Here is a 52723-nt window from a genome sequence, read left to right as displayed (position 1 = left end):
CCACACCTGAACACCTTATTCAACCCCTACCCCACACTGTCAGTAGTCTTCTTTTAAAAACGTTTCTTAGTAGTCCCAAATTCTTAACGAACAAAGGCCCCTCTGCTCAAGGGACGGGAGGTAAATAATGAAGTGGGAGGGTTAAGAAAAACCTTGTACTCTAGATTTCGTACTCGAACGACAGGGTTGCTGCGACCAACAAACCGTTTCCCTTTGTGTAAAAGGAAAAAAAAAATGAGATTGGAGTAAAACGATCCCTTCAAATTCTAATAGTCTCCGATCATCTAGGCCGGCCGTTCCAGGAAGCCGTGTTAAAGCGGTAGAAGCGAAAGGAAGGATAGCACGTTTACAGGTTTGGGTGTATTTGAGGACCAGGGAAAAGACAAACCTTAGTTTAGTTTAGGTTCCTAGCTGATTGCCTTCGGAATAAATTTTGTTAGGCGGCGACGCGGACACCTTTGCTCCGTGGTGATTGGCTCGCGGCTGGGGCCTCGCGCTTGTCCAATATGGCGGCGCCCAGTGGCGGTGTGAACTGTGAGGAGTTCGCCGAGTTCCAGGTGATGGGGTTTTCCTCATGTGGCAGGAGTGTCCCTCCTTTTGTCCCCGTACCGTGTTCCCTGCTGTGGCCTGGGAGGGAGTGCGGACCAGTTGTGGAAGAAGCGGGCAGTTCAAGGCTCCTTTTTCCAGCCATTGGAGGTCATGGGGGCGCGGGCTTGGCCGTAGAGAGCGAGGCAGCTCCGTGGGGATCATGGTTTTCTCTGCGGTGCCCAGACCTTGAGTAACCGCCCGGGGAAACTCCGGGTGGTTCCGAGGTGGTAAAACCGAGCTTGGGCCGGATGGTAGGGATTGTAACAACCTTTTAAGCCACCCCCTGAACGCAATTCTTAGCTTCTGCGGTCCCCCTCCTGCTTTAAGTTGAGCATTCGTAGGAGAGAGGAAAGTGAAGGAGAACTTATTTGCTTGATAAAACAAAACAATACAAAACTTAGTAAAAGTTTTACTATTTTGGTGGGGCAGAACGTTTGGAGCCTTGGAGGGGCGATTGATTTTAGTACCTGCTGTGGTGCTTCTGCCTATCTAACGATTAGAGGAAATGCAACATTTAAGAAAAAGGCCGTATCTTTTATATATTCAAATTCTAGAGGTCTAGGGCTAATACCAAGCTATAAATTAGAGAACAGGGGTCTGGATTCTAACTAAGTTGCTATGAGAGTTATCTGTTCCAATGTAGGCATAAACGTGCTGTCTAAAGACTTGAATTTAAAAAAAATCATGACCTTATAAATGTATGTTTAATCAAAGATAATGAAAAATAATTTCAAGTATCACTGACCTATCTGTAGGAAGTTTTGTGCTATGAGCCATTTTGTAGGGAGTGGTATTCTTGAAGATAACCTCAACAGACTGAATTATTTGACAAATATTTGGCCAGAGAAATTTATGTGGGGTCTTTCCACCATTACTTGTACCCTCTTCACCCTTCAGCTGCTCCTCAGATTAGATCAGCACAACAGCAGCCGACTTCAAATGTGATCAAAGTGCCTGACAAATACAGATACTTGTAGAAGTCTTAAATAAGATGGAAAAAGACCATTAGAAAATAAAGTATGCGGAATATTTAAGGTTAACAGGCCCGTTTGTGGCCTTGGTCTTTCACATTAGTACTATGACTTGAGTTAATGAGCTCAGATAACTGAGCAATGATAGCTTTAAGGTTTATTAGAATGAGCCCTGGTTAGGGAGTTAGATGATCTGGGTTCTAATACTGCTTCTGCCTTTAACAGCTTTGGAAACTTGAGCTAATTGCTTAACACTTAGGAATAAACTTTTGAATCTGTAAAATAAGATTATGTTAGGTAACATTTAAGACTGCTTCCATCTCTATAATTATTTGAATCTCTAAAACTGAATTTAAGATTTTATTTATTTATTTGAGAGAGAGAGAGATTGTGCACAAGTCGGGGGAGAAGCGGAGGGAGAGGGACAAACAGACTATGCACTGAGCACGAGCTTTGGCCAATGGGGGAGCTTGATCCCACTACCCTGAGATCATGATCTGAGCCAAAATCAAGAGTCAGACACTTAACCAACTGAGCCATCCAGGTGCCCCTCTAAAACTAAATTTCAAAGGATCTCTGTTAAAATACCCAACAGTGCTTAAAAAACACTTGTATTTTTCTTTTGGAAGTCACATAAGATGTAAGGGGGGCAAAAGCTAAACTCTCTTTGCAGAATCATTCCATTCACAGAAAAATGTAAATAAAAAGATCATAAAATGAGTTTCATTAGTGAAATGGGGCAAGTTTTTAGATAGTTTTCCTAGGGCTTTTCCAAGTGTGTGGTTTATAATGGAGAATACCTTGGGTTAAAAGTCAGATTTGGTTTTCCACAGCTGCCTTGGCATATCATTTAACCCCATTCTAAATTATAAGAACATTTGCCCCAACTATGTCAGTCACACATGAACATAAGTGAAGAAGGAGCTGTAAAACGTAAAAATTTAGTATAACATTTAGGTTTAGATGAATTGGGTAAAATTATAAGCTGTGGTTAACTGGCATAGTCAAAGATTATCAATTAAAGTTAATATTTTTTAAAGCTATGAAACCATTACGTTTTGTATGTAAGTACCCTAAATGTGAAAAGCAGTGCACTGAATACTGTGGAAGAGAAACAGGAAATCATGTACTTTTATTATAAAGATTTAGGTACTTTAGAATTTTATTATGAAAATGTTCAAACACTATAGAAAAGTTGAAAGAATCTTACAATGAACACTTACATATATCTAGATTCTGTAATCAGTGATTTGCTGTATTTACTGTATCACATATCCATCTCAATATAGTCATCAATTCACCTTTTTTTTTTTTTTTTAAGATTTTATTTATTTATTTGAAAGAGAGAGAACCCCACGAGCAGGGGGTAGGAGAAGAGGGAAAAGCAGACTCCCCGCTGAGCAGGGAGCCCGATGGGGGGACTTAGTCCCAGGCCCCTGGGATCATGACCTGAGCCATAGGCAGAGGCTTAGCTGACTGAGCCACTGAGGTGCCCCTGCCTTTTTATCTTATTTATTTTATTTTATTATTATTATTTTTAAAGATTTTATTCATGAGAGACAGAGGTAAAGGCAGAGGGAGAAGCAGGCTCCCCATGGAGCAGGGTGCCTGATGTGGGACTAGATCCTAGGACCCTAGGATCACAACCCAAGCCCAAGGCAGACACTTAACCAACTGAGCCACCATGGGCCGCCCCCCTTTTTATTTTTTTGATGCATTTCAAAATAGGTTGCAAACATCCATATTCACTCCTGAACATGTCACTATTCATATCATTAACTATAATTGAATATTTGTTCACTTTCATTTTGTAAAATTTGTATGCGGTGAAATGCACTAATCTTAAGCATACCATTCTTTTGACATTTACCTATACCTGCAGTACAAACCTCTACCAACATAGAGAATAATACTGTCACCTCCAAAAGTTTCTCATGCCCCTTCCCAGTCAATGCCTGCCCATATATCCTTCCTCCTCCCCTCTTACAACTACTGTCCTGATTTTTTTCCAAGTAGGTGCATGTTTTAAAGCTTAAGAGTTTTGAAAGTATTTTAAGTTTTTGCAATTCTTATTTTTCCATTGTAAAAGTTGGACTTAACACTCCTGGAAAATATACTGTTTCTAAAATGAAATAAAATCCAGAAAAGAATGTTTAAAATAGAGTGTCTAGGATTCCATTTGAACAACTCATTTAGCAAGAATTTATTGGATATTGTATTAGTCTGCTAGGGCTGCCATAACAAATTCCACAGAGTGGGTGGTTTAAACAACAAATTCATTTTTTCACAGTTCCAGAGGCTCAAAGTGCAAGAGCAAAGTCCTGTCAGAGTTGGTTTCTGGTTCACCATCTCTTTCTGGCTTGCATATTGCAGCCTCATTGCTGTGTTCTCATATGGCTTCTTTGTGCCCAGAGTGTGGGAGAGAGATGTCTGGTGTCTCTTCCTTTTATAAGGACACCAGTTCTGTAGGATTAGGGCTCCAACCTTATGACCTCATTTAACCTTAATTACCTCCCTATAGGCTCTATCTCCAAATACAGTCATGTTGGGGGTTAGGGCTTCAATATATGAATTTGGTGTCGGGGGGACACAGCTCAGTTCATAACAGATACTTGTTAGGTACCAGGCACTTGGGGAGACTTAGTGGACAGAATATAAAATAAGGAACGTAATGCAAGCAAGGATACAAAACATGTAGAAGATATTGAGAATATGAATAAAATGCTATAACAGGTGAGAGAGAAATAAATCAAGAGGTGGTAATTAAGTTGGGCTTTAGGTGGGCAGGACCAGGGGAATTCTAGGTAGAAGGAACAGTATGTAGGCAGAACATTTTATGTATTTGGGGGAAAGAGCCAATCAGTATTGCTGGGATTCGAGATTTGCACAGGGACAAATTGGGATTACACAAAAGATTGGAACCAGATTATGAAAGACCTTGAATGCCAAGTGAGATTAGGGAGTCATTTCTGTCAGTTAGGAACATTCATCAGTACTGCCACAGTCTTTGTTCATCCCCTATGAACGTGTTTGCAATTAGCTTTACAATATCCCTCCTTATCTTCAGTCACTGCTTCCTCCAATATATCCCCCTTCAATCTAATCTCTATAATACTATGGCTTCATATTGTTATCTTCTGAATTTTAGAATCTGAATCATGCATCTAATTTGAGGCTTCTATGACTAGGTCTAAACTACTTAACATGTCATACAAGACCTTTTAAAACCCAGTTCCAAAGTCTTCTCCTTAGTTATATCTCTTACTCTCCCTTACTCATGTTTCGCTCTCCTCAACCACTGCCACCTCCCAACACGCATTTGAACTCTTCTGTCCAGCCACGTAGGCTTACTTTTCCCTGAACACATCAAGCTCTTTATCATTTCTGTGTTGTGGTTTTTTTCCCACTGTTGCCACCCTGAATTCCCTTCTTCCTGACCCTATCTCCGACCCATTTCATATATCACTTGAACAAAATCAACTAAGTGTTCTTTCCCAGAAAGTGTAAGTCTTGGTATTTCTGTTGGGAATATTTATTTGTTTATACACAACTGATTATGGTAATTAGGTACAGATGAAATAGACTGTTTTCTAGCATCAGTCATGGTTCCTTTTGCAACATGTCCAGCTGCTATCTGAGCCTGAGGGTGCTAGGTGTCAGAAGACTCTGGCAATTGCAGGCAAGTCTCTATTTCTGGTGTGGAGGGAGCACAGTGTGAACATTGCTATAAAAATTCGGTTTGAGGAACAAGGTCTGTTTGAAAAGAGCACCATGTGAATGGAATCTACTTCTGGGTACCTTTAGGCAAAGGATGAGGAGGGAAAAGTTTAATAAATTCCAGATCATTCTTTGGAGTACATTTTTATTTTACTGTTATGTGATAGACCTTTTACCGCTCCCTGTGTACCCTAGAAGCTGCCCAAAATAGTAAAAGGAATTTACCTGAGGATTAACCTTAGGGGTAGAGTGTAGTTATAGGGGCAATAGAAAGTTTTCTCTACCCCTCCCTACTAAATATGGGCACTCCTTCAATACCAAAATTGGCTTCTGAGAGGATGAGATTTTCACTCCACTATTACAGATAAGACATAAAATGCAATTCCAAGATAAGTGTCTGAATAATTTTAAAGGGCCAGCCTAAAATTAGAGATTCATGATATATCAGAATCTGGTTTATTGTGTATGATGTCTGCTCAGGGGTGTCTTCTGTATATTTTCTTAGTGAATTTGAGAGAGAAAGGGAGGGAGGATGCCATTGGAGCCAGGCATCAGATAGGTAGTCAGTAATTCCTTATGAATAATAGCACATGATTTAATGGCAGCGCTCTGGTGTCTATGTTAACCTTCATTTGCTCTCAGTCTGTGAGGGCCATTCAGACTTTTCTCTAGACCCTTTTGGAGTTGCCTTAAGAGCTCTGGCACTTTTTACACTGTGAAGAAATGTGTACCTAGTGAGGTGGTTTATAGTTCTTTTCCTTCTCCCTTAGTGGTTTTGCAAGAAATTCCTTTCTGAATCTTACCCCTCCTTTCCCCCTTTATCTTTCTTTTTTTTTAGTATCTTTTCTGTGATATTTAAGAATAGCTTATAGTTCTCAGCAATCCCTAACAAGTGCATTATCAGTTTAGAAATTGTCATTATATTTTCTTAAATTCAGCATGGTCCGGTAGAACTGTGATGGTGGGAATTTGTGCCATCCACCAGCAACAAATCTTGAGCACTTGAAATGTGGCTAGTGCAACTGAGGAACTAAATTTTAATTTATTTATTTTTAATTAAAATAACCTCATATAGCTAGCGTCTGCCATATTAAAAGTCAAGCTCTAGATCATATATTGATGATTTTCTAGTGCACTGAGAATTGATATATTTGAAAATCCACAGTTGTAGTTTCCATTGGTAAGACTGTGAAATTACCTAGTTAGTGCAGATAAATTCCCATTGCCATATAAGGAACTTAACAGTTATGTCCACATTGTTTTAATGGAGAGGAATTTGTCTATATAGCTAGTGATCAAACTCAAAACTAGTTAAAGTTCAGAGTAAACAAAAAATTCCATGGAATGTCAAGCTTTGCAATCTTTTACCTGGATTGCTGGTTCATCTCCTAACTGATCCTTTTGCATTTACTCTTGTTCCTATCTAATTCATTTTCCATATTTTAATACTTTAACCTAAGCTATCAATTCAGAGTACAAATTTGATCATGTAACCCCACCATACTTTAACTTCTTTGGTTCTCCACTCTCTGAGGAAAAAGATTAAAATCAACAATGTGATCTATAATGGTGGGCTTCATTTTATACTGTTTTCTCTTACTCTCTGTACATAAGCCACATTAACTTTCAGTCCGTTAAACATTCTATTCAAATGACTCTTACTAAGATCACCCAGGATTTCCGTCCTGCTAAATCTGAAAGTTAATTTCTGTTCACATCTTTCTTTGACTTCCTAGTAACACTCAACACAGGTGACCATTCCCTCCTTGCAACCTTTCTTCTGATTTGTGCAATATTAGTTTTTCTCCTGTACTTTAATTGCTTGAATTCTTTCTTAACCCCCCCACCACCCCATTCCCTACAGTCTCCCTCAGTGATCTCTTATCATCTCATGGCTTTTAATAATATCAGTGTGTTAATATAACTCTATCCTGGTTCAGTGTCAGACTGGTGTTTTCAACTTTCTATTCAACTTGTCTATTCAGATATTTAATAAGCATCTCAAACTTAACACGTCCAGAACAGAACCTTTTTTAAAAAAAGAGACAAAAACTTTTTTGTGTGCAAAATTTCAGTCCTATCCAAAAGGAGAGTTGCTACCATGAATCACTATGTACCCAACCCTTAGCTTCAACAATCAATTCATGGCCACTCTTGTTTCATTTATATTCTACCACTTACCCCATTCTATCCAGATTATTTTGCAGCACACCCCAGAAACCTTATTTTTTTTCTATAAATATTTCAGTCTGTATCTCTAAAAGATGGTAATTTTAAACACAATACCAGTATCACATACAATTAACAATAATCCTAAATATCATCAAATATCCTGTATGTCATAACAGAACCTTGATCTTCTCATTCTTTCCAAATCTTTTCCTCCCCAGTCTCTCCCCAACATCAGTTAATGGCACTACCATCCATTCAGTTGCTCAGGCCTCAAAGCTAACAGTCAATCTTGTTTTCTTTTCTCATTACCCACCACCAGTTCGTCAGCAAGTCCTATCCACTCTATTTTCAAAATATATCCAGAATCCAGCTTCTTCTCCCTAACTCTACTGCTACCTCTCAATCAAACTATCTTTATCTCTTGCCTAGACCACCGCAGCGGTCTGCTGTATGGTCACCCTGTTTCCATTCTCCTTTCTATAATCCATTCTCCACATAGAGGCGAAATTTTCTTCTTCTTCTTCTTCTTTTTTTTTTTTTTGACACAGAGCACAAGCGGGTAGAGTAGCAGGTAGAGGGAGAGGGAGAAGCAGGCCCCCAGCTGAGCAAGGAGCCAGATGTGGGGCTCCATCCCAGGACCCTGGGAACATGACCCGAGCTGAAGGCAGTCGCTTAACCAACTGAGCCACCCAGGCGCCCCAGGCGAAGTTATCTTTTAAAAAAATTAATCAAGTTATAGCATTCCCTTGCCTAAAACCCTGTTTCCTTTAGAACAGAATCCTTCATTGTTTCCCTGGTCTCTGTTGTCCCTCATTTTCTACTTTCTCTGACCTCACCTAACACCACTTTCTCCTATATTCACTCCCAGCCCACTTGCTTGTTTTAGTTCTTCATATACCCCAAAGTTTGTTCTTGCCTCATTTTTGACTGACTTCCCCAGGTGTTCTTTTAGTTGGCTCATTCGTATCATTTAGTTCTCAGCTCAAATGCTGCATCCTCAGAGAGGCCGTTCTTGATCTCCTCATCTAAAGTGCTAGCCTCTTAGCCCTACTGTCATTCTTTATCCCATTACCTGTTTGTTTTCTTTTTCATAGTATTCAGTACGAAAATTATCTTGTTTATTGAGGTACTTGCTTATTGTCTGTCTCCCCCTATGAGAATTTTGCTCCCAGAGAGCAAGGACCTTTTCTGTTTTATTCACCACTGTAGCCCTGGTGTTTAGAATGGTGCCTGACACATACTAGACATTACCAAATGTTTATTGAATGAAGAGTGAGTTAGTAAATGAATTGTGCTATGTTCTAAGTGCTGCATATGTTGAAAGAAGAAAGATTGCCGAGGACTCTCAGCCAGGGAAAGCTTTATCTAAAAGGTGTAACTTAAACCTCAGTCTCAGAAGATCATTTCAATTTAGTTAGGGGAAAAGAGATTTTTAAAGGAGGCTGCTGCTGCTTCTTCATCTTCTTCTTTTTGAATAGTCAAGTTGCAGGTGCTAAAGTTGGCAAGGAAGGTCCTTGTCTGCTACTACTTCTTACTTACCTGGTTTTTGATACTAAATGGTGCTGCCACCATTTGTTTGGAATTTGCCACTCATATATACACATATATCTTCCATTGTACAAAAAACATTTAAAGCGGTGGTTGCTTAGTGAATATGTTGAGATTATTCGTTAAGAATTCCAGTTTATAGAGCATAATACTATTAACAAAAATAGAGAGATACAGAAAGAGGGGGTAAGATAGTGAAGTTGGTTTTAGACCTGACATTTGCCTGTGTTTTATTAGTCTAAATTATGAGCCTTCTATAAGCTGTTTAACTTCTTCATTGAGATCTAAAAAAGGCCACTAAATTACTAATTAAAACTTAATAGACTGATAGGAACAGAATCCAAACTGCAGGTTTAGACCAGATGGCTTAAATGGTTTTTGTAATTGGAAACACCTAAATATTCATTATTGGGGAAGTGGTCTTACAGGTTGTGATACCTCCACAGGATTCTGCCAACTATTAAAAATGTCTTCAAGGCACTTTTAGTAACAAGGGCAAAATGCTCGTGGTATAATGCCATAAAGCAGGACTTTAGAGTGTTACAAAGGACCTCAGGTTTATAAAAATATTCATAGATATGTACAGAAAAAACTAAAGGTACATCTTATAATATTAATAATGGTTAACTGTGGATGATTTTTATTTGTAAGTTTTACTAATTTTCCTAAAATGACTATGTAATACTTTAATCATAATAAAAGTTTTTATTTTAACAAATGGATGAAGAAACAAATGAAGACGTTAGTTTCACTCATGGATTTCAGTCTGGCAAAGGAAAGAAATGGGTTGGTATGTTGAAGGAGGCGAGGCAGAGGATCAAGCAAAATTGCTTTTAACACACTTTAATATTGACTGTTAACTTGTTGGGGGTTTTTAATATGTATATTTCTAGCATTATATACTTCAGTTTTCCTGATGATTTTTCAGTCATTATGTTTTGCTGGGCTGGGGTGCAGAAAGGAGAATTTAAGAAACAAAAAGAAAAGAAAAGGGTATATTCCTAGAAACTGGTTCTAGAGTTTGTGTTTTCTGGAGACGGAGTGTAACTGTTGCCCAGCCTTTCTCTAGTGACAAGTGAAAAGAAGTACCCTAATCAAAATGTAGAGAGAAGGGACTATCCTGGGTAGGTATACTTACCAGAGTCTTTCTAAATCCTCTGCCCTTTTGGTATTATTTTTCTTTTGGTTGGTTTTTTGAGAGTTGGAGCCTTTTCAGGAGGAAGAGATCCTTGGGAAATGTGCGTAGGGTCACTAAGAAAAGGTAAAACTAATTTGTTTGTTCTAAGAACAAGAAAGCCATGAAGAGATTTGATTCCTTCTCAAGCAGCATGCTTTGTTTTACTTTTTTTTTGTTACAGAAATAATATACAATCATAGTAAAAAGCTAAAAAAACAAAAAGACTAAAAGATTATAGGTTAATTTCTTACAAGTGAACTACTACTGAGTTTTCTTGTATATCTTTACAGAATTTTTCTGTCTAGCACCACATTTTAGAATGACAGGCAAAGAGGGAATAGAGCAAGCAGTTATGCTGGATTGTTTGGGACAATTTGAGTAATCGAGTTCAGTAGAACCCTTTATTGGCTGTATGCTGGGGATGGAATGAGCACACACACAGTTTGCTAAGCACTGTGTCAGCAGGTGGGGTTTAAAAGTGAATAAAACAATCTTGACCCTTGAGATGGTCACATTTGAGCCAAGAAACAGAGTTGGTGCCCATTCTTAGAATTACTATTACATAACCTACCTATTCTTGTAATAAAGATTTTCCTGTGGTTGCACTAAATTTAGCATGGTTTCTCTACTTCTAACTTACAAAGTTGTAAATATCCAAGAGCTTTATGGGTTTTTTTTGTTTGTTTAAATGTTTCTTTTTTATCACTTAACTTTCCATTCAGGTTATTATTCTTTTATTTTAAACATATATAGGAATTACTCAAGGTGATGAGGACGATTGATGACAGAATAGTACATGAATTAAACACTACGGTTCCAACAGCTTCCTTTGCAGGGAAAATTGATGCAAGCCAAACCTGTAAACAACTTTATGAGTCTGTAAGTGTAATCTTTTGAGTCTTTTGTGCTTCCTTTATGCCTTTCTTTGCAGGCAAAATAAAAAACCAATTGACATAATTAAACTGGATAAAAGTATGACATCTTCATGTTTTCTTGCCTACATCTGAGGGTGTGTACAAGTTTTGATCTGGTTGCTACAAACTAAAGAAAATGTGTGATCTTATGCACAAGTCTATGAAGAGATCATTCTAAGGAATGAGAGCAGTTTTTTAGCCCCTTCATGGGTAGCCTTTAACTTAAGGAAACCTTATGCACCAGTGAATGAAGGGGAGAGTGAAACAGTCGAGTCAAACAGTGAAAGAAGAGCAAGGGCTTTGAATGAATCAATCCTAGGAAGCCAGACACCTGATACAATGAAGAATTAAAACCGTTCACGCTTTCTATATCTTTTTTCTTTCCTCAGTCATCAGGAAGGGGAATAGACTTGGCAGTTGGGCGAGAAGCCACAGATAAATGGTCCTTTCCTGAGGCTTTGGTTTCTCAAGTACATATTTTTTCATTGCCTCTTAAAGATTCCCTTTATTGTCTCTATAAATTCCAAAAGCAAAAGGAAATAATAATAATGTAGCTAAGTATTTTTTTCATAATTTACTTACATCTTTTCATTAACTTGGAATCTAATGTTCAAATGGCATTTGCTTCTTTAGCACAATACTTAAAACCTAAATTTTATTTCTCAGTTATGAAAAAAAAGTCAGTTTTAGATAGCTTATTCATATCAATTAAATTCAAAGCATTAATAATTGCTGATAATTTTTATTCTGCTTGTATATGAAAGTATGTAATTTCATTGAGTGGTCAGGTAATTCTTGTGGCTTGAAAATTCCAAGGTTGTGGGCTTTAATGAGTAGAATCCAGTATTGGAAGTAGGGAGCCAGAGTCCCAAGCCCTAATTTATTTTGAGGTTGTTTGACAGTTCACTTAATTTCTTTGGGTAGCTCTGTCTGAAGAACTAGAAATTTATGATCTCACTACCCATATAATCTCTATAATCTATTCAGTTGTTTCCTTTTACAATCTTTTTATTAACTTGAAGATTTATAGTGTAGGGATTAACAACATGGATTCCATATGTAGATTAAATCCTACCTCTGCTACTTCCTAGCTGATAACCTTGAACATGTTACATAACTTTTTGCCTCAGCTTTCTTATTTGTAAAATAATATCATAATAGTACCTAGTTCATAAGGTTGTTAGAGGCCTCACTGAGGTAATATGAGGTGCTTACTGTACTAAATGTCTTACATGTAAATGTTTGCTGCTTCTATTACTGTTGTTGTTATTATTTCTTATCCCTTTGTTGAACCAGAATAATCTTGCGTACTAGAACCTTTTGTTTTGGATATTTAGGATCTTTCTGTTTTGGATATTCTTATGTATGTGTTTGGGTTTTTCTCTGTCTGTACCCTAAAGGGCTCCAGCGACATGACCATCAGAGAAAGGATGGTTTATCTAGCAGTTTTTTTTGCCAGTGATCGAGCCTGCAGCAGAATGCCCATGCTAAGAAGTCCCACTGAGTTCCCTTAAATATTGTCTCAGTTAAGAGTGGAACTCTGTGAAACATCCAGGTTGCTTAAGGTTACCTTGACTTCCTTTAGCCCCAGCCCTTCCTTCTATAGCTGAGGAAGGAATGTTTGTACTCTCTAATGATAATACTTCTTCATAGCAGATGATTAGCAAAGTTATTATGAAGCACTAATTATAGAAATTCCACATCTTAAAAGTATACTCTTAATAAAAATAATTTCAGTGAGATACTCTTATTAGAGCGTATTCCCTTGAATCTGTGAAGTTTTTCTAACTGTACATTGTTTATTGTTTATTCTCAAGATAAACATGAAGATCAATGCTGAACCTTAAAAAGTCTATGAACTTGGAATAGTGCTTTACAAATGCAAAACTATTACTGGTGTCACAGTGATTGATATAGGGTAATTCTTAAAGGTATCTCTTTAATATAATGAATTTTTGGAATATATGTTTAAATGATATGTTTCCGCTTGCCTCCTTTTGTCAGAAGTTCTAGGGGAAGATTTAAAACAAAGTGCCATGACAAAAACTTAGTAATTTTTATTTTGTTTTTAATGATAGTTAAACCAAGGGTCATTGTCAGGGTTCTGAAGCAAATGATGTTTGGGAAATGAGAATTTAGTATAGAGTTAATTTAGAATCAACCTTTGTTCTGTAAAGAAAAACACCAAAAAGCTATAATAATCAGGAAAACTGTTGGCATTGTTTCCCTTAAAGGCAAAAAGCATTGTTTTAAAATAATGGTTAAAAGATATAGTAGGTGAAAATTTGACTAAAAGAAGTTCTTAGAGTTTTGGTAAAGTAAAATAAAACTGGGAAGTCCTAGGTAGACCCCTGTTAGACTAGTTTTGAATCATTTTCCTGCCCCATCCCAAATGCCTTCATTTCAGAATTGCTTACCCCAAATCAAGGGAAGTATGGTTATGATAATGGTTATCGTTCAGGAATTTTCTCCTCTAACCAAAGGCCTTGCCTTTTACCTTGCCAAGTTTCTTGATGAATTTTATCTTCATTCCTTTGACAAGCACTTTGTATATAGAAACAATTCTCATGTGACCCAACTTCTGAAACATCTGAATTACTAATGAGCTAATAAGTCTGGTTTCATGCTATATTTTTCTCTGGTAGGCTTATGTCACACAGTCTTAGTAGAGTTCTCAAGCGTCCTCATTTCTTTGACGTACGTGCACAGAAGTCCATGTATATTCCTCTTGCCGATGGCTCTTAATTCTGAATTTTGTTGAAGGATGGTCATGAAAGCTAGACTAAAATAATTGATAATACAGAGTAAAGGATGATTTGCTCAGTAATTTCTGTCCACAGGGGAGTGGGTTCACAGTGGGGCTAATCTGAAGGAAGAGTAAGCAGGTGAGAGTAGGAGGGTGGTCTTCAGCTAGAAGTGTATCCACAGGAAAGGGGCCAACTTAAAGAGGGGAACAGTGGATGAAATCCCCCAACCAAGGGAGGAAACTCTGTGGTGAGAGAGACTGAATGGAAAATATTGAACATTTTAATGAAATGTACACAATTTGAATTTGATTTTAAAATGCAGATAGAAAAATGAAAATACTGTGACAGACTCCTAGTTGGTGCTAATGCGATTTCACCAATTATTGGGGGTTTAGACAAAATATCAAAGTGATTAAGTAGCATCTGACATCTGAGCAGTGTATTGAGTCGAGTTACCCTTAAATTTTAGAGGTAGACAGGATGTTAGTGATGATTTACTCATAATCCATAATTTTGCAAAAGAGGAAACTGAAGCCTGGAAATACTAATTATTTAGCCAGTCTCACAACAGGGAGAGCTTCTTAACTCTAATGATGGTTCTTCTTACTCTATTTTGGGAAGTTTCCTACCCTCAATGGCTCCTTTCATTTTCTGGAATTATACCTGAAGGAGGAACCAAGTAACAGAAGCAGCATATTAGCCAATAAAATATAGGCCTTGGGCTGTCCTTGTGAATCCTAACTATTACAGTGAAAAAAATTAGCATGTTAGAGAAATTTACAATAGGTGGGGCTAATGTCTATTTTAATTTCCTTTTCTTCACATAGGTATGATTTATAACCAGTGCACTTTTAGTATTACTGTACTCTAGAAATGCAAAAGTTTATTTTTTTCCTGGTGCATATTAGACCAGTAATTCTTAACTTCAGGGTCCTGAGATGATCATTTAAGAGATGTGTTTCAGGTAACTTATGAAGAATGCTTATAGAATGGTTTAGTCCTAAATGTTATATAAATATATGTATAATGGTTAGGTTATCCCTAGTATAACTGTCACTAGCGTAGCATTAAGATATTCTCTCTTCAGAGGGAAGAAGGAATGATAGAACTTGATTACTTGGAGCAAGTTAACACCTAAATTTTAGTTGGAGGTGAGTCACCTTTTTTAATTCTCCATTAATTATAATGACAATTACATATTATTTTAGTACTTTGTTTTTCCTCTCCCCCAGATTATTGGAGTGTCATCAGAATTTGGTTATGATCATGGGAGTCATGACCATCATACTTTGTGAATCAAGGAAGAAAATAGATGCAAATTGTTTTATTGGATTTGTTACATAAAGATGAAAGTTTAGTAAAGAATTGCCCTGCCAGATGTCCTTTCAGTCAGTTCACACAGTTGGTGGAACCAGTAGTCTGTACCTTATACATAATTTTTCTGTATTAATACTTGAACTTTAAAATCTTGGAAAGGACTCTGTCTTGCATAGGTAAATATAGCATTCTTTGTTTTTTATTGTAACGAATTGCTTCTCTACATCACTTAATTTGCAATTTCTTGCACCTAGTGACAACACGGGTCTGGAGAAAACCATGAAAGGACAAAAAAAGAGAGGAAGAATAGCAGTAGTAGCCCTGGAGGTGTGGGGGGGGTGGGTGGAGGGTAGAAGAACACAACACAGGGGAAAACTGGGGAGAGAAATGTAGGGAGAAGGGACTGAAATGAAAAGCTGCTTGTGGGAAATGCAGGGAGAGGTGTGGGAAGTCCCAGAAGCATATTGAGGAAGAAGGCAACCCGACCACGTACTTTCCACCAGGAGAAGTGCTTCCTTTGATCTGTTTTTAGGTGATTTAGCTGGTTCAGCAAAATCTTCGCTTCCAAAGATTGTTTTTAAAAATAGTTTAGAAAGTATTACCTTTCTATAACCTAAAAATAGGATTTTTAAAAAAGACTAAAATGTAAAAAATTGGTGTGATTTTTCTCTTTTGTGCCTTTGTTCTTTTAGTTGAAGGAGGCTCATGCCAGCAGGGACAGAGTCATAAAAAATTGTATAGCTCAGACCTCATCAGTAGTAAAACACCTCCGAGAAGAGAGAGAAAAGAATTTGGATGATTTAACGTTATTAAAGCAACTTAGGAAAGAACAGACAAAGGTAAGTTGAACAAGATTTACATTTCTGAGCCAAAGATTTCCAAATTTAATAAAGGCAGGATTTGTTTGTTTTTTTTTAAGATTTATGAAGGCAGTTTTTAATATGAAAATTTTAGAGTAAGAAATGGTCATTACTTTAAAAAAAAAAATGACCAGGAGAGTAATACTTCATTTTTAGTGGGCTTTATTTTATTACATTTAGATATTAGTTGGTAAGTTAATGTGCATTTCATGCATATATGCAGTGTAGCAGCTTTAACTTAAGCATGTAGTCATATTTTCTTTCCATTTATTTATATGTTAAAGATAAAAGGATTAGTATAGACCTAACACCACCACATCAGAAAATCTAGGGAGATCATATTCGTATCAGTGTTTAAAGGCTTGACTTGAGAATAAACTTTTTCAAATACATTTACATTTTGAGAATAGTTACCTCTGGTTTCATCTGTACAAATTTGCTGAAATGCAGTACAGATATTTCAGAATGGTACCCTCTTCAGCCATAAAAATATAGTACTATTTGAATATAACCCCATACACTAGAACCTCATTATAATTTATTTCCCTACTGCAGAGAAGTTGCTATGGGTCTTTGGCTGTTCTTGGACACTTTTTTGTTTCCATTTCATCTTCCATCCCTGCAGTTTTTGCTTTTAAGAAAGAAAACAGTAAATGTCCACTGAGTGCTAGGTCGGAGGAAGGCTTATTTTCCCAAAGTCAGCTAATGTAGATAGGGTGTGGACCTCAGAGTATAATAAATGGAACAGAACAGTTTCTTTATAGCCCTTAATGGTGACATGTCAAGAAAATAGTTGAAATGTGTATGGTATTTTATTATGTGGAACGCATTGCTGTCTTCCCTTTGGGAGTGGTGCTTAAAGAGTAACTTTTTATTTTGGTATAATTTCAAACTTACAGAGAAGTTGCAAGAATAGTACAGGGAACTCATGTGTACCCTTTACCTATGTACCCTTTACCTATACTCACCCATCATTTACATTTTGCCCCACCTGCTTTGCAATACATTCTCTCCACTCCTTCTCCCTCCTCCTTCCCACCTTTCCCTGTTTTCCTCCCCTTCCTACCACATGTAGGCATTTTTTTTTTCCTGAACCATTTGGCAAGAATGGTGGGTACATGGTTCCTTTGCCCCTTACATATGTTGGTCGTTACCTAAGAAGAGGGGCTTTTTCCTACATGACCACTGAGCAATTATCAAAATCATGTCTGTGTTTTAAGATGGCACCGTAGGTGACTTACTGATCCTTGCATGTCAGGTCACTGAAAATCCAGTATGGGATGGAATTGTGTTTTTCATTACTCAACAGTCATAAAGTCTGCCCTTTGTTTAGTAGATGTAGCCAAACTTTGAAAAGGGGACCTTATCATCTCTCAAGCCTTTATTCTTATAACTGCCCACGTGAGTATGCGCACTTGCTCAGTCATCCCACTGATGCAGCTTGTCTTGCTGGGTATGAGATTCATCCCCTGTCTTCACTGCTCTCTTAGTTCACGATGACTGCTTCAGTCCTGTGTTCCATACCTGCGCATTCATCAGGCAGTGGTGGGTTCCTCAGACAGTGATCTTTTGCTGTAATGGTCATCTTACTCAGTGTTTAAAGTCTTATAGATAATTTATATAAAGCAGGTTAAAATCTAATTATTTTTGGATTTTGTATTTTAACAGACTTTTGAAGGTATTGACAAAGGAAACAGTGGGGCAGGGCTGTTGTATCTGAAACCTGAAACTCACTATTTGCATGTTAAGTCAAACAAAGACTAGAATGACTCTTGTTAGTGGAGAGCAAAGTTCAGAAGCCACTGAGTACTTGGGAGTGACCTGTCACATAATTTGGTCCGCCCTCATTTCTGCCCTTTAGCCTTTAGGGCCCAGAGAGAATCACCAGGATGACTCTTGCAAGGAGTAGTTTTAGAAACCAGTTAGCGAGTTATAAAAGGTAGATTTCTAGACTGATACTGTATAGAACTAGAGGGTGACCATGAGTAGTACTTAACCAAGGAAGGAAGCTTGAATTTTTTTTTAATTTTCAAGTTTGTCGTGAAGATTATGGAATCAGAAAGAGAACTCTTAGAGATGATCCAGCTCTACCTCTTCCTTTTCTGAATGAGGAAACTGAGACTCAGAGATACTAACTGACATCCCCAAAGTCACAAGCTAGTAAGTGGTAGAGCTGGAACTTTAACCCATCTCTTCTGACTCTGGATTCAGTGTTTGTACATTAAATTGTGACTGATAGTCAAATTCTCATTACTTAAGTGAACATACTTTATTTATATGCAGAAACACCAGTCTAAAAGTCCCAGTTCTTTCCCTGAGTCCTTAACGCAGAAAAAAGCACATTGCTTGCTGGAACTATATAACCGTTGTCACCTATTAGTGGCCTTTGAAAGGAAGTTTACCAGTTTAAGACCTAGAGCCTCAAAAACAACCATCTCAGAGGTAGCATTTTGTTGGTGGCATGTAGAAGTTGGTTGTAATATCTGCAGCATTCAAGAATAGAGAAAACTATTCTTGGATTATAAAGGCAGATAGCTCTAGGGAATAAATCCCATCCACCATGTGGTGGGTTTGTAAACTTATAAATTAATTGCCCTGAAATAATCAGATTTTTAGTTTGTAAAATGGTGTCAAGACTTCTTATACTTTCATTTTTAGGGATTAGGATTAAATTATATAGTGTGTGTAAGAGCTTGCATATCCCTGACACACTTAGTAGTTGCTTTCCTTTCCTTTTTGAGTCTCTGGGACTCCATGTTTGTTACATTAATCCTCCTTACAATATCTCCCAACCAGTGGTTTCTACCTTTTGTTTAACCACTACTTAAGGGGGCAGGGGAGGAGGAGTACTTCAATCTTCTGTAACAGTGTACTTTCTTTTTGGATGGTTATAATTATTCAGAGATTTTCTTATATATTGTGAAAATCTGCCTCCCTGTAACATGTGATTATTGCTCCTTAATCTTCCCTCTGCAGGTATATAGGATAAGTCTAAACCCATTTCTGCATGACCTCCCTTTAAATATTTGAGAGCAGTTATGAAGACTGTCCTAGTGGCATGTTGTAACCCTGTTTTGTTTTGTTTTTTAAGATTTATTTTACTTATTTGAGAGAAAGAGCATGAGCAGGAGGGGCAGAGAGAGAGGGAAAGAGAATCCCAAGCAGACTCTGCACTGAGTGCAGAGCCCAGTGCGGGGCTCGATCTCATGCTCCTGACTTCATGATCTGAGCTGAAACCAAGAGTTGGAGGAGGCTTAACCAGCTATGCCACCCAGGCATCCCATGACCCAGTTTTTTGACTGAGCTTGTTAATTTTTTGGCATTCAGTCCAGGCTTTGACAGATCAGTGAAATTTTAATGATTTCTGTTCCATGTAGCTGATTATAATCTGAAACTGAGGTTGCTTTCATATAAGCAGATGGGCTTCTTCAGGCTTGTTACTACTTTAGCACAATACTGGTTGTCAGAAATGCAGTCCTTCCTCTTGTTCTAGTTTGAGTCCTTTGTACCTGTGTACACTGACACTATTTCTGAGTCTAGCAAGGGAGTTTACAAGGGGCCAGTGGATCAGTACTAAGTTCCTGTCATTAGTGTTACATGTGCATTGCTTAAATGTCCTGCCTAGCTGTGCTCCTGACTAATCAAGTTCTTTGGTCTGGGTCCCTGACTCATGGTTGCCTAGATCTTGTCTAGCTCTCTGGCATTTTGTTCCCAAGTCTCCTGGCCTGAGTCTTGACTTTGGCCTAAGGAAATCATCCTAGTTTTAACCTCTTGGTTGCTTTGACCTGTAGCTCATGCTTTTTTCTCCTAATTTTCCTGAATATTTTCAAGCCTCCTTCCTGGAACTAGCTAGCTTCTTTTCTTTTAAGTTGCTGTGACTAGGAGTATGATGGGCCCCGCTGTGTGGGCCTGGCAATGGAATTGGTTACTTTTCTGATGGTGTAACTAGGTTGGCAGTTATCAAGAAAGTTAGAAAGACTTTAGCATCTTTAACCTCAGACCTCTGGCTGTATGCTCAAGGTGAAAGATCATGCCTTTCTAGATCTTTTGGGCCTTATGTATTCCCCTTCTCTTTTCTGTTTTTCTTCCTGATTCTTTTTTCTTCATCCAAATTAGATTGCCACCTCTTTCTCCTTTTTATTCCTCTGTGCTGTCTTTGCAAATCACTATTATAGGATCAGTAACTAGAACTAGAATTCTTGAGTGCAATGACATGTGAATTTATGTTTTTATAAATCTTACCAAATTGCCCTCCATACTAAAAATGTGTATGAGTGTATATTTTTTCATACCCTTACTAGTAGTAGGTTTTATCAGACGTACCCATTTTTAAAAATTTTTGCCATATTATGGCTTAGTTTACATTTCTTTAAACATTAGTAAGATTGTACATTTAAAAAATACATTTATTGGCCATTTGTATTCCTTTTGTGAACTACCTGGACATTTTTTTTTTTTTTTAAGAACTCTCAAGGTGATTATAATATGCTTGAGAACCATGGCTTTAGAAGATTTAACAACTGATTAGATATGGGGAGAATGGGCTGTGTCCAATATCTAGTCCAGGTGATACCATTAACAAAGAATGTTGCAGCAGGAGCTCCTTTTATTAGGAAACTATAAATAGAATTTAGTTTTAGTTCTTTAATTTGAATTTTCATAACTCTAACTTTTTTTTTTTCCTTTTTGCAGTTGAAATGGATGCAGTCAGAACTGAATGTTGAAGAAGTTGTAAATGACAGGAGCTGGAAGGTATAAAATAATGCTGGTTCTTGGAGAGAACTATGAAGGAAACTGAACTAGCAAAGGGAAACCAAGGGAGGGGGAGTAAGGAGTGCCTTGGGCCTTTTTAGACATCTTTTATTTATAAGCAACTGAAGGTTTTAACTTTGAGAAAGGGTGCAGTTGGCATCCAAATAGAGCCAGCTTATAAAAATCAGCTTTACAGTCATATGGTAGATTGTTTGACCTGTCATGGTAACAGAACTGGAGACATTCTATGTGTTTCTTAATACTAATTATGGGCATACTTGTTATTTAGGATTATTACTAATTAACTTAGAACCTTCAGTGGTGTTATTTGTTAAAATTAGCCTTTTTGAGCCCTATTACTTTGCATAAATTCATATCATTAGCTACCCTTTGCAGTTGCTTGCTTTCTAACATATTGATCATGGAACTTATTTGTACATAACTTTTCTGATACCTGATAATAGGGCCTTTTATGGCTCCCTGGTTCACATGTTCCTTATTACCACCTGTGTAGTTCTGAATAGGAATTAGATTGGGGGACCAGGATTCCAGGATTTTACCTGTAGTCAAAAATCATAAAATGCTGACTTTAGTTGTATGAAATGGTATATCTGTATACCCTTCTCTAAAAATTCAAAGATTTCTGAAGGGAAATAATCCATTAAATCTGAAGGAATGAACTGAAAATTCTGTTTCATCCTTTGAAATTGACCAATGGAATGAGGTTAAACACAGAGAGAGGTTAACTGAACACAAACTAGAATGTCCCAACTTGCAGAGCTATGAATAAATTGCAAAGTACAAATTGATTTTCTTTGCCGTATCACTTTTCTTTATTCTGTCCTCTTTGCCAGGGTTTCCTATTCCTACCCTTTCTACCAACTTGAGAAGGTGTTTGCTACTTGAAAGATTCTGGTGTTACTTGTTCATTTATGTTCTCCAGGGAGATAATATTTACTCTTGGGATGGCATAGGGGAGGGGTACAATGAATATCTAGTTTGAAAAACCCATTGGAGAGGTTGATATATGTCAAATGTAGTGGGATGAGGGAAACGTTTTTATTTCTTAATTATTATTATTTTTAAAAATTATTTTTAAGTAGGCTCCGTGCCTGGTATGAAGCCCAAAGTGGGGCTTGAACTCAAATCCCTGAGATCAAGACCTGAGCTGAAATCAAGAGTCGGCCACTTAACCGACTGGCACCCCAAGTGAAGCATTTTTATTTTTTTATTTATTTTATTTTAAAGATTTTATTTATTTATTTGACAGAGAGAGACACAGTGAGAGAGGGAACATAAGCAGGGGGAGTGGGAAAGGGAGAAGCAGGCTTCCTGCTGAGCAGGGAGCACGATGTGGGGCTTCATCCCAGGACCCTGGGATCATGACCTGAGCCGAAGGCAGACGCTTAACGACTGGCTACCCAGGCGCCGCTCAAGTGAAGCATTTTTAGATTCGATACTAGTTTTAAAGAAAATATGCTCCATCCAGTCTACAAAAACTTAGGTTCCCTACTTGATTTAAAAAAAGAAAATGTAGCTATGGTGCAGTAGGTCAGCAAAAGTGGTTAGGAAAGGCATTTAGGAAAAGGATTTGGAGAAGTTTGGCCAAGTCATATATATCATCCCACCCAGGGTGCCAAGGCCACTAATCTGAAGCCTCCGATTTGAGCATTGGGAACTTAAGGGAAATGTCAGGGCTGGGAACTGACAAGAAATGAGCTATAAGATGAAAGGGCCAGAAAGGGTCTATATAATTTCTACATTTTTTCTTCTAATTGTGAGATAACACATATCAAAGAGTATGTAACATAGCATTTAAGGAATATTAATAAAATGAACATTCATGTATCTACCACCCAGCTTAAGAGATTGAATAATACCAGTACCATAAAAGCTCCCTATGTAGATTTTTCTTTTATTTTTTTATGATAGTCCACAGTGTCCAATATAGGTTTTTTTGTGTGTGTTTTGTTTTGTTTCTTAACCTTAAAAATAATTTGTTCCTTATGTCAATGAAGTATGAGGGTAAATTCTAAGAAGAAATTCTTTTAGATTTGTATAATTTTTTATTTGGACACTCAAAATTTTTAGGTACGATTAAATTTTTTTTTAAATATTAAACGAAATATGGTAAAAATTCTTCTCATTCCTCCATTTCAGCCACCTCCTTTCCTTTCCTTCTGAAAAAATGATACATGCTTTAGATATTTGCACCTTTTCTAATTTTATGTATCTCTGTTTCCCATTTGTCACATCTATGAAAGTGTACTGTCCACACTTTTTTTTCTTTAGTATATCTTGGAGATCTTTTCACATCAGAACACACAGAGCTTCCTTATTCTTTTATGTTTGCATTATAGTCCATTGGATGGCTATACCAAAATTTTTATTTAACACAGTCCCATATTGACAGACACTGAAAAATGTTCTTTTAACATTTATGATATGTTATTTGTTTAGATTTTTAGGAAGCAAGGTAAATAGAACAAAACATTTTATAAATTTACACAATTTAGCAAAGGCCTGATCTCTCTTCAAGTATACCTACTTGTGAAAAAGACCCAATACTCATTTAGAAAATCACAACAGATATCTAAATAAAATCTACATTATAAAAAGAGGGAAAAAAGCTTTATCTTAAATCATTTTAGATATTTTTGTCTAACTGTCTAGAATATGTAATGAAAATGTTAGTTACTAAAGCTAGCTTGTGATGATTTTTTCGTTGAATAATATAAATTTTATTAAAAAATCAAAATTGTCTTATAAATGGATATCAAAGTCTTCTGTATTCTTAGCGCCTATAAGTCACTTTGAACTCATGAGGAAAATTTTCTGTTCCCTAAATCTGTTGACCTGGGATAAAAATGGTTATATCCTCCTGAACCATACCAAATTTAATTTAGTTCCAGGCTTGATTTATACAAGATGACTCAACGACTTTTGTTTCTGTTTAAATATCTTAGGTGTTTAATGAACGCTGCCGAATTCACTTCAAGCCTCCAAAGAATGAATAAAAAGATACTTTTTTTTAAATAAAGGACCGGGACATCTCATAAGAGCTAAGCATGACAGACATCAACAAGGTGGGCTTCCTAGGATGATTTCTGAGCCAACAGTCCAAGACCTTTTGTTGATTTCGGCCCCACTTAGCCAAGACCTTAAGTACAAATAATTCTAATAATTATGGAGAAATCAACTGCTATTTTATACTGATTCTGTAAAAAAAAAAAAAAAAAGAAGAAGAAGATGCTTTTGTAACTATTAAAATAATTTTCTGACTCAGTGTACATATTTATTTGATTGTTTTCCAAGTTGAGATAATAAGTTCTTACAAGAGAATTTGAATACAGTTTCAGTATCTGATTTGATTTGTATTACATCTTTTTTGATTTTTTACAAATTTATTGGCAAGAACATGGACCTTTTTTGGTCATTGATGATTTTATCCTTTTATTTATCTTTGTGGGGTTTGTTGCTCCTAATAAGTAAGGTAGCAATAATTATAAGCTGCATACTGTCCAAAGAAACTTTCTCCTTGGTACCTTAACTTATCTTGTTTTCATATGCAAAAACTAATTTTGGGTGGAATTTTCCTGGACAGTATTTCCATGGGCAATGAAAACGAAAACAGTAAAATAAATTTGGGAAAGGCAGAGGAAGGCTTGTATGATAGTATTCAAATGAGTCAGTAAAAAACATATCATTGCAGAATTCGGTCATTGCAGAGAAAGCACTTTCTAGTACAGGATGATCATAATTAGTTTTCTGTTGCTGATTAACAAATTACCACAGTTTAGCAGCTTAAAATCACACCTGTTTATTGTTTTATAGTTCTGTAGGTCAGAAGTCCAAGACTGGGTTCTCTGCTTGGGGTGTCATAAGCTGAAATCAAGTCAGCCAGGCTGGGCTCTTGTCTGGTGCCTCTATAGAAAGAATGTGCTTCTCGGCTCATTTAGTTTGTTAGCCGAATTCAGATCCTTGTGGTTATAGGACTGATGTGCCCATTCCCTTGCTGTTATCAGAGGCCACTCTAAACTAGAAGCTACCCACATTTTTTGGCGCATGGCCCCCTCCTTCTAGCTAGCAACAGTGTATTGAATTCTTCTCATTCTTGGTATCTGACTTCCTTTTCTGCTAAAAACCAGACAGATTCTGCTTTCAAAGGGTCTTTGTGATCAGATTAGGCCTATCATGACAGTCTTCCTTTTGATTAACTCAGAGTCAAATGATTATAGCCTTAATCTGCAAATCCCCTTTGCCAGGTAAGGTAACATCACAGATGTAATGTCTCCTATTCGCAGTCTGAGGGATTAGAGTAGGACATCTTGGAGAGCCATTTTAGGATTCTGCCTACCATGATGATTTAAACAAGCCACCTGGCTCTGACACAGTTAGACTGACCAACTGGGTCATTGGTAGACCTATGTTTCAGTATGTGTACCCTCATCAGATTATGCATTTAGAATTGAGCAATAAAAGTATAAAATGTGCACTGTTCTTTCAACAGATCTTTTGAGTACTTACTGTCGGTCAGATACTGTCTTAGTTGTTGGGGATATTGATAGATAAAACCTACTTTTGTGGAGATTATAATCTAGTCTTCTTAAAAAGGAAAAATCTCTGAGGGCCAGCAGTAAAAAAGATTTTCTGTAGGACTTAAAGTGAATGGTGCCTGACAGAAAGTTGATACTTTTTTTTTCTTGCATGTGTCTTTTCAATTGAAAGGACTCAATAAAAAGTAAGACTCAATAAATAAAGATCTTCCTGATGCTCAGGAGGGAATTGAGAAACAGTCCTTGGAAAGGATTCATAACAGCTTTTCCAGAATTTCAGGTCTGCTAAAATACTATCTAGCTAATCCAATTATGTTAGTAGGATGCCTGAATCATCCCAATGTAACATGAAAAATGTGCGATTGTGGCAATCAGTGACTTTTAGTATAATGAATATTAATATGTTTAGTTTGTGATGAATGGCACTTAAACCCTCAAATATGAAGAGAAAGGGATGGCATACTATTCTTAACCGAATGAGCCACCCAGGCGTCCCGGGATGGCATACTATTCTTGAAAGTTGATTTGCCTCTTGAAACAGTGTCTTGTATATAGCTGCTGCCTTAAACAATAATTGTTGATTTTGTTGGCTTGAAGGATAGGTAGGATTTATTTATTTTTTTAAGATTTTATTTATTTGACAGAGAGAGAGAGCGAGAGCAGGAACACAAGCAGGGGGAGTGGGAGAGGGAGAAGCAGGCTTCCCGCTGAGCAGGGAGCCTGATGCGGGGCTCGATCCCAGGACCCTGGGATCATGACCTGAGCCGAAGGCAGACGCTTAAGGACTGAGCCACCAAGGCGCCCCAATAGGTAGGATTTAGTCAGAAAGGGAGGGAGAAGAAGCTGAATGCAAAAGTTCAAAGGTGAGTTTGACTCTTCCTTGGCAGGACAGAAGATAGCCCGAGAAGAAACACCAATCCTTAAATGTTTGAGTCTCTCCCATATTCTAGGCACTATTTGCTAATACTATACATCACTGAACAAAACATAAAAAAATACCTGCTCTTAACTTATATGTGGTGAAGAGAGATGGACAGTAGTAAGGAAGTAAAGCGTATAGTATGCTGAAAGGTGATAAAGCTACATGCCAAAAAAAGAATCTGGAATGGGGAGTAGAGAGTGGGTGGCAAATGACTGATTTCAGCTGATTAGAGAGTATTATAATTCCCTTGTCTTTGAAAAGCCGATTTAAATAGAGACAAATAATACCAAATAAATGCAGTAATAAAAAGGAAGTTTTCTAGTAAGTCATGCTCTCTCTCTCTCTCTTTTTTTTTTTAAGTAATCTCTGTACCCAACGTGGGGCTCAAACTTAAAACCCCAAGATCAAGAGCCGCATGCTCTACCAACTGAGCCAGCCAGGTACTCCGGTCATTCTCTTTTTCAAGTTTTGCTTCAAAGATAGCCAGTTTAGGAAATGGCGCGATAATGTACCCAGTGCTATACAGTAGTCTCTGCTGTGCCATGCTACCTATTTAAGGCCGTCCAGGGATAACTTGTAAACTGGGAGATTAGTCCAACGTGGTTTCACAGCAAATCAAGAAAAATGAGTATTCTGCCAGGAGTTAATGTGAGCTAATCAAATGTTAGAGATTACTTAGGTTACTCATGATATCTGTGTGTACTTAGCCTAATAGTTAAGCCTTGATTGTTCGTTAAAAAAAACAAAACCAAAAAACACTTCTTATGTGGTTGAGCATGAATGTTGAAGAATAAAGAAAATAGTCATAAAGTGATTCTTCGTGATAGGGGCAGCGTTTCTAGGAGAAGCCTAATTTACCCAACAGCATTATTTTGGAGAGGAAACACAAAATGTTAATGAGGTTTAAGCAAAGATAGCTTCCAGCTTCTGAATGCAGTGGCCTGCTGAGGGTAATCGCTGTAAGAGGGAAGAGGACTTAGCCTAGGTGAATTTGCGGATTTCCTGATGCATTAAGAAAGGACAGCAAATCCACTGGCACTTAAAGATAGTTGCTGTAGATAGAATGGCTTTTCCACTCTAATTTTAAAAGGTAGCAGGCAAAATTTAACTCCGTGGGTTCTCCCCAAGGATAAGTACCAAGTTCTTAAAATAGCTTTTGAAGTCCTTTGTGTTCTGGCTCCTGTTTGCCTCCAACCTCATCACTCTCTACAATGTACTCTATTCCCCACTAGTAGGAAACTACTTCTGTTTCCAGAAAAGACCCAGTGTTACCTCTGAACTTCAGCACATGCACTCTGCCGTGGCCAACTCCTACCCATGCTTCATGTCTCAGCTATCACTTCCTTCAGCAAGCCTTTCCTGACTTCTCAGATATAAATTAGATGTCCTTATTATGTGCCTGCATGATGAACACCTCTTTCATGGTCTTTATCATGCTGTTCCAATTGCCGGTTTACCTCTATCCCACCAGGTTTTGAGGGCTGGCACTGTGGAGTACTCAGTGCTTGGGATAGTTAAGCCTGAGACGCTGCTAGTTTTCTACCCTATATCCATTTTCCTCTTCCTGCTCAAGAGAATCCTGATTTTGTCTATAGTATCAGTGTGCCCAGCTTCCCTTGCAGCCCCAGATAGCAGTGAGGTAGTTTTTGACAATGAGCTATAAGCAGGAGACTGTTGGGGCATTTGGGGGAAACTTTCCTGATAGAGGCATTGTCCTTTCCTCCCCCTTTCTCCCTGGAGTATGATTAGGGTCACTAGGAACAAGAAGGATGAGGACTATTTGCTCACTGTGGTGATGAACACAAAGATAAAAACTGTATGTTGAGGAGGGCTGAACAGAAAGACAGAAAGAGACTGGATCCTTGATGGCATTGTGGTTTGCCATCCCAGCCCCGGGCTGTCTGTCTCCAAACTTGTTATTAAGTGAGGGCAGGGATTTTTAATTTATTCATTGAGGGATATAATAGGAGTGGTTCACTTATTTGGTTAAGCCTCTATGTTTAGGATTCTGTTACATGAAGCCAAATGATATGTTCAATGAACGAACAGTATACTACTACTAATAGCTCATTTGTTCATTGCTTACTACAAATTAGGTACCATTCTAAGTATTTTACATGACTGCCATATTTGGGAGACAAAATTTGGGAAATTCTAATAGGCAAAGGCTAAAGACCAGGCCCTACACCAGGCCAGAAGTGTATGAAGGAATTTGGGGGAAATTCATCTTTCTCTAAGAATGACTTGACATTAAGAGCTAGTCCAACTAGGATCTGTTCATTACTTGGCTCCTAAGGATTTGGGTCAGATCTCATTCATATATTGCAACAAACCAATGCAGAGGGTTTTTTGTTTTGGAGGGTTTTTTGTTTTGGGGGGTTTTTTATGCTCAGTTGTGAAATCTACATTAAATCTCTCTCTCCCCCCTAATCAATCATGCCTTACTTCTCTAAGGACACAGTATTCCTGTCTGTCCATCCATCCATTCATTCCTCCATCCATGTGTTTGTCATGTGGATCATATACCAGCCACACCACAGCCCTTTCTAGGAAAGACTCTTTGGCCCTTATCTCCTACTGAAATAGCACCCCTTGGTAGCCCGTTTTGTACTATGCATCACTAGGGCCGGGCAACTGCCCAAGAACTGCTAACCTTAAGTTGGCCAGTGTCTTAGGACATGTCGTGGGGCAAGAAGATGATCTGGACAATCAAATTCTTCAAGGCTTTGAACTGAGAAATACTGAGGAAATGATGTAGTTAGCAGTGGAAGGGTGAAGCTTGAAGGAAGTGGTGATGAGGTACAAGAGGGGGCCACGAGGGTCCAGTGTTCTGAGAAAGCAGGACCCGTGAGGATGCACACCATGAAGCAGGGAAAATTATATAGAAGAAAGAATGCCAGTTGGAGCTGGCACAAAAGTGGACAGAAACAGAGATGCAGACAGCTGCTTGGGGAATAGCTGAGCCCATTCATAATAGAGCTCTAGAGTAAAAACCCGCATCCATAGTTCCTCAGGTTCTTAGAGCTGCCTTGGATTCCGGTTCTTGGGTCTCCAGCTTTGAGACCCAGTTCTGTATGGGTCCCCCTTCACAAGGCCTGGTTGTTTGACATTTCCTAGATTCCTAAGCAGATGCATCTTTATGATAAATCTGTGTATTACATAAAATAAGTTCTCTTGAACCAAAGGAGTCTATCGAGAACGTTCCCACTGGGTCAGGTGGCCAAGCGATATCTCCCTATTTAAACTATCCATTGACATTAGGACATTTTTTCCTTATCCAATACCTCCTCATACTGTCATTTAAAGCACCAGGTATGTGCTTGGATAGTTTCTTGGGAAAAACTCCCCACTGTGTCTGAACCAAGTTCCAGCAGGGGAAGCCTCAGAAGCCTCCAGGGTCCAGGATGAGTCTTTGGCTCTCTCCTAAAATAAGAAACCAGGCAGAAAATCATAGATTCACTCCCTCAGGTAAGTGAAGAAACCTGTTTCCCAAGACAGAACAGAGAAGGCATTGCCTACAACCCTGAGCAGAATCATGCCCTCTGAGTTGTAACTTGGCCCATTACTGGTCATTATTTAAAAACAGTCTGTGGCAGAGAATTTGGGAGGGCCTGACAGACAGCTGGGGTTGAGTCCTTCACCTTGGCAAGGCAAGAGTACATTCAGTTTCTCTCTTTGGGGTTAGACAAAACAATTTTTGCGATAGAGTTACAAATTCTATGTACAAATGCTCCCAGATTCCATTTCAAATTTGATGGGGAGAAATGCTTCAGAAATGCAATTTTCCCTTGGTTGCAATGTACTGTAAAGGAAAGCAGGGTTTTTTTGGAGAAACTTGCCCCTTTATTTGGATAAGCCCTAAATGACCAACGAGCTTTCAAACACCCTTTCCATCAACTGGACAGCCTACAATTATCCAGTTATAGATTTATTTTCTTTTTGTTTTTCTTGGAATTCCAACAGTTCTTGGGAAGTAAGTCTAATTGTTCAAATACCACTTCCTTATTTTTTAAAATGTCACTCCCTTTAAAAAATTATCTTCCACATTAAAATTGTTTTTAAAAAGAATAATTTCTCAACATAGTGTAAATCTTCAACAATAGTGTAATTTTTCAACAACATTTAGTAAATGAAAAATAATTTTCACACTTTTTATTTTACTGGGACTAAACAGATTTGGGTTACATTTTTTGACGTGGTTTTTTTTTCCTGTTTTCATCATCTTGTTTTAGGCTGGTCTCAGCCTATCAATAACCAACGTTGTGGCTGGAGCAGTACTTGCGGTTCTTACTATGATTGCAAGACACCCTTAGGCCCTTAAGCAATAACTGTCAGGAAACTTTGGAGGGGAAACATTATTACTTACAAGATCTGGAAATTACATAGCATACCTGGGCCCACAAAGTGAAGTCACAGGGAGAGAGAAAGAGATTGCCCTGGCCTGGAATTCTGTTTTTATTGGGGGTGGAAGATGGGGGCCTAGGGCTTTGGGGGCTCACTCTTTATTGGTGAATTTAAAATGTAAGAATGGAAATGTAAAGCATGGGAAGAGAGAAAGAAAACAAGTGGCCCAGATGGTTATCGAAATTAACCAAGATCTCTAAAACAAGGGAGTCCTCATTTGGGGGAGGTGGCTTGGTTCTTTACTTGGTCTGTGGCTGGTGCTGTGTTTATTTGAGATAGTTATCTTGGAAGAGGATGAGTCTTTGAAGTGGATGCCTCACCAAAGCTTAAATGAGGCACTTGTATTACAAAAGCAAAACAAATAAACAACTGTCAGGGTTTACCCTACACATCTATTCTGTTTTTAACCTACTATCAGAAATTTTTTGTAGTATTTTAAGTTTTGAAATATATTTTCAATTCAAGTATTTCCATTAAACCTTTCTCCTTTTTCCTTTATATCACTCTAGTACTCAACCCTGGCTGACGTTAGAATCATCTAGACTCTTTCTCAGATTTTTACTCAATTAGTCTGCATGGGGCCCGACTTGGGACTTTTATTTTATTTTAAAGATTTTATTTATTTGAGAGAGAGAGGGAAGCAGACTCCCCACTGAACAGAGAGCCCGACTCAGGGCTCCATTCTGGGACTACTGGATCATAACCTGAGCCAAAGGCAGACGCTTAACCTACAGAGCCACCCAGATGCTCCCCAACTTGGGACTTTTAAAAAAATTATAAACCAAGTGATTCTAATATGCAGGGATGATTGAGAATCACTGCACACATTACTTGATCTTCTTTCCTATTCCTATTTGCTACTATGTTCTCACTAACATGAAGTTTACTTAACCAGTGACAGGATATGTTTATCCATTTATTCAAGTCTTTTATTTCTGACAGTGAAGTGTGTAATTGTCTTTGCATATGTTCTGTATGTCTCTTACTAGATTAATTCTTAAACATGTGGTATATTCAGTCTTCTATACCAAAATCAGGATAAAGTACAAATAAATCTAATCAATCTGGTTATAGAGTTTTGTATATCCTGCTCTGAGTTTATAACTACAGATGTTTGTGTCCATGTTTGCATTTCTCGGAAAAGGATTATTAGGCCAGTGGGATCATTTCTGGTAGTCTCTGTTACCTAAGAGCCATATGGCATTAATATTAGCCAGCCAGTGGAGATCTTTTAGTTCATTGATTGAAGTTAATATCTCTGTGCTAGGAGCTGATGGCAGATGGATAAGACAGTTTCTTTATTATGAAGCATCTAGCAGTGGTCATTACATACATATATATCACTACACTATTTCAAGCTCTCCCTTGCCTCCTACAGGGGTCAGAATAGCTGAGCAAATGAATTCTGAGCTTGTGTTAGTAGAGTGTAGGAATTAAGAGCATTGGTCCTGGAGGCAAATAGCCTGGGATTATATCTTCACTTTATTAACTAGCCATGAGGTCCTGGGCAGTAACTTAACCTCTCTACACTCAGTCTTCTGTAAAGAGGGGATAATAACAATATTTATTTCATGAGGTTGTTATGGGAATTAAATGAGTTACATGTGTAAAGTCTTTAGAACACGACCTGGTATAAAATAAGCACTTAATATATACTATTATTATTTGGGGACAGGGGGATTGACAAGTGGCACTAAAAGGATGATGAACAGAGTGCAGAACACAGAGGGAGACATTATTTAGGGCATCTTTTTTTTTTTTTTTTTAAGATTTTATTTATTCATTTGAGACACAGAGATACAGAGAGAGAGCACACGTAGGGGGAGAGGCAGAGGGAGAGGGAGAAGCAGGCTTCCCGCAGAGCAGGGAGCCCGACGTGGGGCTCGATCCCAGAACTCTGGGACCATGACCTGAGTCAAAGGCAGACGCTCATTTAGGGCATCTTTAAAACAAATTTCCTCTTTTGCTTTCTCTTCTTCTCTCCTTTCTCCTTCCCTTTCCTTCCACTTCTTCCTTACCTCTCCTTCCTAACAATTCAGTCCAAAATCTGTTAGGTAGGTCCAAAGAAGGAATACTATGAACAATTATATGCCAATAAAATAGATAATACAGATTGAATGAATATATTTTTAGGAAGACAATACAAAAACCAATTCAAGAAGAGTCAATCTAAATAGACCTATAACAAGTGAAGAGATTAAATTAGTAATCAAAAACTTCCCATAAAGAAAAGCCCAGGCCCAGATAGCTCCACTGCTGAATTCTACCAAACATTTAAAGAAGAGTAAATACCAATTCTACACAAATTCTTCCAAAAAGTAGGAGAGGAAAACTTTCCAACTCATTCAGTGAGACCAGTATTACATAGATACCAAAACCAAACAAAGACATCACAAGAAAACTACAGATCAAGATCTCTCATGAATATGGATGCAAAAATCCTCAACAGAATGCTAGCAAACCAAATCTAGCACATAAAAAATAATTATATATCATGACCAAATGGGATTCATTGTAGGAATGTGAAGAGGGTTTAACATTCAAAAATCAATTAATGTAAAGCACTATAGTGAAAAAACAAAAAGCAAAACCACATGAACATCTAAAAAGATGCAGAAAAAAAGGCATTTGACAAAATCCAATAAATAGCCTTTCATAATTTTAAAAAACTAAAAGAAAATGTCATCAACTTGATAAATGGCATCTACAAAAACCCCACAGCTAACATCATACTAAATAGTAAATGACTGAAAGCTTTCCCCCTAAGATCAGGAACAAGACAATAATATACACTCTCACCACTTCTTTTTAACTTTGTACCAGAGGTTCTAGACAGTAATTAAGGATGAAATAAAAGATATTCAGACTAGACAGGAAGAAGTAAAACTGTCTCTCTGCAGATGGCATGACCTTGTTGTATAGGAAAATCCCGAGAAACAAATTACCAATAAACAAATACAGCAAGATTGAAGAATACAAGACCAATATACAAAAATTGATTGCATTTCTATACACATGCAATTAACAAGCCAAAATGAAATTAAGAAAACAATTTTATTTACAATAGCACACGTAAGAATAAAATGCTTAGAAATAAGTTTAACAAATAAGTGCAAAACTTATACTCTGAAAACTATGGAACACGGTCGAAAGAAATTACAGAAAATGTAAATAGTTGAGGAAACATCCCATGTTCATGGAATGGAAGGTTTAATATTGTTAAAATGGCATTACTTCCCAAATTGACCTACAGATTCAACATAATCCCTATCAGAATCCTAACTGACTTCTTTGTAGACATTTATAAGCTGATTCTAATATTCATATAGAATTTCAAAGGGCCAGAAGAACCAAAACATTCTTGAAAAAGAACAAAGTTGGAGGATTCATACTTGTTGATTTCAAAACTTACTACAAAGCAACAGTAATCAAGAAAAGTGTGGTACTGGGCACCTGGGTGGCTCAGTCGGTTAAGCGTCTGCCTTAGACTTAGGTCATGATCCTAGGGTCCTGGGATTGAGCCCCACATCAGGCTCCCAGCTCAGCGGGGAGTCTGCTTCTTCTTCTCCCTCTGCCCCTACCCCCTGCTCATGCTTGCTCTTTCTCTCTCTCTCAAATAAATAAATAAAATTAAAAAAAAGAAGACATGTAGATTAATGGAATAGAAATTAGCATCCAGAAATGAATTTATGTGACTGTGATGTTTCGACAAGGATGCCAAGACCATTCAATGTGGAAATGAATAGACTTTTCAACAAATGGTGGTGGAACAATTAGATAGCCACTTACAAAATAATCAAGTTGGATCCTTACTGCATACTATTTATAAAAATTAACTCAAAATAGAAACTTAATTCAAAAGGGATCAAACACCTAAAGGTAAATATTAAAACTACACAACTCTTAGAAGAAAACATAGGAGTAAATCATTATGTGCTTGGATATGGTAAAGGATCCTTAGATCTGACACCAAAAGTACAACAACTTAAAAAAAAAACAAAACAGATAATTTGGATTTCATTAAAATTAAAAACTTTGACACTTCAAAGGACAGCATCAAAAAGTAAAAAGAAAGTAGAGGAGAAAATATTTACAAATCATATATCTGATAAGGGACTTGTATCCAGAATATGCAAAGAAATCTTACAACTCAATAATAAAGACAAATAGCCTGATTTAAAAATGGGCAAAGGATCTGAATAGACATTTCTCCAAGGAAGATATGCAAATGGGTATTAAGATCATGAAGGATGCTTGACATCATTTGTCATCAGGGAAATGCAAATCAAAGCCATAACACAACACCACTTCATGCCCACTACAATGGCTAGACTCAAAAAAGCAGAAAATAACAAGTGTTCAGGATGTGGAGAAATCCAAACCGTCCTACACTGCTGGTGGGAATGTAAAATGGTGCAGCTACTTTGGAAAACAGTCTGTAAGTTCCTTGAACAATTAAACATATAGAGTCGCCATATGAAACAGCAATTTCACTCTTAGGTATCTACCCAAGAGAAATGAAAACATATATATGGGCAAAAAATAAATAAATAAAATGTGTGCAAATGTTTATACATTGTCCATAATAGTCAAAAGGTGAAAGCAACCCAAATATCCATCAACAGATAAGTGGATGAACAAAATGTAGTATATGCATAAAATTGAATATTATTTGACCATAAAATGGAATAAAATATCAGCACATGCTACAACATAGATGAATCTCCAAAACATTATGCTAAATGGAAGAAGCCAGTTGCAAAAACCATATGTGATTTCATACATACGGAATGTCTAGAATAGGCAAATCTTTAGAGACAGAAAGTAAATAAATAAGTGATTGCTTAGGGGTGAAGATGTGGAGGAGGATGGGGGATAATAGCTAAAAGGTATGGGGTTTCTTTTTGAGGTGATGAAAATGTTCTAAAATTGGCTGTGGTGGTTGCACACATTTTTAAATGTACTAAAAACTATTGAATTGTATAATTGTATAATTGGGTGAATTATATGGTATATAAATTATATCTTAATAGAGTGTTAGAAAAGAGAAAAATGGCAATTAAATAGAACACTTGGTTTTGGACTGGAGCTTTTAGCAATAAAAGACATTTTGGGGAAGGTGAATGTTGTCTGGGGATTAAATGTTAGTAAATGTATCAGTGTTAACTTCCTGATTTTGATGGTTGTATTTCAGTTATTCAGGAGAAAATGCTTGTTTGTAGGAAATGCACACTAAAATATTTGTTGGTGATGGGGCATCACTGTAGGTAACTTACTCTCAAATGTCTGGGAAAAAAGTTTTTTTGCAACTTGTCTGTAAGTTTGAGATTATTTCAAAATATAAATATACTTTGTAAAATACCTGATTTAATTTTAAAATGTCAGGCTAGGGATGGAATATTGGATTCTCTGCTACCACAGGGCACTGATAGCCCATGATCTAGCCTGCCTGTGGTGGGAATGGGGGTGGTGGTGGTGGTCTTATCCTTTAGCAAGTTGCATTGGGCCTGACTAATTTCTATAAGATTTCCAATTGACATCAATTTGTATGGAATTCCTACTCTAAAGCAATAACATTGACTTTGAGAAAGAGAAGGTAAATACTATTTAATTCAATGAAAGAGAAATAGTTGAAGAAATAAATCTATTTGAAAAGGAATGCTTGCTTATTGATAGTTACATTTATTAGCAGGGAACATTAGTTAGTAGCCGGTGGAAAGTATCAGACCACTTTTGGAACATGCTGCTAAAAGCCTGTGATCTCATCGTCCTTGCTTTTGTCAGTCTGGTAACCAGTAAGTGTCAAAGTTGGATTTGGTTGAGGAAGGCTTTTGAATACTTTCATGTGAATATAACTATTATCACCTACTCGCACCTAAAAGATAAAAAAAGAAAAAAAAATGAAAAGGAAATTCATTCAGATGGATCTGTGTCAAGTGAAAGATCTACAGACTTAAAGACACCGAAATAAGCTTTTCAGGAACAGTATTTCTATATCAGCATTCTTAGACCCTTGATTTTCATAAGCCTACCACGTTATTTTATGACAAAGGGCAGGCTAAAGGCATGGCAAGAGGCATAAGCCCTTCATTTATTTTATTTTATTTTATTTTATTTTATTTTATTTTATTTTATTTTATTTTATTTTATTTTAATTTCTCTACTGCTTGGGCACAAATGAAAGTACATTTCATTTTCAAAGATGCACAAAGCAAGAAAACAAGTGACAGTCTCTTTATTGATTCTGTTTTTTGACTTCCAAATTGGGATACTTTATTTGCCACATGGTTTGAGAAGGGAGGAGAAAATCAGAATTGTCCTAGAAAATTTGGGAGGTGTGGTTCCCATATCTATATTAGAACCTACACTATAAATGCCCACTGATAGGACTGAGCAGACACCAGGGGATGGACAGTCTAGGGTCCCTTTAAAGTAAAGGGATCTTGCTGGGAAGTCATTGGTATGAAAATTGAAATGGTAGTTTGGCCATGAATCTGGGACCTAGACTATCATGGTGAGAATTTCTACTTTTGTTTTTAGTTAGGACAATAAAAGTTTTGTCTTAGAATAATATTTTTTATGTTCTGATGTCCCTTCCTAATTAACAAATACCATTTATCAAATGTTTACTATGATTCAGAGGCTATGATACAGAATATTTTATGTACTTCTTACTATAGGCCTGAACAAAGGTAGAACAATGACAGTTTTATACATGCAGAAGCAGATTAGGAGAGATTAAGTAATTTTCCATAAATTTCTTAGCTAATAAGTGACAGAGTCAAAACCTAAATCTAGACTCCAACATTGCTGTTCTTTTCACTCTACAGTATAACTATTATTTTTTTTCATGTAGGTTCCACACCCAGCATGGAACCCAGTGTGGGGCCTGAACTCACAAGCCTAAGATCAAGACCTGAGCTGAGATCAAGAGTTGGATGCTCAACCGGCTGAGCCACCCAGATTCGCCTACAGCGTAACCTTTTAAAAGCATTTATTCTGCGTTTGGAACAGGACATCAGCCTTTGCGTACATTATTAGAAGCAGCACAGCCAGTAGTTAAGCATCAGACCACCTGGCTTCAAACCCTGGCTCTGCTCCTATAACTGTATGACCTTTGTTAGTTACTCCATCTCCCTGGGCCTCCATTTTCTCATCAGTAACACGAGGAAATGATCATACTTATCTCATAGATTTGTTGAGAGGATTAAAAGAGAGAACACACGCTCAGCTCTTAGAACAGAGCCTGGCACATTGTAAGTGCTCAGTAAATTTCTAGCTCATTTACTCACACAACACCTGGCAAAGTAGGTTTTTATCTGCATTGTGCAGATAAAGACACTGAGGCTCAGGGAAGATGAGGGGCTGTGATCACACAGGCACTGACTAATGGAACAAGTTGAACCAGGGTTCAAACCCAGAACTGTCTGACACCAAAGCCTGCGCCCCATCTATTCCACCACCTGGCTTTCGATAGGTACTTGAAGAAGAACAGAGAAGGTCACATCGACAGAAAGACCTTAATGTAGAGAGCAGTTCAGAGCAGAGATCAACAACTAGACAGACAGGAAGTAATGAGGGAACTGGGGTCAGGAGTTGTAATCCAGTAGGAGAAATCTAACCAGGCAGGTGGTCTTAAGGGATGAAATTTTCAATTTTTCTGATGAGCTGTTTAAGAAATACATGAGCTGGTTAATATATGAAATTTATGAACTTGGACTAATTGTAAATTATTAAAACAATGATCCCAATTTTGATAGAATGTTTCTTCTCTTCGAACAAAATCATTTTTAACTGGAAAAAAGTTCTTTTTCAGCTGTGAAGAAAGTAGATTGAGAAAGGAGGAAACAATGTCATTGCTTTCTGAGGATGAGGTGACATCTCATTCATGTGGGCCACCCCGGGACCTGGCATATACTAGGAGCTCAAATTTGATAGGAGTGGGCTGATTCATTTACATGACCCAGTGTTGTAATTTTCCTATGCTGAGCTGGTTAGGACCTGTTATTTTATTTTTTTGCTGAAAACATTTTTTAAACATTTTATATCTTAAGTAGTTAATTGTTAAAGAGAAATAAGCCAGACTGTGCCTTGGTCAAATGGTTTTGTAAAGATCCAAGTACATACATTTGAATGTCTGTTGTTATTATTTATTAAATCAGAATTATCATCTCAATACAAAAGGATGAAGATGGTTCTCAAATACCTATGGTTGACTTGTTGAATTGGTTCCGTCTCAACTTTGCAAACATTTTCTTCAATTAGAACTGGATAGTGCATCATTTAATTCATTGATATAGCTATAAAATTAATCTTAAAATTATTTTAAATGCTCCACTGTTTTAAACTACACCTACAGTGTCACAGATTGAATCTACTTAAAAATTGCAAAAATTATTTAAATTTTATTAATCAAAATGCTGTGTAAAGGACAAAAGTAGCTTCAATTATTTTCCCACCTTAAACTACTTTAAGTCATTTCTAAAATCCATTTAATTTAGACACATAGAATCACAAAGCTTTGAGTGGAATAAGCTTCAAGATAGCATCTGGTCCAGCTCCAAGCCTTCAGGCAATTGAGATATTCTCTCACTTCACACAAAAAGCGCCATGGCCACAAACTGAGCATGCTTGGAACCATTATGAAATCTCTTTCTATACAATTTCTGAAAATTGTAATTTGTAAATTGTAATTGTAATTTGGAAGGAGTCAATATAGGAAACCTTTCTAAATTCACAGGAAACAGATGGTATAAATATATCATCATCTGCCAAATTTGAGAGTCTACCACTTGGGAGATTTCATGCTAGGGAAGCACCTTCATTTAGGACAACCGGAAGGGACAAAATATATGGTAAGGGTGCAGGGAACATCACATAAAGTGGGAAATGCAGTATCTTTTAGTGCCAAGGTGAACCCAACAAGGATGTTGAACTCTAACCTTAATGTAGTAATTTATTCCAGCAACCACTTGAGTTTTATACTCTACAGCTTCAAATTCTTGGTAACTCTCATTTGTTTTTTCTTCAAGCTGAGGTTTAACCTTAAGAAGAGAAAAGAGGAAATACATTATTAAAGCTATAATGGACTCCATTTATGTGATTTACAAGTCTGGGAACCTTGTGCTTCTAAAGATGCTCAAACATGATAACGAGAGCTATTTTCAGTATTTCAAGGAAAAGAAAAGATCTACCTTTAATAAGATTACATGGGCTAACTAAAATGTTAAATTTTGTTGCTTTAGGCTGAATTTGCATCAACTCAGTGTGGTAATATGACAATATGGTAACGTTTTCACTAGTAAAACTCTGATATATATGTCTTTGATTAATAAAAATAGAGCAATAATTACTATTTCACTTAAATTTTTTTTTATTTTGAAGTAATTTCAGACTCAAAGTTGCAAAAATAGTATAGTATATCTCAAGATCCTTGATTTAATCACATCTGCAATTTCCTTTGCCATGTAAGATAGCACATTTATAGGATTCAGGGATTAGGATATTGGCCACCATTCTGTCTACTACAGAGAGATTACAAGCTTTGGTGCCAGCATGCCTGAACCCGACATGACAAGGGAATGGAGAGTCTCAAATTCAATATGTGAACTTTTACTGGATCTACCAGTTTTCAGTATCGGTCCTTCACTCCTGCCATCAGCTGAGCCTGATATTTCTAGTTTTCACTGTGTTCTCTCTGACTCACTTTCTGTTAAGAGTAAATCTCCAGGGGCGCCTGGGTGGCTCAGTCGGTTAAGCGACTGCCTTCGGCTCAGGTCATGATCCTGGAGTCCCAGGATCGAGTCCCGCATCGGGCTCCCTGCTCAGTGGGGAGTCTGCTTCTCCCTCTGACCCTCCTCCCTCTCGTGCTCTCTGTCTCTCATTCTCTCTCTCGCAAATAAATAAATAAAATCTTTAAAAAAAAAAAAAAAAAAGAGTAAATCTCCAGAATTCTGCTAGCTTGGAAGATAGTGAAAGGGAAGGATCTGGGGGTGGCCTAACTGCTCCTCAAACAGATCTGCTATCAGTTCTCCTGGCATTAGCCCCATGCCTCTCTCTCATCTTCATACGTTTCTGGCGTTGCTAGTGCTTGAGCCATTTTGGAATTCTGCACCATGAATCCGCTTGCTGCTGGCTCATCACTCCCCTCTATGGTTGGGCTCCATCTAAGTGGCCCACTCATTTTCCATCGTTTATCTGTTTTCCATCTTCCAAGGTTTGGTCAGTATTTCTGAGGTGGTGTTTGCCTATCTCCTGTTGTCCTTCTATGTGTGGTTTTGTGCCCTTTCCCCCCTAATCTCTTCCTATCATTTAGAGGGAAAAGAAAATAGGTGTGTATGTTCGATACGCCTTGTTTATTGGGAAGTTGCCTCCCTTCCCTTCACTAAAGCATTTTACGTGTTTCAGGCAGGCATCCTGTGCATCTAGGTTCTCCCATGGCCACTCAGTCCTTCCCATCAGTAAGCAGACGTATTGAATCCTTTTCTATTGGCCCCTTGGTTTGAGTACCAGAACTGGTTTTCAAAGATGTAAACCTTTTGCAACTCTGAGTTCTCAGACCACTTTTGAGGGTACAACACCTCATGGACCACCACCTATTTCTCCTGTGACTTTCTGAATAGATGGGAAGAATGTGCTATTGCTTTCTTGAGATGGAAAATGAAGCTCCAAAGTGGAGAAAGGAAGAAGAAAAATCAGGAGGAAAAAAACCCAAAAAAAACAAAAACAGAAATGGGAAGAGGTGGGGTGCAGGAAAGAGGGAAAAAAGGTAGACAGGAGTGCAGAGAGAAGTCAAGTAAGGAGAGGAGTTACTGTCCTATTGCTTCCCCTGTCTAACCTCTCTGAGCCAACGCTGGGTACCAGTCAAGTTAGGAGCTGAGTTGGAAAGGGTTAATCTCTAAACCCAAAATTATCTATTTAAACCTCATTTTACAAATGAGGGACCTGAGGCTGTGAGGAAAACATGACTGCTTAAGGCTGAAAAATTATTAATTACAGTTATTTAAGGTTTTCCATCCCTTGCCTGATAATTTAAGTATCCGATTTATCTGTTGCAATGATCTGTATTCCTTCTGGTCTCCAGTCTTTTGGTCATGTTTTTGTTTGTTTGTTTGTTTGTTTGTTTTACCACATATCAAAAAATTTTATTTCTTTTTTTTAATTTTTTTTAAAAGATTTTATTTATTCATTTGAGAGAGCGAGAATGAGAGAGAGAGAGAGAGCACATGAGAGGGGGGAGGGTCAGAGAGAGAAGCAGACTCCCTGCTGAGCAGGGAGCCCGATGCGGGACTCGATCCCGGGACTCCAGGATCATGACCTGAGCCGAAGGCAGTCGCTTAACCAACTGAGCCACCCAGGTGCCCCAGAAAATTTTATTTCTGTTTGTCCTAAAAAGTAGATCAAAATCTGTAACCTTTCCACTGCATCTGTGAAGTCTACAAGTCCAGAATTTTCCATAAGAGAGCAGATTTCCAATGTCCTGGTTTGTTTTGGTAAGTGCACTGGCACCTGTCAGACTGTGTGCCGTGATTTCAGGTTCACTGTACTTATAACCTGTAACCTTGCTCTCTCTTGCCAGTAGAACAGACTGGTATTCTTCTAACGTTGGATGTTATGAACCTGGGGTGATGAGGTCTACGCGGAGAAGCAGGAAAGGGGGCAGAATAGGAAGGAACTGGTCAGTGAAACCTTAATTTTCAGAAGGCAGCTTGGTGCTGAAAGACCCCCCAGGGATGGGTGCTGGGAGGGTGGAGGCCAGCTAGGAGTGGTGGTCTGGGACTTGGTGGTACATAGACAGACCTTGAGCTGAACACAGTTGGTGTTCACCTTCCCCAGCCTGCCATGCATGGTGGTGGCTGAGATGCTGGAAGAAACAGTAAGGGTTTGTTACTCGGGCCCCAGCCAGGGGAAGGATGCTTTCAGGGAGGAGCAGCTGGTAAAATACAATTACCCTAGAGCTGTTCAAGATATTTTTATGGTTGCAGAGCATGAATCTAGGTGAGTTGTTATTAGTTCTCTGGGATCTGAGGATTTGAGCCACGCTGCACCCAACACCAGGGCATTTTCCCTATCTATAATCATTCTGCAGAAACATTGGACTATGTATAATTTAAAGAAGAATGGATAGAAAGGTGATAGTGGCAACATAGGTAGGCCATATTTTGGGATGTTTTACAGAGTAAGGAAGGAGAGTTTGGGTATGGCATGAAAGTATAGTGGGACTGATGAGAAGTGACTTATAGACATTTGTCATCTGACTACGTATTTGAGGGAAGGGGCAAGTATGGGGCAAGGCACCTGGTATGCAAGAAATGATAGCACTCCACGTAAGAGAGGAAGGGCAGAGTCTTAGACTGGAGGGAAGAATGAGATCCAGCAAGGGATAAGGAAATTGGGAGTGTTCTTGTACCAGATGACTGTAATCTTTTAAGAGAAGGAACTGAGACACTGGCTGGAGGGGCCAAGGGGATGGGAGGGATTGAGAAACCAAGGAGAGAGAAGACCCAGGTCCACCTCTCCAGGGTTTCTAGGAAAGGGCCAACAGAATGTCACTGAAAGAATGTTTTGGCAGCCCTAGGGTCCTGTTGTGGTTGTTTGCTGGCATGCATTCATAGATTTGTACTGAGTTTCTGTGGTTCTGCAACTTCCTTGAGCAAAGTTCTCTGAACCTGGAGCAGAAGCTGAAGAGGAAGTGGTGGCAATGGGAGTGATCTCTAATTGAGGACTGGAATGCCAGAATTTCATGAGATACACAGAAATCAGGGGTGGAAGTGTGCATGAAGCCACCCATCATGGTTCCAGTCTGGATGAGCACTCAAGTGGGCCTAGGCATGTTCTGATGATGAAGATGGGAGGTTGAGGGCCTGAAAAATTGTGGTGTGGCTGAATGGCAGGTTCTCTGGGTGTGGGGCAGTGGGAGACGTGATTGATGAGGAGGCTATGGTCAGAGAGAACACAAATGTGTGGGTGAGTGACAGCTCTGACATGCTAAACTCTGGGATGTGGTGTCCATGATGATATGCAGAGGGGGTGTTTGTATGGTGTTATGGTCTGTGTGGATTCCAGGAATGGCATTTAGCAATTAGGTTTGACTTAGGTGTGTGTGTGTGTGTGTGTGTGTGTGTGTGTGTGTGTGTGTGTGTGTGTGTTGTGTGTATCTACCTGTGCATGCATAATAATAGCCCTCATTTCTGAAAATAATTATTGAAATAACAGCTCTTTCCTGCACGTAAACATACTCTGGAATTACCATCCCAATTCTTAGGCCAAGTATAGCTCTTTATTTCCTTGAGTGTATCTCTTATCTTCTATCTATTTTGTAAATTTCTCTAAAGGAAAGAACCATCTTTGTGTCCCTTCTGTCCCTATAGCAATTCACACAGTACTGTGTACATAATGTTTTCTGAATGAAGAAACCAGGGTTGTTTTTCTTCATGACACCTTGTCTTCCCAGAAAGAAAAGAGGATAGAAGAGGATAGCAGAGACCCTCAAGTAATACAGAGACTCCTGGGAAACGGGATTTCTTTCACGTGTACTCAGGACCCAAGTACCATTTGCATCCTTTAGTGATACGTGATACACACCTACCATTCAGTCTCCGTTATCTTCAGAATGGGGACACTCTTTTCTCCTGCCTTCAGAAATGTTCAAGTCTCCTCAAACCCAAGCTCTTTGTTTGATTTTCTTCTCTTTCTGACCTCATCCAACATCCCTCTTTTATTTTTTTATAAATTTGTTTACTTATTTATTTATTCATTTATTTATCAGAGAGAGAGAGAGAGAGAGCACAAGCAGGGGAGTGGTAGGCAGAGGCAGAGGGAGAAGCAGGCTTCCCGCTGAGCAGGGAGCCTGATGCAGGACTCGATCCCAGGACTCTGGGATCCTGACCCGAGCTGAAGGCAGACACTTAACCTACTGAGCCACCCAGGCTTCTCCCTCTTTCATTTCAAACTCCTTGAACCTGCAGTTCTCATTTTTCCTTTGATGCTTTCCCCTCTCTATGAGATGGCCTTCCCTTCCTTCCCTTCTTTCCCAAATGGAGTTCTTCCTTCAGCTGGCATTCCAATAAGAAGCTCTCTATTAAGGACAGGGAAAGCTGATAAACCTCAGCTCCTCTAAGAATACCTGCATTTTAGCAGGTGATTTTAAAAAAATTAGAATACATTAAAGAATCAAAGGGATAAAATTACAAGGTAAATGACAGGTAGTGGTGGTCTTCCTTGGGACCACCTCAGATAATACTAAGTGTATGACTACCAACACTTACCCATTTACCTGACTCTGACTGGGCACCTAACTAATTCTATAATCTTGGAGAAGGTGTTGATTATATTTCTTCACCTACAGGTGGTTTTGGTAATACCTGCCTCTTGGGGTTGTTTGTAGGGAGATAAATTTTATCATTGATGGGAAAGTGCTTCCTAAACTGACCATTCTTCTGCCTTCTAATACTTAATTGGGAATTGTCCCCTAAGGTTCTCCTGGGAGAGGGGAGCCAGATGATAACTGGGAGCTTAATACCTGTGAAGCTGAACTACTACACAGTAATTATTCACTTGAAAGTTAGGAGCTTTGATGGGCAAACTCTAATGTCCTTCCTGGTCCCCAACCTATGATTTAAAAAATGTTCCTAATTGGAGATTGTTTTATTATGTTCCAGTTATCTTGACTTCTCTAAATGGATTCTAAACCCCTTGAGGGCAGGGGCCATGTCTTAAAGTCCTTATGTATCTTCTATAACATTTAACACAATGCTGGACACCTAAGAGATAGTCAAGAAATGATTCATTGATATTCATTTCTCAAATTGATTGAAATCTGAGGCTGGCTGCTCTCACAGAGAAGGCAATTTGCCATACCATGTATTTCCCTCAACCCACATGCCTCTCCATGTTCCTGCCACTGTATAGAGGAAAAGGCAGGTGGTCAAAAATCTGAAGATAGGCTAGCTTCTTAACTAGGCAGATATTAACCTCTTTGAATCTCAGTTTGAAATCTCATCTGAGATATGGACATGATGATTTCCTTCCCTGCACCAGGGGTTAGGAAGACCAACTGCAATGCAACTTTCTGGAGTGATGTAGCTATTGTTAATACCTATCTCTCATTCTACCTCCTCGACAGGTTGGAGCCTGAGGTGAGCAGCAAGAAACACACTTTCAAATTAATTTCATAATTTAAGATGTGGTTCACAGATGGTTGTTTTTAACAATGCAAGGCCTTCTTATAGCTTCTTTTTTTTTTTTTTTTTTTTTTTTTTTTTTAATTTTTTTTTTTTTTTAAAGATTTTATTTATTTATTTGAGACAGAGACTGAGAGAGAGAGCGCATGAGAGGGGGGAGGGTCGGGAAGGTCAGAGGGAGAAGCAGACTCCCTGCCGAGCAGGGAGCCTGATGTGGGACTCGATCCAGGGACTCCAGGATCATGACCTGAGCCGAAGGCAGTCGCTTAACCAACTGAGCCACCCAGGCGCCCCTTCTTATAGCTTCTTACTAAAAAAATTATTCTTGCTAACCAAGATAGGCTTCTTAAAATTTTCTGCACACTCTATATGGAATCTCTGTTATTCCCCATCTCCCTTATAGCTCCAGTTCCTGGAGAGTCTCAGGGGGATCTTCCAGGGTCATGGGCAATTTCGGGCAGAAATTTGAAGCGAATAACTGTGATGCCCCACCTATGCGTATTTCTTTCTTGTTTTCAAGTCACTGTTATGCACATCACCTTGTGTAGTCCTTACAGCTTACCCTAACAATATCAGCAGAGCAAGAGGTGTGATCTTCATCTCACAAACAGAATTGAGAATTTTTTTGCAGTGCTCTGCTTTCATTTTTTATTTATTTTTTAAAAAGATTTATCTATTTATTTTAGAGAGAGACAGCAGGGAGAGGGGCAGAGGGAGAGGGAGAGAGTCTTAAGCAGACTCTGTGCTGAGCGCGGAGCCTGATGCAGGGCTCAATCTCAGAACCCTGAGATCATGACCTGAGCTGAAACCAAGAGTCAGAGGCTCAACCGACTGTACCACCCAGGTGCCCCCAGTGCTCTGCTTTTAGAAAGCCCATCTCCCATAGACCTCTTGGATTTATGTATCTCCAGATTTGCAGGCCAATGATGTCATGGACAGCAGCATGGGCATCACCTGGGAGCTGGCTAGAAATGCAGGTTCTCAGGCCCACCCCAGCCATATCTACTGAGTCAGAATCTGCATTTTAACAAGACCCCCTAGGTAATGTATGCGTACATTGAAGTTTGCGAATACTGACCTGTACATTGAAATTTGAGAATACTGACCTCAAATAAAGGTATTAATGACTTAACATTACCCTTTGCAAGAAAGAAAAGCTCCAAAGTATCTATTTTTTAAAAGAACTCTTGAAAAGGAAACATTTATCCCCAAAGAATGAGTGATAGAATTCCAGACATTGCATCTCTAGAGAGCATTCCAGAGCCCTAACATAGAAATCCTATCTCTTTCACTTACACGAGAGGCCAGTCTTGTTTGCCAGTGTCATAGAATGAAGTTTCAGAGAGAAAAAAACGAAGAATGATACAAGAAAATAGGGCAACAATTTACAAACCTAAAATGGTAATTTATATATATTTTCTTTCATAAAATATGCAGTATAATAAAATTTTATCATATAGGTGATAGCTAATCAAACAACACTTAGAAAAATGTATCAACTTGCTAAAAACATTGAGTTCTGTTTTCACCATAATCAATTTCAGAATCACCACAGACAATGTCACTCCCCTTCCCTACTAGTTTAATCATCTTCTATATACGAAGAGACTAAAATTTTTTCTATTTAGTCAAATTGGCAGGAAGTTTGTAAGTGGATTGTCTTTGCAATATTGTTCTTCATTTAACCCATTTAAAAAAATTTCCACACAGAGCACATGAAGTTTAGTTTGTCAAATTGCTAACAACCTCAGGCTTTAATTACATGTTGGCTCCATTTGGTAAGATTAGAAGCTTCATCAGAAACTGAATTAGTAATCCTAGAATCATACACTGTAAGCCTATAAAGATGACCCAATAGGGCGCCTGGGTGGCTCAGTTGGTTAAGCGACTGCCTTCGGCTCAGGTCATGGTCCCGGAGTCCTGGGATCGAGTCCCACATCGGGCTCCCGGCTCAGTGGGGAGCCTGCTTCTCCCTCTGACCCTCTCTCCTTTCATGCTGTTTCTCTCTCTCTCTCTCTCAAATAAATAAATAAATAAAATCTTAAAAAAAAAAAAAAAGATGACCCAATATAAATTCTTTTATAAATGGGGAAACTGAGGCTCAGAGAAGGGGTGTTACTTGTTCAAGATCACTCTCATAGTTGGGATTATTAGAGGTTTCAACTGAAAAGGTTTTTAGTTGTAAGGAAGCCTGAACAAAACCACACATTTCCAATGTTCTTCTGGTTTTCATGTTCACCCACGCGCTTAACACAGCCCATCTAGGAACCAAGATTTTGGATCAACCCTTTTCATGAGATACACCAACTCACCTTGTTAACAATCTCCTGGATTTCTGGAGTGGCAGGTTTGGCTTCAGTTAAGCCTCCAGGTATCATTTTGGCTAATTGCTTCTTTGCTAGGCAGGATGCTGGAACTGAAGTGATCAAGGAAGCGTGGAGACTCTGGTTTTTAAAGAGGGTGTTGCTCAATAAGCTCCGCCTCCAGAAGGTTTTCTTTTTCACAAAGAGCAAAAAGGCACAGGGAAAATGAATATGTCTTGAAGCTTGCAAGCCATGCTGCTTCCTCAACAGAGTATGCCAGTAGGAATTTGGGAGAATGAGTGCTGAGGATGAACAAATGGGTGTGCCCAGCGAGTCAACTACGTCATCACAGGGATTCAGAGTTCCCTGCATTCTCTTGGACAATGATTCCATCCTGGTGCATCTGAGGAACGAAATCTGGAGCCGCGACCAGAGTTTCCCACTGTTTTAAACCTCTAATACTAAATTTTATATTTTAAAGGTATATTTATTAATAATGTCAAGGCTGATTGTTTAGAATTTACTTGACTTTATAAAGAAAGTAAAAGTGTCTGTCTGGAGAACCTTGGCTGGATATTTGTATTTTACTGTTTGTTTGTTTGTTTTTACATTTCTAGAACTGTAGAAAAACACAAAGAGTAAAACAACAAGCACCTATATTCCTATCACCCAGATTTAAAACTTTTAACATTTTATCTTACCTACTTCCCCTTTTTTCTTTCCTTTCCTTTCCTTTTCTTCTTTTTCTTCTTTCTTTCTTTCTTTCTTTTTTTTTTTTTGGTAGTTGTTTTTAAGAAATGCAATATTACCAGTCTCCCATTCCCACCCCCCGCCCCCCAGCTTTGCCCTCCACAGAGGTAAACTACACTGTGAGTTTGATATCCTTCTAGCCCATTTTATACATTTACTTAGTGTGTTTTTAAAAATTTACTTAAGTTGTATGCTAAACATATACTCTATATATGCTTTTTTCCTGCTCAACATGTTTTTGAGTTGTTCCATGTTGACACACAGATAGATCAATCTAGTTTATTTCCTTTAACTGTTATTTGATGATAGGTTGATCTATCTATCACCTATCTATCTATCTATCTATCTATCTATCTATCTATCTATCATCTATCTATCATCTAATCTCTCTATCTAACTACTATATGCTATTCCACATTTTACATACTTATTCCCCTACTGATGAAGACTTTGGTTGTTTCTAGTTTATTACCCTTATAAACAATATTGCATTTTTTCCCTTTTGTCCATGTGTGACAGCTTCTGGAGGGAAATTATCTAGAAGCAAAATTGCTGCTTTATGTGAATATTTATCTGCATTATTTTATTCAATTGTTGGAATATATAACATGTACACATGATAAGAATATTCAAAAGGAACAAAAGAGTTTACAGTATAAGGAATTCTTCACCCACTCTATTCCTCAGCCACCCTTCTATTCTCTAAAGACTATTGTCACCAGCTTCTGTATCCTTCAGAGATATTCTTTACATGTACAGATATATAAATAATTAACTACACACATACATATACATATGTATATACTTTTCTTCTATAAATGGTACAAATGGTACCCTACTTATCCTTATTATATGCTTTGCTTTATCCCTAACAATATATTTTGGAGACTGTTTTATATTATTATATTACACATTAATACTTTCATATTATAATTAATTAATATGTAATATATAAATTATATATTAGAAAGGAGCTTCATTCTTTATAAAGTTTGGCAGGTGCTTGACAAATTTTTGGAGCTAGGTGGTTGTCTTACTGGATAAGCTAAGGGGTGCTATGCAGATGGATGCACATGGAATGCCCTGATCCATGTATTGAGAAAAATAGCAAAGGTGAATGACATGGTATTCAATCAAGAGGCCATAAGTCATCTTAAGGCTTAGCTCTGGCCATAGATAGTCCTTGACATCTTCCTGTGACCTTTCTAAGTCAGGTCCTCTCATATCCAGGCGTTCAACCTTTTTTCAAGGCCACAGTCAATTTCTGCCTCTCTGTTCACCAACTAGTTCAGGTGGTACTTATCTAATCTCCCCAGTGGTCAGGCGTGGGGTAAGCAGCATATCTTCTGTTCTCTTTCTAGAGTCTATGCCTGGTACTCTTGGGTATTCAAAACCTTTGAGAACCTGTTGGTTCTCAAAAATTTCTTTTAGAAGCAAAAACTGACCCAAAGCAAATATTGCTTTTGTCTTTGCATTTCTACTATACCATCCTAGCTCTTCTCAAAGTAGTATGGATGTCTCTGATAGGGAAGAGTCACATAGAAGGAAGTGCAGAAAAGAAAAGCACAAAAATTAATATCTCTGTTAATAAAAATTAAAGTGACAAAAAGAGACTAGAGGTTGCCTCTGGCTGGGAGTGGGAGAAAGGATCTACTGCAAACGGGCACAGGAAATGTTTTCAGGAGATGGAACTGAACTGTTCTATATCTGGATTGTGGTGGTGGTTATGCAATGGTACACAATTACCAAAATTCATCAAATTGTACACTTAACATGGGTGGACTTTATTGTATGTAAGTTATACCCCCTCAAAAAAAAAGCTGAGGTAAAAAAGCACTACCTTTTAAACACCTTGTTGATGTGTCTCTTGGTCTTGCTTTTTTACTGCTTCCTCTAATATTTTCTTAATTTGAATTTGAATTGATTCCATATTTAGTAAGTCAACAATAATTTAAACTTCTGTCCTGTTACTTCACTAAGAACCACAAGAGCCTCTCCCATAGTAGTCAGATATTAGCTACCATGAAATACAATTATTTTTCAAATATGGTCTAGGACAGAGCTTTTTTTGTATTACATAATTTATAATTTCTTTCTGGGAAGAAATTAGCTTTCTTGATAACATACTTAAGCAATTTTCTGATGAACTTTGATAGGATTAAGACTTGTTTGGCAAACCCAATTATTTTCTCATAAAATAACTAGTTACTTTTTATAAATGATACGAATAAGTTTCTCATACCTTTCAGAGGACTACAAAACTCAGGCTTCCCTTGTGATCATTAGGGATGGACAAGGGCCTTGTGGAAAACTGCAGAACCAGCCTTCGAGGAGGGGTTGGCCAACACTGCGATTGAGGAAAGTCATGTCAGTCCTGCCATTAAAATCAGGGTAGACCTGGAGGAGGGGCCGTGACAGTGGGAGGTGGGAGGAAGATCCGGGAGGAAGGTGAGGAAGTTTCAGTGGAGGGGAGGAGAGTTGGGGCCCAGCAGCCCCTGTCCGGTGGATTTTTTTATGTTGGAGATGCACGTGGGCTGTTGAGGCAGTTGGTGGGTGGCTGCCTGTGATTATGGCAGACCCCCAAAGAGTCCAGTGCCATCAACACTCACGTAACTAGAATCTCTGCTCTCGCTGCTCTACACCAACTTCATACGCAGGGCAAATGTCTTCTTTCTCAAACTCAATTTTTGTCAGTCTTTCCTGCACCCAAGTTAGTGCAGTGGTTTTCAAATTGCCCTCAAGGGACTCTAAAGGTTTCTCAGAGCTCCCCCGGGGCCTGGAGGTGAGGGTGAGAGGAAATGGGGGAAGGGGAAAGAACAGTTAGCTACCCATAAATGCTTTGCCTGTGCTCTTTGCTTCAACCAGAGTGGTGTGGCTAAGCACAGAGAACAGGGAGTTCTCTGAAAGAATTCCTTTCAGAAGGAGTGCTCTATTCTTATGAAAGAATTTCCTTGTCCAGGCCTTCTGGGGAGAAAGCTGTGACTCTCTGATCTGGGTGTTGACTGGCATCTTGGCTTGAGAAAAGCAGTTTTTATTCTGCATTCAGAGAGAAGGGGAGACAGTTCAGCTAGCCAGGTGTCAAGAGAGCCAGCCTGTACTTTATGATGAGACCGCTTTCTGTGACTTTGAACTTCAAACTTGCAAAAAGTTGACCCAACTTACAAAATGCTTGGTAGGAGTGGATATTTTTTTTTTTGAGAGGGAGCTCGTTGTCAGAGTTTCATGCCTCAACTGCTGTGTAGCAAAACAGAGTGGACAGAAGGGAATAAAAAGAGTGAGCCCTTAGGGCTCAGCCAAACTCCTGGGGCAGGCATAGAATTTCCTCCTCTCCAAACTAGATCTCTTTGGCTGGGGAGTTCCCAGTTCCCATCTGGATTGCATATATTTGGAGTTCCATGTGGGATTCTTTCCCTCACCCACACTTTTTAAAAATTGAAGCACAATTTATATGTGGCAAGATGCACACGTTTTTAGTGCATAGCTCAATAATATGTGCTTAAATTTTCACAGTTGTTTACACCCATATAATGTTATAGAATATTTTCATCATCCCAGAAAGTTCCCTCATATCCCTTCCCAGTTACTACAGTCTGTTCAACCAGTCCTTTTCCAGTTTTTAAATTTCATATAAGTGGACTCATACTGTAGATTTTCTTTTTTAAATTTAAATTCAATTTAGTTAACATATAATGTATTATTAGTTTCAGAGAGAATTTAGTGATTCATCAGTTACATATAACACCCAGTGCTCATTACATAACCTGCCCCCCTTAATGCCCATCACCCAATTATCCCTTCCCCCTGTCCACCACCCCTCCAGCATCCCTCAGTTTGTTCTCTATA

The 52723-nt window shown here is 38.2% G+C and overlaps 2 protein-coding genes across 4 annotated transcripts; one reads left to right on the top strand and one right to left on the bottom strand.

Moving 5' to 3' along the window:
- The first annotated feature begins 445 nt into the window (after window positions 1-445).
- Window positions 446-38396, top strand: MIX23 (mitochondrial matrix import factor 23). Of its 3 annotated transcripts, XR_013445518.1 has the most exons (7): window positions 446-557; window positions 10927-11052; window positions 15844-15990; window positions 20704-20763; window positions 23730-23849; window positions 26602-26681; window positions 37502-38396. XR_013445518.1 is itself a non-coding variant. In XM_036093692.2 (5 exons), the coding sequence occupies exons 1-5, from the start codon at window positions 507-509 to the stop codon at window positions 23778-23780; spliced, it is 435 nt and encodes a 144-aa protein (XP_035949585.2). In that variant the 5' UTR covers window positions 447-506; the 3' UTR covers window positions 23781-24053. The 3 variants fall into 3 exon arrangements, 1 of the variants encoding a protein (XP_035949585.2); XR_013445517.1 differs by lacking the exon at window positions 26602-26681 and having other exon boundaries at window positions 447-557; XM_036093692.2 differs by lacking the exons at window positions 26602-26681; window positions 37502-38396 and having other exon boundaries at window positions 447-557; window positions 23730-24053.
- CSTA (cystatin A) lies at window positions 36308-48243 on the bottom strand. The gene is made up of 3 exons (XM_036093690.2): window positions 48140-48243; window positions 39588-39689; window positions 36308-36520 (listed from the first exon to the last, which is right to left on the bottom strand). Exons 1-3 carry the CDS (start codon window positions 48203-48205, stop codon window positions 36392-36394), a joined length of 297 nt encoding a protein of 98 aa, XP_035949583.2. The 5' UTR covers window positions 48206-48243; the 3' UTR covers window positions 36308-36391.
- Between the last annotated feature and the right edge of the window lie 4480 nt (window positions 48244-52723).

The sequence above is a fragment of the Halichoerus grypus genome, chromosome 1 (assembly GCF_964656455.1).
Source record: "Halichoerus grypus chromosome 1, mHalGry1.hap1.1, whole genome shotgun sequence".
In the NCBI taxonomy this organism is placed as follows: Eukaryota; Metazoa; Chordata; class Mammalia; order Carnivora; family Phocidae; genus Halichoerus; species Halichoerus grypus.
This window is presented reverse-complemented; position numbering and strand designations above follow the sequence as displayed.

What these genes read in the sequence shown, in the direction of transcription:
- MIX23 (XM_036093692.2), top strand. Translation starts at nt 507, where the DNA reads ATGGCGGCGCCCAGTGGCGGTGTGAACTGTGAGGAGTTCGCCGAGTTC. An exon ending in AGGAGTTCGCCGAGTTCCAG is followed by an intron (nt 558 to 10,926) that starts GTGATGGGGTTT and finishes AAACATATATAG; the next exon opens with GAATTACTCAAGGTGATGAG. An exon ending in TAAATGACAGGAGCTGGAAG is followed by an intron (nt 20,764 to 23,729) that starts GTATAAAATAAT and finishes TAAATATCTTAG; the next exon opens with GTGTTTAATGAACGCTGCCG.
- CSTA (XM_036093690.2), bottom strand. Translation starts at nt 48,205, where the DNA reads ATGATACCTGGAGGCTTAACTGAAGCCAAACCTGCCACTCCAGAAATC. An exon ending in TCCAGGAGATTGTTAACAAG is followed by an intron (nt 39,690 to 48,139) that starts GTGAGTTGGTGT and finishes TCTCTTCTTAAG; the next exon opens with GTTAAACCTCAGCTTGAAGA. An exon ending in GAATAAATTACTACATTAAG is followed by an intron (nt 36,521 to 39,587) that starts GTTAGAGTTCAA and finishes TTTATCTTTTAG; the next exon opens with GTGCGAGTAGGTGATAATAG.